Here is a 72,089-nt window from a genome sequence, read left to right on the forward strand (position 1 = left end):
TTGCAAGTAAAAAAATATTTTCTATTGTACAATTAACCTGTTCTGGGATGTGCAAATGTATCTCCCTTAATTAGGTAATTGCAATTAGAACACCCCAGACAGGGATAGCAACCCACATTTATCTTAGTTATATAGCCTGTTTCAGTTCTAGACTGGCTACCTATGTCAGTTTTTATAAGAATATCTTTAATATTTCGATTTCTTTTATATGCCATCATAGGTGAATCTCTAAAGCAGGGCAAATCTTTATTACAATCTCTAAGTATGTGCCAATGTTTTTGTATTATTTTACTTAATTTCTCACTATGGTTACCAAACTTAGAGACAAAAACCAAACGGTCATCTTTATTTTGGACTTTCACCCACGTAAGTAGCTCAGATCTTGCAATCTTATCAACTTTAATAATTTCTTGATTTATCAAATCACCAGGGTATACTCTCTCCAGGAACTTTTTGTCGATGTCATGCAGTCTGTCTATGGTGTTCTCTTCCATATTTACAATCATTTTAACCCTTATTAACTGACTCTGTAGTAAGAAGTTCAAGAGTCTGGGAGGATGAAAACTACTGTAATGTAGAAGATTGTTTTTTTCAGTAGATTTAATATGGATATCACATTCTAAACAATTCTTTGCAGTATTCTTGACAACCCTGGTGTCTAAAAAGACTACTGAAACATCATGCCAAATTAAAGTAAATTTAATGCCATTCACTGCCAGATTTAAATCTGATACAAACTGCTGCAAGGTATCTATGTTGCCCCCCCCCCCCCCATACACCAAACACATCATCTATAAAATGCTCCCATGTGGCTCCATATTGTAAGAACAATTTATGTTCATATACAAACTTTTCTTCGAAGTTTCCCATGAATATATTGGTGTAGTAGGGGGCAACATTAGATCCCATGGCCGTACCCTGGGTCTGGAGATACCAAGTATCCCCAAACAAGAAATAATTACTGAATAGTACCAACCTTAATAACTCTTCCAAAAACTGTATCTGTTGGATACTAAAGTTATTTGTATTCATCAGATCTTTCTTTACACGCCCAATACCACTCTCGTGTTTAATGGAAGTGTAGAGGCTTTGAACATCTAGTGTGTATAGTATGTATTTTTCAGTACCTAATTCAAGGTTATCTAATTTCTTGATAACGTCCCCAGTATCTTTAATATAGGAGGATAAACTCTCCACATGAGGTTGGAGGACCCTATCAAGAAATTTGGCTATACCTGATAGCATGGCGTCTGTGCTGGCTATAATAGGACGCCCCAGGGGGGTCTTAATGTTCTTATGAATTTTGGGCAACGTATAAAATATAGGAGAGATGGGGTACTCAATAGTTAGAAATTCTCTGAGTTCTGAATCAATCAATCCATGTTTAACTGCATATGTTAAAACACTTTTGATTTCATTATGTATCTTATACTTACAATCTTAGTTTAATATAGAGTAAACTTTTCTGTCCCCCAATTGTTTCATACACTCCTGCATATAAACCCTCTTATACAATATTACCGTAGCTCCGCCCTTATCTGCAGCCTTCAAAACTACTGGTTTCTCTCCTAAAGTTGTAAGGCATTAAACTCCTCTTTTTTAGATTCTGTCTTACATTAGGTTTACACTGCAACTTACTTTTAAGTGTCCCAAATTCATTTAATACTAGATCAATAAAGCTCTCTATGGAGTTGTTGTTATGTGGTGGCATATATCTACTTTTCTTTCTCAATCCTAAATCCTTAGCCAAAAATACATTTCTCACTTGTTCTATATGCTGCACACTCATTTTATTTACATTGCCAAAATGCCCCTTTAAACGCAAAGTTCTGAAAAAATGGTGTAAGTCCATTTCCAATTCAAATGTATCAGTCCTTGTAGTAGGGCAAAAGGAGAGTCCCTTATTAAGTACACCCATCTCATCACTGCTCAGTTCTATTCCTGAGGGGTTTACAACCAGGGTCTTACTCAAGTTACCTGATAATGATTCTGGTTGCGTGTCCTCATTCCGCTGGTGCGTGGCGTGGATTTCTTCTTGGAATAAGTTACCCGATCTGCTCCTCCGATGTTTCCTCCCTCCCCGGTGTCGATTCCTCCACTGGTTTCCTCGGAAACAGACTCTCCTGAGGTGTTGGCACTCACATTCCCGGCTCTGTTCTGCCATCTCCTCCAGGGTCTGTGATCACCGGAAGTGACGTCACGTGGTGCTCCAGTCTCAGAGTTCCGCCAATGATAGACATTTCCTTGAAGGTAATCTTGTTCATCTCGAGCAAAATTCTTCTTTTTACGTTCTTGTATGTCTTTTTTCATTGTAGCAATCAACTCGTCAGTGTCTTTTAATATTTTATCAAATGATTCTGCTGATGAAATTTTTCAGAGCTTTTCCTTGGTTTGCTTAATGGGGATCTCCTGTGCTATAATCTCCTTCTGTAGATATCAACCGTCAATACTATAAGGTCATACGAAAATTTATTCAAAATACATTTGAATTTATCACAATACTCTTTGTTCTGTAAGATAAAAAAGGGGACAGGCGCAACCGCGACTCAAAGCATCCGTTTATTTAACACACATACATGACATACAGTATTGCACTTACAAGATGGCAATAGGTTGTTCGCCTTAAAGTACTCCATCCCTCTTGGCCGACAGTTTGTAGTCTCTGAAGGCTGTTTGTATGACGCCTCCTCGAGCGGATACTGTGATTCTATGTATTCGCTCACAATGTGCGCACTATGTGCGGTCGCCTTAAGGTGCCGATTGGGTTTTAAAGTCTTGGGTTCCAAAAACAATCTTTTACACTCCTGGATGCGTTTCGTCCGCTTTTTCAACAGATGATCTTTTGGGTAATTATGTGAAGCACCGGAAGGGCTTTTGAATTTACCGGGCTCCACTGAATCCCGCCCCTCAATGTTGATTGACATCTGTGTTACTAGCTTCACCAATATACTGTTACAAGGTACATTTAGCGATTGTTAGTTTATAACTATATTGTACTATAAATACACAATACAACTTAATTACAATTGCACAATAAATACATAATAAAAATAAAAAATTATGGTTTAATAATCTAATAGATAAACTAGAAATATAAAAAAAAATATAAATATAAATATATAATTTCATTTAAATTTCCTTTATCATTATACACACACAAAAAAATGCAAATTTAAAAATATGTATACAAAAATATATAAATATAAATTGCTTATAATCAAATTCATAGGTTGAAATTCATAAAATAAAACTATCAGTATCTGTCCAAAAAATGGCACTATGCTATTTATTCAGGAAAGTCATGTATTATTTATTAGACAGTATCATGTCTATAACTTGCAATTGCAAGTGCAACGTGAAAAACTGCTTTTATTTGCAACTCTTATAACTGTGGATTTAAATACTATAACATAAAGGCTTGTAAGTCTATTTCTATATTCAAACCATTGGGGGACATACTAAATAACGTGTGGATCCACCTTGTTTCGGCTTGTCTAAGTTTGACTAGGCAGTCACTATTTTTATTATCAATAAATTCTAATATTTTAACTGTAATACCCTCACTATTGCAATTAAGTTTATATTCACGGTGTTGGGATACACTGTGTCCCTCTAACCCACTTTTGATGTTATTCAGATGTTCATATATTCTTCTTTTTATTTTTCTCTTTGTACGTCCTATATAAATTAATCCACATAAACAGGTTAGCTGATAAACGACATATGTGGAGTTGCAAGTTGTTCTAAAATTGATATTAAACTTTTTTGATTTGTTCCAATTCATTGTATACTCTGTTGTTTTATCAATCATAGTACACATGCAACAATCCTTACTATAGCATTTGTAGGTACCATTTTTAACGTTAACCATGTGGATCCTTAGGTGGGGTTTTTTTTGTTTGAATTTGTTTTAGTTTTGAAGGGGCTACAATGCTTTTTAAATCTCTATTCTTTTTATACACTATATTCGGTTGTTTGTCTATAATATCTTCCAATAAAGGATCAGCTAATAGTACATTCCATTGTTTGTTGAAAATAGACTTAATCCCCTTTGATCCTTCATTGTAAGTGGTAATGTATTTGGTACTATCTTTTTTGTACCTATATTTGTTATTCTCTGTATTTTTTTTACAGTCAGAAGATTTTCTCTTGGGATGGTCAGTCCTTCATTCATTGCTTTTTCTATGATTTCTTTTTTATACCGCGCACATTGTGAGCAAATACACAGCCTTCAGAGACTACAAACTGTCGGCCAAGAGGGTTGGAGTACTTTAAGGCGAACAACCTATTGCCATCTTGTAAGTGCAATATTGTATGTCATGTATGTGTGTTAAATAAACAAAATTAGAACATATACCATTTTTAAGGGGTGATTATAGATAATCACAACATTAATTTTAGTATACATACTGTTATCACATATTGTCATTATTATTTCTATAGTCCAATCTGTCAATTAGAAGCGCCGCTTTATATTGGGTGTGTTATAACTCTTTGTTCTGTGTCATCAATGTTGGTCTAGTATTCATTCTTAATCCCCTAGGGATCCTCTTTACTCTGTGGTATTCCGCTAAGCTATATGTCAAGATTATGAAACAAAATGTAGCATGGAGTTTACATGCAGTTACATTAGCGGAATACCACAGAGTAAAAAGGATCCCTAGGGGATTAAGAATGAATACTAGACCAACATTGATGACACAGAACAAAGAGTATTGTGATAAATTTGAACGTATTTTGAATAAATGTTCGTATGACCTTATAGTATTGACGGTGGAATATCTACAGAAGGAGATTACAGCACAGGAGATCGCCATTAAGCAAAATATCATCAGCAGAATCATTTGATAAAATATTAAAGGACACTGACGAGTTGATTGCTACAATCAAAAAAGACATACAAGAACGTAAAAAGAAGAAGATTGCTCGAGATGAACAAGATTACCCTTAAGGATATGTCTATTGTTGGCGGAACTTTGAGACTGGAGCACCGCGTGACGTCATTTCCGGTGATCGCAGACCCTGGAGGAGATGGCAGAACAGAGCCGGGAATGTAAGTCCCAACACCTCAGGAGAGTATTTTTCCGAGGATACCAGTGGAGGAAGCGACACCAGGGAGGAAGAAAACATCGGAGGAGCAGATCGGGTAACTTACCCCAAGAAGAAATCCACGCCACGCACCAGCGGAATGAGGACATGCAACCAGAATTGTTAGCAGGTAACTTGAGTGAGACCCTGGTTGTTAACCCCTCAGGAATAGAACTGAGCAGTGATGAGATGGGTTTACTTAAAGGGACAGTCTAGTTAAAAAAAACCTTTCATGATTTAGATAGGGCATGTAATTTTAAACAATTTTCCATTTTACTTTTATCACCAATTTTGCTTTGTTCTCTTGGTATTCTTAGTTAAAAGCTAAACCTAGGAGGTTCATATGCTAATTTATAAACCCTTGAAGGCAGCAGCTTCTCTTAGGGCATTTTAACAGTTTCTTACCACTAGAGGGTGTTAGTTCATGTGTGTCATATAGATAACACTGTGCTCACACACGTGGAGTTCCTATGAGCCAGCACTGATTGACTAAACTGCAAGTCTGTCAAAAGAACTGAAATAAGGGGCAGTTTGCAGAGACTTAGATACAAGATAATCACAGAGGTAAAAAGTATATTTATATAACTGTGTTGGTTATGCAAAACTAGGGAATGGGTAATATAGGGATTATCTATCTTTTAAAACAATAACGATTCTGGTGTAGACTGTCCCCTTAATAATGGATTCTCCTTTTCCCTATTACAAGGACTGATACATTTGAATTGGAAATGGACTTACACCGTTTTTTCAGAACTTTGCGTTTAAAGAGGCATTTTGGCAATGGAAATAAAATGAGTGTGTAGCATATAGAACAAGTGAGAAATGTATTTTTGGCTAAGTAATTAGGATTGAGAAAGAAAAGTAGATATATGCCACCACATAACAACAACTCCATAGAGACCTTCATTGATCTAATATTAAATTAATTTGGGACACTTAAAAGTAAATTACAACAAAAGAAAAGGGGGCGCCCTTGAGAGTATCTAAAAAATGATAATGTGTAGTATATGAGGTAGTTTATATGTTACCAATAGAAATGCACTTTTCAGTATAAATGATGATACACTGATTCAATAGTAACTAGTATATATGTTGTGAACAGAGTAAATAGATGTTAGCCTATACAATTTGATAATCACAATGTTAATAGGACAGTTGTATCTCACTCAAAAATAGTATATATGTTGTGAACAGAGTAAATAGATGTTAGCCTATACAATTTGATAATCACAATGTTAATAGGACAGTTGTATCTCACTCAAAAATAGTGATTAATGGGTGACAATGATCATTATATTGTCCTTTATAAGGGTCTTGATAGTAGAATACCAGGGCAACAATCTGTAGTGGTCCAGACCAGGATCCAATTAAGCAATCTAAAATATCAAACAGAGACAGATGCGCCACATGGCCCAATATTGTAGTTTCCAAATGTATGTAGATTTTATTATATAGTTGAACTCACATGTATTGAAGCACCTCAATTGGTGCAAATGACACAGTCTGGGATCTATAACAGTCACCCAGCAGACCGGCCTCTCGAGTTGTTCAGGGTCTGTGTAAAATAGAAAACACAAAAAAGCCTATATGGCCTAGTATTGTATGACTAGAGTGATTCCACACCAGATAGTAGTATAAGATTTTGAACTCACATTTGGTGAAGCATCCCCAATGATGCTATAGAGACAGGCTGGGATTAATTCAGTCACCCAACAGACTTAGCTCGTGGCATACAGCATGCAATAGTCCTCTCAGTGGTCTTTAGGTCAGTGATATCCTCAGATAAAAACCAGTTCATAGGCAGCAAGTGTTTTTAGTAAAAGTTAAAATCACTTTAATAAAATAATAATAAATTGCGACGCGTTTCTCAGTCTCAGACTGTTTCCTCAGGCATAATAAAATAGTTTACAAACACTTGCTATATATTCCTAAGCAAACCAAATTGGTTGTGTCAAATGTGACACAGTATTGTATACTTAAACAATGTACATCAGAGTTTACATTTTATGGGTCAAATGAAACAATCTACCTCATACTTTGCAGTGCAAATATTAATCACAACACATAAAACACATCAATACATACAATATTGTAGCAATACATATATTTCCCCATATCCAGTGAAATTTGTCTCATGCTACTCAGTCATATCTGATTCCTATCTCTATTTCTATTTAATGTCTAGGCTGGGTCTGTTTTAAATCAGAACATCTTTAATCCATTGTTTAATGGTTCATCTTTTTTCTTTTTTAAGTATCTGATCCCTCTCTGCCAATAGCCACAATCTACATGTAATGTGAGGGTAACTATTCTTTGTTCAAACACTTGTATTAAACATTGTAAGCCCTTTGGTTTGTTGGTACGTAACAGTTTTATGATCTACTGCTGTGCATAAACTGTGATTTCAAATGGCAGATGGTTAACTAACCTTATAGGGCTATTGATCCATTAAATTCGAGATTACTTACTTTGTTTAGTTACAAACGCCATCTGAGGTTCTAAATGGCGTGTGTGTTGCGCTAGTGCGCATGTGTACAGCGCCAATGCGTCTGTAATTACTGTTGCCAAGGGAACAAATAATGTTAGTCAATTATACGTTGTGCGTAAAACATGATGCGTCTCAAGTTGTGCTAGTGCGCATGTCAGCATCGCCAATGCGTCTCAAGTTTTCGTTGCCAAGGGAACCAGAATCCCATTCAATCACACGTTATGCGTGCTATAGCCTTACAACTGATAGGTCAATTTTATCTTGTAGGTGGTTTTTATTGTTTATTTGGTCCATTGGTTTATCTATGGGAAATAGACACTCACTATAGATTGAACCGTATATATTTGCTCTCTTGTCTACAGTAACCCCCATATAGTAATGGCATATTAATGGAAACAATATATAATAATAAAGAGCAATATCCTATTCAATGTGTACCGAGTCCGACGACCATATCCTTCCCATCATAACATATCATAGTAGGATATGATTACAGGCATATAATGACATAATACCATATTTAGAACAAATGTTAACCGAAGTGATGTATGTTGTTGTACATCAGAATATGTATATATATGTTGTTCATAAAAGAAATCATAATTATTATAAAACTAGTGCTCTTGTGACTCACAGTGTGTGTATTTCATTAGTTAATATCCAGTGATACATACTACTATGTGATGTTATTATACCAATATATAGGTCATATTATAACTAATCGTTATTATTGAGCTGATGGTATTGCGGCTCCATAGGAGTATATTTTACTAATACCCTTCCTTTATATGATGTGACTATTTGTATTTACTAAGTGTCATGTATGTGTATAAACAAATGTGTATCTAATGGTGTCAAATTTCATAAACAATAGGATTAGTGGTTCAATTTAGAGATATAGTTGTTAATTTGGTGTTTTTTAATATCTAATTAATATGTATATTCATTAATATTCTGCTAAAGTGACTATATGTGTTTACTTGTGTCACGTGTGTGTGTTAGATATATGTATTTGTTGGTGTCAGATTTTGGAGAAGTGATGTCTAATAATTCTATTTTAGTCTTTATAAAAATTTTCCTTAGTGTGTAGGAAGAGATATACTAAATTGTTAATGCAAAACGTGTTAAATAAATTTTAAATGTAGTATATCTATAAGTTTATATAGATGAAAGATATCCTAAAGTGTCATTAAGTGTGATGTATATCACCTTAAGTGTGATATATATGTCATTAAGTGTGATATATATGTGTGTGCCCTCCTAATGATTAATCCCAATGTGTCACTTATATCAAAATGTGTATCAAAAAATATATATATTACCAATAAAGATAGATGGTAATAAGTGCAAAATATGCCCAGTGATGGGCACATTTTTCCTCCATAGAAAGGCATAATGTATATGAATAGATCTATACGTGTAGGTATAGATATTTTGTTCTTAAATCTACAGGGTTATTCATAGGGTATTGTGATGGACTTGATATAACTTTACAGATCAAATGCTGCTAGATCTACGCACTTATTCAGACCCTCCGGAACTAAAGTATGTAGTTTGTGAATCCAGAATGTTTCTCTCCGGCGTAGAGTAAGCATGGGGTTATGACTGTTCCTTGGTACTTGCTCTATAGGTAGGATATGAACAGATTTGGAACTACCCTTATGTGCGTAGGCACAGTGCCTTGATAGGCTGTGTTTAAGAAATTTTCTTTTTATGTTATATTTGTGTTCACTCCATCTCTTCTTTATGGTTCGGGAGGTACGCCCTACATATTGGACCCCACATGTACAGCTAATCAGATAAATTACGTACGTGGATTCACATGAGAGTCTCTTGGTGATCTTAAATTGTTCACCCGTTTGATAGGAACAGAACGTATTGGTACCAGCTCTCACCACTTTGCACATATTGCATCGTGGCTTGAGACATTTATATACTCCATTTTTGGGCATAAACTTGCCCAAAAAAGTCCTATTAGGGACTATGACCTGATTTTGTGATGATATTTTATCTCTCACTATCTTACTTGGGGCCAATTTGTTTTTGAGTGTAGGGGCTCTCCTATAGACAATTCTAGGCTTCATAGACACAGAGTTTTTGAGAAATGGGTCGTCACATATAATGGGCCAATGTTTTGTAATGATGTTACTAATTTCTCTGTATTGGCTACTATAGCCAGTGATGAAAAGTGGTGTTTTACCTGACTCATAGTTTTTTTTCTTCATTGGATTTAACTTTTGATTTGGTTTGTGACAAATATTTGTTTCTGTCATCATGCAGAGCTCTTAAATATCCTTTTTGTACTAGATCAGATGGGTACCCTTTTTCCATGAATCTATCTTTGAGAATCATAGATTGTTTTTTGTAGCTTTCTATTGTGCTACAATTCCGTCGGATTCGTCTGAATTGCCCATATGGGACATTCTTTTTCCAACAGTGATAGTGGTTACTGCCATAATTGAGAAAGCTGTTACAATCAACCTTCTTAAAAAAGGTTTCTGACATGATATCTCCAGTAGCAGAAAAATAGAGAAGTAGATCCAAATATTCAATCATGTTAGATTGAATATTACTCGTAAATTCCAAATCAAATTCATTTGAATTTAAAGAATTGGTATATATTACTGCCTCCTCATATGTGCCTCTAAACAAAAAAATCAGATCATCTATATAACGGCCATAGAATAGATGATCTGATTTTTTTGTTTAGAGGCACATATGAGGAGGCAGTAATATATACCAATTCTTTAAATTCAAATGAATTTGATTTGGAATTTACGAGTAATATTCAATCTAACATGATTGAATATTTGGATCTACTTCTCTATTTTTCTGCTACTGGAGATATCATGTCAGAAACCTTTTTTTAAGAAGGTTGATTGTAACAGCTTTCTCAATTATGGCAGTAACCACTATCACTGTTGGAAAAAGAATGTCCCATATGGGCAATTCAGACGAATCCGACGGAATTGTAGCACAATAGAAAGCTACAAAAAACAATCTATGATTCTCAAAGATTGATTCATGGAAAAAGGGTACCCATCTGATCTAGTACAAAAAGGATATTTAAGAGCTCTGCATGATGACAGAAACAAATATTTGTCACAAACCAAATCAAAAGTTAAATCCAATGAAGAAAAAAACTATGAGTCAGGTAAAACACCACTTTTCATCACTGGCTATAGTAGCCAATACAGAGAAATTAGTAACATCATTACAAAACATTGGCCCATTATATGTGACGACCCATTTCTCAAAAACTCTGTGTCTATGAAGCCTAGAATTGTCTATAGGAGAGCCCCTACACTCAAAAACAAATTGGCCCCAAGTAAGATAGTGAGAGATAAAATATCATCACAAAATCAGGTCATAGTCCCTAATAGGACTTTTTTGGGCAAGTTTATGCCCAAAAATGGAGTATATAAATGTCTCAAGCCACGATGCAATATGTGCAAAGTGGTGAGAGCTGGTACCAATACGTTCTGTTCCTATCAAACGGGTGAACAATTTAAGATCACCAAGAGACTCTCATGTGAATCCACGTACGTAATTTATCTGATTAGCTGTACATGTGGGGTCCAATATGTAGGGCGTACCTCCCGAACCATAAAGAAGAGATGGAGTGAACACAAATATAACATAAAAAGAAAATTTCTTAAACACAGCCTATCAAGGCACTGTGCCTACGCACATAAGGGTAGTTCCAAATCTGTTCATATCCTACCTATAGAGCAAGTACCAAGGAACAGTCATAACCCCATGCTTACTCTACGCCGGAGAGAAACATTCTGGATTCACAAACTACATACTTTAGTTCCGGAGGGTCTGAATGAGTGCGTAGATCTAGCAGCATTTGATCTGTAAAGTTATATCAAGTCCATCACAATACCCTATGAATAACCCTGTAGATTTAAGAACAAAATATCTATACCTACACGTATAGATCTATTCATATACATTATGCCTTTCTATGGAGGAAAAATGTGCCCATCACTGGGCATATTTTGCACTTATTACCATCTATCTTTATTGGTAATATATATATTTTTTGATACACATTTTGATATAAGTGACACATTGGGATTAATCATTAGGAGGGCACACACATATATATCACACTTAATGACATATATATCACACTTAAGGTGATGTACATCACACTTAATGACACTTTAGGATATCTTTCATCTATATAAACTTATAGATATACTACATTTAAAATTTATTTAACACGTTTTGCATTAACAATTTAGTATATCTCTTCCTACACACTAAGGAAAATTTTTATAAAGACTAAAATAGAATTATTAGACATCACTTCTCCAAAATCTGACACCAACAAATACATATATCTAACACACACACGTGACACAAGTAAACACATATAGTCACTTTAGCAGAATATTAATGAATATACATATTAATTAGATATTAAAAAACACCAAATTAACAACTATATCTCTAAATTGAACCACTAATCCTATTGTTTATGAAATTTGACACCATTAGATACACATTTGTTTATACACATACATGACACTTAGTAAATACAAATAGTCACATCATATAAAGGAAGGGTATTAGTAAAATATACTCCTATGGAGCCGCAATACCATCAGCTCAATAATAACGATTAGTTATAATATGACCTATATATTGGTATAATAACATCACATAGTAGTATGTATCACTGGATATTAACTAATGAAATACACACACTGTGAGTCACAAGAGCACTAGTTTTATAATAATTATGATTTCTTTTATGAACAACATATATATACATATTCTGATGTACAACAACATACATCACTTCGGTTAACATTTGTTCTAAATATGGTATTATGTCATTATATGCCTGTAATCATATCCTACTATGATATGTTATGATGGGAAGGATATGGTCGTCGGACTCGGTACACATTGAATAGGATATTGCTCTTTATTATTATATATTGTTTCCATTAATATGCCATTACTATATGGGGGTTACTGTAGACAAGAGAGCAAATATATACGGTTCAATCTATAGTGAGTGTCTATTTCCCATAGATAAACCAATGGACCAAATAAACAATAAAAACCACCTACAAGATAAAATTGACCTATCAGTTGTAAGGCTATAGCACGCATAACGTGTGATTGAATGGGATTCTGGTTCCCTTGGCAACGAAAACTTGAGACGCATTGGCGATGCTGACATGCGCACTAGCACAACTTGAGACGCATCACGTTTTACGCACAACGTATAATTGACTAACATTATTTGTTCCCTTGGCAACAGTAATTACAGACGCATTGGCGCTGTACACATGCGCACTAGCGCAACACACACGCCATTTAGAACCTCAGATGGCGTTTGTAACTAAACAAAGTAAGTAATCTCGAATTTAATGGATCAATAGCCCTATAAGGTTAGTTAACCATCTGCCATTTGAAATCACAGTTTATGCACAGCAGTAGATCATAAAACTGTTACGTACCAACAAACCAAAGGGCTTACAATGTTTAATACAAGTGTTTGAACAAAGAATAGTTACCCTCACATTACATGTAGATTGTGGCTATTGGCAGAGAGGGATCAGATACTTAAAAAAGAAAAAAGATGAACCATTAAACAATGGATTAAAGATGTTCTGATTTAAAACAGACCCAGCCTAGACATTAAATAGAAATAGAGATAGGAATCAGATATGACTGAGTAGCATGAGACAAATTTCACTGGATATGGGGAAATATATGTATTGCTACAATATTGTATGTATTGATGTGTTTTATGTGTTGTGATTAATATTTGCACTGCAAAGTATGAGGTAGATTGTTTCATTTGACCCATAAAATGTAAACTCTGATGTACATTGTTTAAGTATACAATACTGTGTCACATTTGACACAACCAATTTGGTTTGCTTAGGAATATATAGCAAGTGTTTGTAAACTATTTTATTATGCCTGAGGAAACAGTCTGAGACTGAGAAACGCGTCGCAATTTATTATTATTTTATTAAAGTGATTTTAACTTTTACTAAAAACACTTGCTGCCTATGAACTGGTTTTTATCTGAGGATATCACTGACCTAAAGACCACTGAGAGGACTATTGCATGCTGTATGCCACGAGCTAAGTCTGTTGGGTGACTGAATTAATCCCAGCCTGTCTCTATAGCATCATTGGGGATGCTTCACCAAATGTGAGTTCAAAATCTTATACTACTATCTGGTGTGGAATCACTCTAGTCATACAATACTAGGCCATATAGGCTTTTTTGTGTTTTCTATTTTACACAGACCCTGAACAACTCGAGAGGCCGGTCTGCTGGGTGACTGTTATAGATCCCAGACTGTGTCATTTGCACCAATTGAGGTGCTTCAATACATGTGAGTTCAACTATATAATAAAATCTACATACATTTGGAAACTACAATATTGGGCCATGTGGCGCATCTGTCTCTGTTTGATATAAAAGTAAATTACAGTGTAAACCTAATGTAAGACAGAATCTAAAAAAAGAGGAGTTTAATGCCCTAAAACCTTTAAGAGAGAAACCAGTAGTTTTGAAGGCTGCAGATAAGGGCAGAGCTATGGTAATATTAGATACGAGGGCTTATATGCAGGAGTGTATGAAACAATTGGGGGACAGACAAGTTTATTCTATATTAAACTATGATCCTAAGTATAAGATACATAATGAGATCAAAAGTGTTTTAACATATGCAGTTAAACTTGGATTGATTGATTCAGAACTCAGAGAATTTCTAACTACCCCATCACTCCTATATTTTATACGTTGCCCAAAATTCATAAGGACATTAAGACCCCCTTCCTGCCCCCCGGGGCATCCTATTATAGCCAGCACAGACTCCATACTATCAAGTATAGCCAAATTTCTTGATAGGGTCCTCCTACCTCATGTGGAGAGTTTATCCTCCTATTTCCATCTTAATAGGAGGAAAGTCCAAGGCTTCATTGATTACTTGTGGGAATTAAGAACCTGGTCACCAGGAGGAGGCAAAGACACCCCAGCCAAAGGCTTAAATACCTCCCCCACTCCCCTCATCCCCCAGTCATTCTTTGCCTTTCATCACAGGAGGTTGGCAGAGAAGTGTCGGAAGATTCAGAGTAGTCTCTTATGGAGGGTAGTACTCTTCAGAATGGGACTGGAGTTTTAAGTAGTCCTGTCAGCCTCTCAGTGAGAGCATGGATGAAAGTTAGAGTCCGGAGATGCAAGGAGAGTCTTTCTGCGAAACCATCCCGACTCAGATTAACAGCTTCATATGCAATCAGCGTTGACGAGATTCGCTGCCTGCTTTCTGCACTCAAGTCCATGTCAGGAGCGATGCTACTACCCTGTCACACTTGAAAGGCTGTGTTCCTGTTCCATGGTATAGATTCTGCTAAGAACGTTTCAATTATACACATTTGATAACGCAAGAAGACAGGGTCACAGTGTGTCTCCTTTTATCTGTATAAAATCTGGGGTTAATAATGGGTTATTGAACAGGGGGGATTTCTGCATAATTTTCTGTATTGTGTTTAATGCTGCGACATGTGTGAGATGAGGCTCTGTCAATGTGTGAACAGTCAGGTCCCTTAGAGAGATATTGACGCAGTCTTTTTTGGCACGTTTTCTCTTTAGTGCAGGAGCGGTCCTGCATGGCACTCCATGTGACCAGGTGTGGCCTCTTTAACTTCCTCTTTCTTGACCGGTGGTTGCAGGAGACAAAGCGTTTTCTCTGTGGTCCAGGTCATAGGAGGTGGTGAGTGCCCCGGCCATTGGGGTATAAAGGTGCCATTTAATTATATCCAGTCCCTAATAAAAGTGCAAGCTATGGAGGACTCTGATATGTTAGAGGGTGAGGAGGTTCTGGTTGATCTGCCTGCTCAACTATGTTCCACATGCTTTGATAAAATTGCAATATCTATAAAGAATAAGATATTCAGCACAACTGAGCCGTCCACCTCTGAGGGTTCTCCATCCCGCGAGGTGCGTTCCCTACATTCATCTCCGATTACACATGCAGCTCCCCAGGGCACTACTAATCCTCCCACGGGAGGGGCCCTTTGGCTGCCAGATTTTGCTGAGCAGTTACAAACGGCGGTCTCTGTGGCCTTCAATGCCTTACCATGCCCTGCTAAGCACAAGCGAAAGGTAAAACATAGCTATCCGTCCTAGGGGTCATCTACTCCATTGGATGTCTCTGATAGATTATCCACTGATGAAGACGACTCCGACTCTTCGGAGGACACTCTTTCTGGGTTGGAATCAGCGACATCTAGACCTCCAGAGGAGCCAGACTTTAAGTTTAAAATGGAGCATTTGCGCTTTCTGTTGAAAGAGGTGTTTGCTACGTTAGAGGTTCTAGAACCGAAACTACCAGAGGAACCTTCGACCCCTAAGCTTGATGGGGTTTACAATGACAGGGTGGTGCCTTAGACTTTCCCGGTCCCCATTAAGATGGCTAATATTATTAAGAACGAATGGGAGAAACTTGGCTCGTCCTTTTCTTCCTCTACTTTTTTTAAAAATCTGTTCCCCGTTCCGGACTCTCTTTTATAATAATTTCTATTTACTACAAATATATTATATCAAATATGATGGAATATTAATAAATCTCAGAACAGTGCCTCCAATTATTATGTCAGTATATTTATGAAAATCTTAGTAGTGCTATCCAAATAATATATCAACTTATGGCAGGGTTATGACACAATACAACCAATAATTTTTCTTAAAAATAGAAACCCTTAACCAACATGCACCTACTAGACCATACAATTAATATAAATATCTGAATTCTTTTATTTAGTTAATATCCATAAACATATTGAAATATATTTGCAATAAAAGAAATATGAAATAAATTTATATGCTCTTGAAAACTATTTAAATAAGCTATGCAAAATTCATACATGCTTATCTTAAAAACCAGCCTTATTTAGAATCTTTTAACATCCAAATAATACAATTTTAAACTGTGCTCTTAAGCAATAGGATAATATATATATTCTGCTATTTAACTGCAATTTATCCTAATACAAAATTTACAGTATCAGAACTTGCACAGATGAATTACTTAACAAATCAGATATAGATTTAAACAATATGTAGGCTGTGACTACCAATTTCAAATACAATATACACTTCTGAATTATTATTATATATTTGCATCGATAAACAATTTAAGATTGGGATTAGTATAACAATACATAGGCTATGAAATGCTAACTTGAAATATTTCTTTAACTCTGCTACATACAGCAATAGTAAATGTTTACTTTAAATGCTTGCATACAAACAGGCAGGCTAAGAGCTATTTAAGATTATTTAATACAATCTAAAAACCCAATTTGTTCTTTCCAATTCAAAAATTTTAATTTTACTGTAGTGGCTATGCATATAACTTATCTTATCAAAAACCTTGTATACATCACCAAGTAAACCAGTCGATATCCGGTTTCCAATGTTTCGCCACAGATCCAATTTCACCTCAGAAAATTCAAAATTCGGGGATAATGCATATGAGTCCAATAGTAGGTGTGTGCTTTAATAATAACTGCAGCAGTTATTCCTTTCTGGATCAGTCAACACAACCTAACTTTTTTTCAGTCTCTATGCTGGGGTTTAAATCATCTGATTTCACCCCTCCCCGTTTTTGATTTTTATCAGTCATTGGTGAATATTGGAAATGCCCACGGCCTTGTCTTGGATTGGTTCTTTGCAACTGAACATGGATTGGTTTATTTGGTAAATGTGTTGTCAAGGAAATGCATTCTTTGCAACAACCAATCATCTCATGGTTGCAATTCCGCATCATAACACTAGGTGGCAGCAGACGTACAAACAAACAAATACAACAAGACCATTTCTAAATATTTTTAAGCAAGTTAATTTTTTTTTCATAAAATGGTTATTTAATCAGATTACACTTTCTGCATTAATCATATATAACCCCAATTACAGATGGTTAATATTAGGTTATTTTTTTCTGATTATTCTGATACCAAATATGTTATATTATTAACATTTTATTATATTAAGGCAATTTAATACTGCTAATTATTAGCTTAAAATGCATTACAATTTTATCGGTATCCTGGCATTTATATGTGAATAATAGCTTATTTTTAATTCAGTATTGTACTGTATTCCAACAAGAATATGCCATATTTTATGTTTCTAATAAGCCCAGGATGTATGAACCTTCTTCATGCAGATCTGAGATTATATGTCTGAAAAATATAAACAATACCGAGGTTATTAACATTTTTGACTGACTAAAACAGTTACCTCCCAAGCTTAGCAAATACCCATGTAATAATAATAGAGAATTAGACAATTTCCTAAATTTCTATATTTAATACATTCTGGGGCATGCATTCAAACAGAGAGAAAAAAAATGTTTATTTGCTGTCTGTTTTAGTGCTTCAGAGTCACACCTCAGCATCTGTCTTTTGTTTCCCAAGGCCTTCATTGCCCCACATGGGGTCAATCCACGAGTAGTTGTAAAAGTCTTAATACAGCATATTTCCTGTTTAGCCAGCAGTGCAGATGTGTATTTGATGATTAGGGATAACTAACACCTATGTGCATAAAAGCTGTTTCTCTATGATTTTGATCAGTTCCAAAAGGGTATTTCAGATATTTCGTCTCCATATATTTTGTGTGGTGTCACCTATCTGACAATCTATCCTCTAAATTTGCCTTTTATGACTCATCCTGTCTCAAACTGTAAGTTGATTATAGCAAATTTGGTATGGGCCTCATGTTCCATTGCCCCCCCCCCCCTCTGTGTGTTTAGCATAACTTTAACAATGAGTGTGGGAGATCTCTTAGAAATAATCCTTTGTTTTACAGACCATGTGCACATCCACAGATTTATTAAATAAAGATAAATATACTTCTATATATTATTTAATAATATTTCAAATACCTTGACAAACACTTCCAGTTCATAGCACTTCCGTTTGGCTTAGCTACTACTCCAAAGATATTTACGAAGGTTCTAGGGGCTCTTCTAGCAGTTGCTAGAACCTGAGGTATAGCAGTAGCTCCTTACCTAGACAATATCTTGGTACAGGCACCATATTTTCGTCTAGCAAGGGATCACTCAGCCTTTTTTTAGGTCTTCTTCGGTCACATGGATGGAAAATAAATTTGGAAAAGAGTTTGCTTACTCCAAATACCAGAGTGAATTTCCTGGGCACAGTTATAGACTCGTGTCCATGAAGATCTTCCTAACAGATCAGAGACGTTGCAAGCTAACAACAGCATGTCTTGCCCTCCCGGCCTCCTTGAGACCTTCGGTGGACCAGTGTATGGAGGTTTCTTGTATGGACATCATTCCCTTTGCCAGATTCCATCTCAGACCTTTACAGCTATGCATGCTGAGACAATGGAACTGCAACTATTCAGATCTGTCACAACAGATAGTTCTGGTTAGCCTGTCGAGAGACTCGCTCTCTTGGTGGCCCTGTCAAGGCAGTCCAACTGAGCCTATCGTGAGAGACAAGGAGCTGTATGAACACAGTGCTTCAATTGAATGCCTTTTAATCCTTTGTTCTAGTAAGTGCAAAAATACTTGCGTGTGCAGCTATTTGTAATAAAATCTTTTCACTTGAGTCTTGTCCTGTGTGCTTTTTCTTTTCTTCTCTAATATCACTTTGGTAGCCTACATCAAACATCAGGGAGGAACGAGACGTTCCTTAGCGATGAGAGAAGTATCTCAAATCCTAGAATTGACGGAGGCCCAGAACTGTACACTGTCAGCGATCCACATTCCGTGTGTGGACAACTGGGAAGCGGACTTCTTAAGCAGCCAATCCTTTCACCCGGGGGAATGGTCTCTCCACCCCGAGGTCTTTGCAGAGATATGCAGCAGATGGGGGATGCCGTAGATAGACCTCATGGCCTCCCATCTCAATGCCAAACTACTCAAGTATGGGTCGACATTGAGGGATCCTCAAGCTGTTCTAATAGATGCCCTAGCAGTTCCATAGAGGTTCAGACTCATATATCTCTTTCCTCCATTACCTATTCTCCCTTGTATGGTGGCCCGCATCAAACAGGAGCAAGCATCAGTGATTCTAATTGCTCCATCCTGGCCATGAAGGACTTGGTTCGTGGATCTGGTGGGGATGTCCTCATCTCCTCCGTGGAGGTTACCTTGCTGCAGGCACCGGCTGATACAGGGTCCCTTTCTTCATCAAAATCTAGATTCTCTTAGGCTGACTGCATGGGGATGGAACGCTTAGTCTTAGCTAGGAGAGGTTTCTCTGAGAGTGTCATCGACACTTTGATTCAAGCTCGTAAGCCAATTACTCGACGCATCTACCATAAGGTGTGGCGGACTTACCTCCACTGGTGTGAGGTGCGTCGTTTTTCTTGGCATAAGGTTAAAGTTGCCAGAATTTTATCTTTTCTCCAGGATGGATTGGAGAAGGGTCTATCTGCTAGTTCCCTGAAGGGACAGATATTGGTCCTGTCGGTGTTGCTGCACAAGAGATTAGCTGAGCTTCGGGATGTGCAGTCCTTGGTTAAGGCTCTGACTAAAATCAGACCTGTATTTAGAAAGATGGCTCCGCCATGGAGTCTCGATCTTGTTCTTCGTGTGTTGCAGCAGGCTCTGTTTGAGCCCATGCATAATGTTGACATTACACTGTAATCTTGGAAGGTTTTGTTTCTTTTGGCTATTGCCTCTCCGAGATTTCTGCCTTGCAATGTGACCCCCCTTACCTTGTTTTTCATGCTAATAACACGGTTTTACATACTAAGTTAGGTTTTCAACCTAAGGTGGTGTCAGATCGCAACATTAATCAAGAGATTGTTGTTCCTTCCTTGTGTCCCAATCCTTCTTTGGCGAAGGAACATTGCTTCACAATCTAGATGTGGTTCTTGCCTTGAAGTTCTACCTTCAGGCTACTAAGGAGTTCAGACAATCTTCATCTTTGTTTGTCATCAATGCGGGTAAGCATAGGGGTCAGAAGGCCACTACATCTTCTCTGTCTTTCTGGTTGAGAAGCGTCATCCACATAGCTTATGAGATGGTGGGACAACAGCCTCCTATAAGAATTACAACGCATTCCACTAGAGCAGTAGTTTCTTCCTAGGCTTTTAAGAACAAAGCCTCAATGGATCAGATTTGTAAGGTGGCTACCTGGTCCTCCTTACATAATTTTTCTAAATTTTACAAGTTTGATGTGTTTGCTTCGGCTGAAGCAGCTTTCGGGAGAAAGGTTTTGCAGGCTGTGGTGCCCTCAGATTAGGGTCTGCCTCTTTTTTGTTCCCTCCCGTTATTCCTTCAATGTCCTCTGGAGCTTGGGTATTGTTTTCCCAACAGTAAGGAAGGAAATCATGGACTCTCCCTGCCTTATGGAAAGAAAACAACACTTATGCTTACCAGATAAATTCCTTTCTTTCCTGGCAGGGAGAGTCCATGACCCCGCCCGTTAGTTATTCTTTGTTTGGGCGGCTCCCTTTTTGTTTTTCTTCTGGCACCTTTATACCCTGATGTTTCTCCGACTTTTTCTTGCTCCCTCGGCCGAATGACTGGGGGGATAGGGGAAGTGGGAGGGATATTTAAGCCTTTGGCTGGGGTGTATTTGCCTCCTCCTGGTGGCCATGTGTGTATTTCTCAACAGTAAGGAAAGAAGTCATGGACTCTTCCTGACAGGAAAGAAAGGAATGTATCTGGTAAGCATACATTTTGTTTTTCTTGTAAAAGTGGTTCTGTCTCATTTGCGTAAATATGAGCTTTATGCTAAACTTGAGAAATGTTTTTTTTATGTTGATTTTATGGGTTTTATATTATCTCCTGGGCATATTAAGATGGACTCTAAAAAGATTCAAGCTATTAGTTAATGGTCTGAATAAATATGAAGTCCAAAAGATTTTTGATTCTGGTATTTCATAGGGTTTTGAATATCTGGTCCGGTGGAAGGGCTATGGTCCGGAAGATGATTTATGGGAGCCTGAAAATAACATCCATGTTCCACCTTTGGTGGTATCTTTTCATAGAACTCATCTATCCGAGCTGTGTAGACGTACCCTGAAGTTAAGCTTTAGCGGGGCTCTGTTCCTGCTGCACTAAGACATACTGTACCTTTAAAGAGGACTAGAAGGCCAATTAAGCCCTAATTGTATTAGTCTTTATAAGCTCTGTGTTTTTCAGCATGAGATTGCTTTGTTTTGAGTTATTACCTCTTACTCTGGCAGTTACTATTTGGATATACTGGCTTGACTTATGCTTCCCCTTACTACACTTCTGTATTAACCCCTTGTTTTTGATTGACGTGGTATATGACTTTAGCTTGTTTGAGGCTCTGCATTTGTTTAATAAATGTTGTGCTTTTCCTGTGAGGCCTTGACCCAGACTATCTGACCTTAGATTTCCTAACCCTTGATTCCTCTGCTATCATGAGATTTGCATTTGCAGTAACTTATGCAAATTTGTCTTCGTCTGGATAGCGTGACCAAGCTTTTTCAAAGGTATATTTTTCTTTGAAATTTCAATTTATAAACTTAGTTACTTTCTAGTTTTTAATTGTCATTTTGTTTTGTAGGAGCTGAATAAAGTACTAGAGAGAGTTCAGCTACAAAGTTTAGTCTCATTGCTCTTTTACCCCTGGCCTTTGTTTGGACACTGTGTTTACTTCTAGTGACCCAGTAAGGGTTTGTCATAAGCTGGGCCTTTCAGCTATTGATACCAGTTTGTTTTATTCTGAAATAACAGTACTCTGCCTGAAGCTGGAGAAGACGTGTACCCGGCCAGGAAAATGGTTTGCTGTTTATTACAAAAGCACAATCAAAACTACCGCTGTAAAATGTAGCTCTTTTTTTAGACCTGAAGTAAACCATTATCAATAATAGTATAGCACAGAGCTATATGAAGAGATCCACTACTTGCTCACCATCTCCTTAGCGCTCCATCGGCTTAGTGCTTGAGCGATATCCGTCATAATTTTTATTGCATGCCCCCATAAAAGTCTATTTCTTGAGGGATTCTCCAACATGCAGATGTAAAACAAAAGCGCTGTTGATTGTGCCCAATCAATGTTAATGCACAATAGCACTAATATTTTCGAGCTCCACTTTTAATCTAGGCCTTTATTTAAAATCTCAAAATGTTTACTGTACCTTTAAAGGGACAGTATACACCAATTTTTATATAACTGCATGTAATAGACACTAGTATAAAGAGAATATGCACAGATACTGATCTAAAAATTCAGTATAAAACCTTTTAAAAATTTACTTAGAAGTTCCCAGTTTATCACTGTTAATGAGGTTAGGCTGGGACACCCAGTGAAAGAGGCTGAGAAAACAAGAACAGTAGATTCTCCCACCCCCCCCCCCTTCCCTGCATATGAAAAGACAGATTATACAAACAGGAGCCGCAGGAATCTGTAGACCTCAGTCTACATCTAGAACTTAGGGGCTTAGTAAGGAGTCTGAAAATCAGCACAAAGTATTAAAAAAATAAGCAAAACTATACATTTTTACAAAAACACTCCCAGACCCAGTTGGGCTATATAAATAAATCATCTACAAACCATGTATGCAAATAAAAATCTAGTGTACAATGTCCCTTTAAGGTTGAATACAGAAATGCAATCCTTGATATATTTAAAATAAACATATATATATATTTTTAAATGTCCCTTTAAGCTTTCTCCCTAGCCAGCACAATCGAAGAATGTGGTTTTTAATTTTTTAATGTTTAAAATGGATGCATTTTAATTTGACAGTGTTCCTGATAAAGACGGATTGATATTGTGTGGTCTTATATCGATTTCTTTTAAAGGTTCCCTTGACACAGTAAAATGCAGCATTAAAGGTAATATGTATCCCATAGAAATCATTGTTAATCTTTTAGTTTGTAAAGGGAAGACCAGGCAGCATATCTATCAGTTTATTTCTTTCATTAGACTACTAATAAAATGAATCACACATATACAGGGAGTGCAGAATTATTAGGCAAGTTGTATTTTTGAGGATTCATTTTATTATTGAACAACAACCATGTTCTCAATGAACCCAAAAAACTCATTAATATCAAAGCTGAATAGTTTTGGAAGTAGTTTTTAGTTTGTTTTTAGTTATAGCTATTTTAGGGGGATATCTGTGTGTGCAGGTGACTATTACTGTGCATAATTATTAGGCAACTTAACAAAAAACAAATATATACCCATTTCAATTATTTATTTTTACCAGTGAAACCAATATAACATCTCAACATTCACAAATATACATTTCTGACATTCAAAAACAAAACAAAAATAAATCAGTGACAATATAGCCACCTTTCTTTGCAAGGACACTCAAAAGCCTGCCATCCATGGATTCTGTCAGTGTTTTGATCTGTTCACCATCAACATTGCGTGCAGCAGCAACCACAGCCTCCCAGACACTGTTCAGAGAGGTGTACTGTTTTCCCTCCTTGTAAATCTCACATTTGATGATGGACCACAGGTTCTCAATGGGGTTCAGATCAGGTGAACAAGGAGGCCATGTCATTAGATTTTCTTCTTTTATACCCTTTCTTGCCAGCCACGCTGTGGAGTACTTGGACGCGTGTGATGGAGCATTGTCCTGCATGAAAATCATGTTTTTCTTGAAGGATGCAGACTTCTTCCTGTACCACTGCTTGAAGAAGGTGTCTTCCAGAAACTGGCAGTAGGACTGGGAGTTGAGCTTGACTCCATCCTCAACCCGAAAAGGCCCCACAAGCTCATCTTTGATGATACCAGCCCAAACCAGTACTCCACCTCCACCTTGCTGGCGTCTGAGTCGGACTGGAGCTCTCTGCCCTTTACCAATCCAGCCACGGGCCCATCCATCTGGCCCATCAAGACTCACTCTCATTTCATCAGTCCATAAAACCTTAGAAAAATCAGTCTTGAGATATTTCTTGGCCCAGTCTTGACGTTTCAGCTTGTGTGTCTTGTTCAGTGGTGGTCGTCTTTCAGCCTTTCTTACCTTGGCCATGTCTCTGAGTATTGCACACCTTGTGCTTTTGGGCACTCCAGTGATGTTGCAGCTCTGAAATATGGCCAAACTGGTGGCAAGTGGCATCTTGGCAGCTGCACGCTTGACTTTTCTCAGTTCATGGGCAGTTATTTTGCACCTTGGTTTTTCCAGACGCTTCTTGCGACCCTGTTGACTATTTTGAATGAAACGCTTGATTGTTCGATGATCACGCTTCAGAAGCTTTGCAATTTTAAGAGTGCTGCATCCCTCTGCAAGATATCTCACTATTTTTGACTTTTCTGAGCCTGTCAAGTCCTTCTTTTGACCCATTTTGCCAAAGGAAAGGAAGTTGCCTAATAATTATGCACACCTGATATAGGGTGTTGATGTCATTAGACCACACCCCTTCTCATTACAGAGATGCACATCACCTAATATGCTTAATTGGTAGCAGGCTTTCGAGCCTATACAGCTTGGAGTAAGACAACATGCATAAAGAGGATGATGTGGTCAAAATACTAATTTGCCTAATAATTCTGCACACAGTGTATGCCTTTAAGAAACATATTTCACTCTGCCGTTCTATTCTCAAGTAGTACCTATGATTTCTGTCTTTGGGCTGTGGGACAAACGGCCTTGCAAGTGAGCAGCAACACAAGACTTGCCAGAATCCACTACAAGTTTTTATTGTCAAGGTTGACAGGATCGTTTTTCAATTTTTGATTGCTTACTGACTACATCACCATCGTCAACTAAGTAAGACTGTTTCATCTATATATTGTTACATTGGGATCATTTGACTGCGTTATATTGGTATTTTCGGTTTGTAGCACTGATTTTTCTTCTTTTCAGTACACTGATGTACCTTGTTCAGTCTTAAAGGGACATTATACACTCATTTTTTCTTTGCATAAATGTTTTGTAGATAATCTATTTATATAGCCCATAAAGTTTTTTTTTTAAATTAATGTATAGTTTTGCTTATTTTTAAATAACATTGCTCTGATTTTCAGACTCCTAACCAAGCCCCAAAGTTTTATGTGAATACGCTCGACTACCTACTCCAGCTTGCTCCTGTTTGTGTAAAGGGTCTTTTCATATGCAAAAGAAGGGGGAGGGGGGAGTGTCTTATTTGCCACTTGCAGTGGGCTTTCCAGCTACCTTTTCAACAGAGCCAAACTGACAGCTTCTAAGTAAGTTTTTAAACAGTTTTATACTGGATTTTTATATCTGTATCTGTGCATATTATTCTTTATAGTAGTGTCTATCACATGCAGTTATATGAAAATGAGTGTATACTGTCCCTTTAATGTTATAAATATGACACACATGAACTAATGCACTCTAGTGGTGAAAAACTGTCAGAATGCATTCAGAATTAGAGGCGGCCTTCAAGGTCTAAGAAATTAGCATATGAGCCTACCTATATCAGGTATCTGTGCATATTATTCTTTATAGTAGTGTCTATTACATGCAGTTATATGAAAATGAGTGTATACTGTCCCTTTAAGTTAATTAATGATCCTCTGATGAAGGGACCTCAGTGTCCCTCATTAAAGGGAAACATCAGAGGGGGCGGAGCTAACCGCCAGCGGAGACAGAGGTGTTGTGGATGAGCTCCTGACTTCGTGAGCTTTTAAAGTACTTTTATACCTCTATGACATAACTTGTCCATATTTAAAATAATTGGCAACATCCCTGGAAAAAGGCTGGCTCACGGCTTACCTAAAATTGGCTGACCCTATCGAGACTTTTGATCACTGGAGACAGCTGAGACGGACTCAAACCTAACACTGCGGGGACTGATGTGTGGCTGCTCCGGAGGGCCGGGGATCCGCTCCGGAGTAGTATACCACAGCTACCTAACTGCTAGCTCTGCAAAACCCTGAGCCCGCCAGGCTTCTCACCGGAGCCATCAGGCACTAGTACCGCGGGACTCCATCTTGCCACTATATCTACTCACTGAAGTACGGCGACCTAGACCGCATTAACCTACCTGCCAGAGGACTACAGACCCACCCGCCATCACCGCCTGAGAGAGTGCAGGTTGGGATTCCTGCAGGCGGAGACCCGGGAGCTTCTTCTATCTGCGCATTTGGCACGCAACTCCGCCATCTTGCCAGGCGTTCAGCTTACCCGTCAGGAGAGGAGACCGCATAAAGGCAGAAAGATCAGACGGTGGAAGACACGCTGAGGTGAGAAATACCCGCACAAGCCTAAACACTCCTCTTACTAGGGATCCCTCTAGGCCCGCAACACACGCCATACTAGCAATAGTTGGGGGGGCCAAATAAGAGGGCAAGGGGCTCCGGATCACCATCACACCCTGAAGATAATGTTTCTCAGCCCTAATAAAACAAAGAGAAGGGGGAAGCCGCAAGATAAGGGGCAGACTATATTCTTGGTTATCAAAGACTACATTGCTAGGCCCCACCTGCCCTCCGGAACAAGCAGCAATGCAGTAGGGGTCCTCCTGACCCCTTAAAAATTACTGGGAGATAAGTACACCCACAGCATTACCATCCAGACTCTCCCTTCAAAAGTGCTTGCACAGTTGAGGCCCTGATGCCCCATTAATCAAGTGGAAACAGAGGACCCAGCTCACTTTGGCCATAAAAAGAATCCCACCCTTTTGAGATTTTTTGAATACTAATAAGCCAGAGAACCTCATACAACATCTCAGAAGCTGAACTCATTTTCCTGTCATAGTACCCAAGAGGGACATACCCTGTTTTGGTCCCACACGATATTTACTGCAGTCCATACCTTTTACCAGTATATAGGCAAACCGAGACTGGGACTTAAGATTGTATACTAAGCTCTCTCTAGGGGCATTACCAGGGGAGAAAGTGTGTGATTTTTTCTTCTTTTTTGTGCATCATATTTAGCTGCTGCGTAAACATATGCTCTCTGCTGCACAGACACAGAGTGGAGTGTGTGACCCTGTATTCTAACTGCCTTTATGCTTCATGCTTAGACTTGTAAATGTTGTTCACATAATCTTATCTATGGTACCTACCCCTGCCTTTCCTAAAACATTAGGACACCTTTAGACGCTGCAGATAAGTTCACTTGGAGCATCCAAACACATACTCTTGTACTACGGTATACTCTAAAGACCTATACTTATCTTCACACAGTGTTTGACACCATCTCTCCATAATTGCAGAGGCACAACACAACAGTAAATAGTGAAACTAACATTTACCTTCCACGGTCCATACACATAGATATATATATTGACACGCTCTCCTAGCTTTACACACACTGACACGCCACAGTACATACAACCGCTGCACATACCCCAGTCACCCCACAATACACCTTCAGCATTGCTTGTACTCCTGACCCAACTGTTTAATGATTTAATAGGAAGGTATTTTATTAACCTTTATTCAGTATTCTATTGACCTGTACTGATTGCTACCTTTTCCTGGCACCTCTCCCTTTCCGGTCCAGTTAATCTGGGCTGGTCACTTCCCTCCTCCTTTTCCCCTTCTACAAAGTCGTATCCCACTACGACTTATTTACTTGAATTTGTATGCTGGGACCGAGAGGTCCAATTTCTATCTATTATGTGATGTTGTAACAAAATGTCATAGATATAGAGGGTGCTGTTGATCCCTGCTCCGCAGTCTAGTAGTACATATCAGAACTAGTAAACTTTGCTGTAAGATACTTCATACTTTTAAGATTATCCTAGGAGTGCCTTACAATTGAAAGTTGGTACTAATCTTTGATTTACAGATATACCTAACAGTCTTATCACAATGCCTCATGGGTCCAGATGACAGGGGAAAACCCCCACCAATACCCAGAAGACTGTTTATGACCATTTTACTCAATCGGGTAAAGAACCTAACCCTGTCACCAACGAGGAGTTGAGTGATCCTGAGTCGCTGGATGCTGAATCTCATTCCAGTGTGCGCTCAGAAGCGCCATCGCATCACTATATTACTAAGGCCACCCTACAGCACATGCTGGCCAGCCAGACACGCTCTATCACTCAGGAGATTCAACGTTCCTCTGCGGAATTGAAAAAGGAAATTTCAGATATTGGTGAGAGAGTTGAAGCACTTGAGCGGAAACAGGATGATCTAGCGGTAGATCAGACAAACCTGCTCACCTATTCTGAAACCCTTGCAGATCAGATGATTCAACTTGAATTTAAAATGGCAGACATCGAAGACAGATCTCGCAGGAATAATATCCGGTTTCGGGGCATCCCAGAAACTGTAGAGAATACTCATCTTCAATCTTTTCTAAAAGAGCTGTTTGCAGTACTCGTGGGTACTCCAGAAGGGTTTACTGATACAATGGAAAGAGCCCACAGAGCCTTAAGATCGCAAACTGCTCCCGCCGACAAGCCAAGAGATGTCATTGTCTGCTTCCACAGTTACATATATAAAGACAAACTTATGCAAGCAGCCTTCAAAAGACCGCCCATGCCAGAAAAATTTAAGGACATCCAGCTTCTGCCTGACCTTTCGACTCATACACTGCAGTACCATAAAACCTTCCAACAAATTACTCTAGCACTCAGGAAAGCTAATATTAAGTACAGGTGGGGACATCCTACAAACCTAGTGGTCACCAGAAATAACCAGAGCCACACAATCACCTCCATACCTCAAGGTATGGCCCTCCTGTCCTCATGGGGCCTACACTAGGAACAACCTCCGCCATTACAGCCTACCCACCTAAAGCTGAGAGCTTCGGCTCCCGAATGGTCTATTAAAGAACAAAGAGCTAAGAAACCTAAAACTAATCCACCGTAAAAACGTGTCTGGTGGCCTCTATTGGAACTTACCTGGACTCCATCAAACCTGGAAGTTTGATCTGTCTCCTATAGATCATGACTGAGGTTAAGTTAATGTTTAAAAGTTTACTAATAACCTGTACAATTAGGTTATATGTTTGATCACTATTTCAATGTTGCTTTATCAATTTAAGAATTGCACACCTGTAGATGTAATTTAGATTATAGTGATTACTGCAGAGCGGGGTTCACCCTACTGACCCCTGTTTCTGTTTGCTTCTCTCCCCCCCACAGGCAGCCCACGCTAGGGCTCCATCACAGTGAACTATTTTCGCTAATTCTCTTTCCCTTTACCTGTTGTCTACTCCCCTCCCCCACCCACCCCACCTAAACTAACTCTTATTAAGAGACCAGATCTACCCCCTATATTTCCCTATGCCCCCCTTTAAAATTCTAACCCATAATGTAAGAGGCCTAAACTCTCCACACAAACGTAGCCTTCTAGCTAGATCGCTCAAATTTCATAATCCTGAAGTAGCCTTCCTCCAGGAGACACATTGGTCGTTAGACAACCCTCCTTGCATAATATCTAAAGACTATACTGTTCTTGAATACACCTCCTTCTCAAAGAAAGCCAGAGGCACAGCAATCTTAATTCACAAAAGAATAGCCTATGAACCAATCCAAGTCCTAAAAGACCCGCAATCTAGATTTCTTATTCTAACATGTAAGCTGGACCACTCTGACCATACTTTAGTCTCTGTCTATCTCCCTAACTCACACCAACCCAGACACCTCAAACGAATCCTACATACAGTTGACCGGATAAAAATAGGTAGAGTCTTGCTAGCGGGGGACTTCAACATGACTTGGGACCCGGTGTTAGACAGGAAAAGAATCACCCGTACAAAACACGCTACCCCTTCTGCTCAACGCTCCCAAAAGTTTAGACAAATTATCACCCATTTCTGCTACTATGATATATGGCGATCGCTCCACACTAGGGACAGGGACTATACCCACTTCTCATTCCCTCATAAAACGTATTCCAGACTCGATTATGTCTTTTGCTCAGCAGAAACCCTTGACCAAGTCAAACACTCTAACATCTCCCTGTGCCCATGGTCTGACCACGACTTAGTTTCAGTAACTCTCCGCTCAACGGAACGACACAATGTGAGGCCTTCATGGCGTCTCCCACATGATATCTTACAAGATGCTGCATTTAAAGAAACCCTTAGAAAAGATATCACATTTAATGCCAAACCAATGATAATAATCAGGTTAGAGATGACACACTCTGGGGTGCGGCAAAGGCCACCTTTAGAGGTCTCATACTCAAGAGACAAGCACACCTCAAAAGGCTATCTGGCCTACCCCTCTCTAAATCTCATATTGAACTACGCCGACTAGAACTCCTCAATAGATGCACACCCTCGGACAGTGCCATAGCTCAAATTATAAAGATCAAAAACCATATCAACAAGCTAGAACTAAAACGCACACAAGCTAATTTATTTAAATTGAAACAGATTACTTACCACAAGAGTAATAAAGCAGACACACTACTGGCAAATAAGCTTAAAAACAGAGCGAGTACCTCAAGAATTCACCAGATCCAATCTGGGAACCAGACCTACCGTAAACCTTCAGACATTGGTGCATGCTTTGAGAAATTCTACTCAAATTTATATAATCTAGAAAAAAATACAAGTCACAAACTAACCCCCGCCAACAATATCTGCTCCTTCCTCCGCAGCCTAAATCTCCCCTCATTGTCGCCTGACAACCAAGAAACACTTTCATCCCCCTTTACCCCTAGGGAAATTAAACATGTAATAACACACTTAAAACCTTTCAAAGCCCCAGGCACAGATGGCTATTCAGCAGCCTTCTACAAAACATACATAAATGAGCTGACCCCACTGCTTCTAAGATTCTTTAATCACGCTAGAGAACAGGGAAGTTTCAGTAAGGAATTCTTGGAAGCCACGGTGATAACCATTCCTAAACCACAAAAGGATCTATCTCTATGCTCCAATTACAGGCCAATTTCCCTGATTAATTTAGATGTTAAGATCTATGCCAAATTATTTTCTATTCGTATATCTAAACTACTCCCGCAACTTATAAATTCGGACCAAGTAGGATTCATACCCGGTCGCGAAGGACCTGACAATACTAGGCATCTACTAAACATCTGCACTGAATCCACCAGACTTAATAGGCCATTCTCTGTAATCTCGCTAGATGCAGAGAAGGCTTTTGACCGCGTTCGGTGGTCTTACCTATGGGAAGTCCTAAAAACCTTTGGTTTCCCAGACCAAATTATCAAAACGATACAGGCTCTTTACTCTACCCCCTCAGCAGTCGTTAGAGGACTAGGCTTCGTCTCGCCCCCCTTTTCAATTTCCAATGGCACCAGACAGGGGTGCCCACTTTCACCTCTTCTTTTTGCCCTTGCAATCGAACCACTAGCAAAACAAATCAGACAAGATAAGAGAATTGATGGCGTTCGTCTGCATGGCACTATTCATAAAATAGCGCTCTTAGCCAACAACATCACGATATTCTCTTCGGACCCTCTATCTTCATTCCCAAGACTGACGGAAATCCTTTGGACACATGTCCCTTTACTTAGATAAAACAGAAATTTTCACCTGGGGCTTTCCCCAAGACATAGCTGACACCCTAATGACCCAATATAGAGTACACTGCGCCAACAACTTCATTTCCCACTTAGGAGTCAAGATATCGAACAATATCCCTCAGATGATCAAAGACAATTACTTGCCCCTCCTAGCCGAACTGCGCACTCTGAAAGACAAATGGGACTACACTTACATATCATGGATAGGCAGACTAACGGCCCTCAAGATGTCCTTCCTACCCAAAATTACTTACCTATTTAGATGCCTTCCTTTCCATATTCCGGGATACCTCCTTCATCAATTTCAGAGTGAATTTACTAAATATATATGGCAGCATAAACCCCCCAGAGTAGCGCATAAAATTCTCCAAAGCCCCCTTAGTAGAGGAGGCATAGCCTCCCCTTCGATAACAAGGTATTATGAAGGAGCCATGCTCACTCACATCTCGCAATGGGGTGCGAGGGACTCCCCTAGTAAATGGAAAACCATAGAACAAGCCTCACTCCCAAACCACGTATTTCTACCTGACTTGATTTGGATTCCTGCCCACCTACGACGGACCACAGACATTAGTAACACCATAATACGAGAATGCCTCGCCATGTGGGATAAGCTGAGACACTATCCACATATCGCCCCACACCCCTCACCTATCACTCCCATGACGGGTCTCCTACGAGGCTTACCTGACTCTCACCCTCACGGCTGGACACGAGTCGGAATACAGACAGTAGCTGACATTTGGGTCACTTCACCAACCCCGCGCTTCATGACAACATGTAATCTTTCTCACCAAAAAAGCACTACACTGTGTTACACTCTTTGAAACTTATTATAAACTCTTAACGCATTGGTACCTCACCCCTGCTAGACTGAACAAAATGTTTGACTCTGCATCTCCCCTATGCTGGCGTAATTGCGGCAGAAAAGGAGACTCTTTACACATATGGTGGGAATGCCCCAAGCTGAGACCCTTATGGAATACCTGTTTCCGTACACTAACGGGACTAGGCATAACACTTCCCATAACTCCATCCAATGCCCTTTTACACATAGGCACTTCTAAACTACCTAAGCACCAAGCATACCTGGCAAACTATTTACTAACAGCTACTAAAGCGACTATAGCCAAGGCATGGAAAACTGAGACGCCCCCAAAATGGTCATGCATTCTAAATTATATGGCATATATCTACAACATGGAGAAGCCTATCTTTTACTCCCTAAATAATTCGGACCTGTTTGAACTAGTGTGGGCAGACTGGCAATCCTGCCACACTATTGCTTGGTCCCCGAATACTAGCGTAAACACGCATTAGATGACCTCTGCTGTATACCCTCTGCAAAAGAACTATCTCCCTTCCTCTAGCACCACTTCCTCCCTTCCCCTTCTCTCCAGCCCTTTCCCCATCCCAACTAACCTACCTTTTCTGATAAGAGCTATACCACGCTCACTTTCCAACATCTTTGAGTCCTAAAACTTGAGTGAATTTCTGTTAAATAAATGTGTCAACCCCTAAATAAAAATAATAAAAAAAAAACCTTGTCATATTTGCAAATCATCATCTCAGGAAAACATTCTCTCAATAAACATTACAACTTGGGAAGGCATTCTTTATACTTAAACAAATAAGTTATCTTTATTTTGCTATATTGCACCTGAATTCCAAAGTTATTTGGAAATGGGGAATTATATAAACTTATTTTAATTTAAAGATTAGCTGTTATTTTTGTACCTAAATATATGTGATGTAATAGGAGTCAGAGCGTTTTTATTGGAAAATTGAAAAAGACGATCAGTTTTTCCACGTTGCTACCTGGGGGTCAGTTTGGTTCATCTCTCCCTCTATGCAGACGTATTAATTGCATGCTTATGATATTCTGGGATATTATGTCATACTCTATATAGAAAGCCAGCACTTTTTTAGCCTGTCCTGATATTCTGCAACCAGTGAACGCCAACATTTTCTATGCCAGTTACATGACATGGAAACCAAGGCATGTCTGACCCTGGGCTGAAACTCATCTGTCAGGGTAATTTCTCTGAAGGAGACAATACATTAATATGTCATGTTTGTTGGTGAAATTGGGAAGAAAAACAAGTGGGTTTTGTGATAAAAATCAGTTATTGGTCGGAGGGTACAAAGAGATATTACATTTCATGAATATGGAACGACAGTAATTAAATATGTAAATGTTTATTTTTTGCATGGAAAATGTTAAATAAAAGATGTTCAATCATATATTGATACTAATAGAAAAAAAAAAAAAAAAAAAAAAGGGAAACATCAGTGTAGTGGAAATGCAACATGGTTTCTGTTATTTCTTTAAAAAAAACTATTTATATTATCAGTTCTCCCATAGATCATGCATTGCCTCCCTGTGAAAGCGACAAAAGAGAGTATTTTTGTTACATTTAATTGTTGTTTTCAAGTCAAATGCTGACCTAAGGAATTAGCAGCTTGAGTTTATTTCAGTAGCAATTATTGCTTTCCTAAGATATGGAGAGTCCACCGTCATCAATTACTAGTGGGAATATCACTCCTGGCCAGCAGGAGGAGGCAAAGAGCACCACAGCAAAGCTGTTAAGTACCACTCCCCTTCCCACAATCCCCAGTCATTCTCTTTGCCTTCGTCAATGGAGGAGGTGAAGTTCTGGTGTCTGAAGAAAATTGGATTTCTTTCGCTATAAGCAAGATTTTTTTGGGACTAGCCATAGTCCACGTTAATCTCTTCAGTAGGGTAGTGGTGCATTTTCCTAACATGTTGCTGCCTGTCAGGGTGCCAGGAATCAGACTGAGATGAGAAGTGCAAAAATAATCACACCTTTATTAATAGCAAAAAATATTAAAAAGTCCACAAGTCAAATAACAAGCCAGGAGTCAAAACCAGAGCTGGTAGTCAGACGAGCCGAGTCAGGAGCCAAAGCGAATAGTCAGACGAGCCAGAATCAGGAACAAGGAAAACAGCAGAGTCAGGAACAAGCAAGGGATCAGGAACCAGGAAGGACGTCAGGTAGCCAGGTAATACACAGGAGCTCTCACAAACAGGTCTGAGACAACGCAAAGGCAAAGCATACTGAACAGAGGTCCTTTAAATAATAAGTGATGACATCACAATTCTGAGACTGCTTCCTGTCTCACATGGATGATGCAAACCAGTCTGGCCATAAAAGGAAGTGCAGGAAATGAGCAGCATCCCCCACAATGCACCATAGTCAGGAAGAGAGGTGAGTAAAATGGCTGCCAGCAGTACATGGCAAACACAACAGGGAAAAAACCCTGTCCTAGTAGAGAAAGCCAGAGTAGGTTTACTCTGTTCTTTCTTTTTTCTACAGGTCTCTGATAGGAGTATGTGCCCTGTCACGTCTTGTAAACTGTCCTCCTGCTGGATGGCCAGATTGCAGGTAAGTGCCTTTTTGTCTTCTAGGGATGGAGATGGGCACTTATGTATATAAAAGTAAATGAGCTGTAACTTTATGGGACATATATATCCTTTATACAGGATATTTATAGGCAGGTAGCAGGCACATTTGAGACTTAGAGACTAAGGTTTTTTTTATCTTATTAGGAATTAAAGTATATCCCCTTTTCCATCTTAATATGAGGAGAGTCCACGGCTTCACTCCTTACTTGTGGGAAATACTGAACCTGGCCACCAGGAGGAGGCAAAGACACCCCAGCCAAAGGCTTAAATACCTCCCCCACTCCCCTCATCCCCCAGTCATTCTTTGCCTTTTGTCACAGGAGGTTGGCAGAGAAGTGTCAGAAGATATAGGGGGGTTGTTATCAAGCCGTCAACCTCAAATACGCTGGAATTCCGCAGCGTATTTGTGGCGAGGCTGATTCGCCTTAGTTATCAAGCCCTAGATACCGGCAAATGTAGAATTTTGTGACGTAACCTTCGATCCGCCGGACTCAGTCCGACACAGATCGATTCTTACGTCACTACAGATGTTCCGCACACAAGTGCGGAACAATCTGACTACTTTTGCTAGTTATCAAAAAACTAGCAGGTACGCTCGGCACTTTTCCGGCCCAGCGTACCTGGATTTCAATCCGCCGCCCTGGAGGAATCAATGGGAGTCTGACCATAGCGAAAGTTCATGTTCGCTGCTGCCAGATATCCCATTGATTCCTATGGGAGATGTCTGCACCTAACACCCTAACATGTACCCCGAGTCTAAACACCCCTAATCTGCCCCCCCCTACACCGCCGCAACTAAATAAAGTTATTACCCCCTAAACCGCCGCTACCGGAGCCCACCGCAAGCTATACTCAATATGTTAATCCCTAAACCGCCGCTCCCGGAGCCCACCGCCACTATAATATATGTATTAACCCCTAAACCGCCGCTCCCGGTCCCCGCCTCAACTATACCACCGCTCCCTGTCCCCGCCGCAACTATAATATATGTATTAACCCCTAAACCGCCGCTCCCGGTCCCCGCCGCAACTATAATATATGTATTAACGACTAAACCGCCACTCCCGCTCCCCGCCGCAACTATAATATATGTATTAACCCCTAAACCGCCGCTCCCAGACCCCGCCGCAACCTACATGATACCTATTAACCCCTATCCTGCCCCCCTATACCGTCGCCACCTATAATAAATTTATTAACCCCTATCCTGCCCCCCACTACACCGCCGCCACTGTAATAAAATTATTAACCCCTAAACATAAGTCTAACCCTAACCTAACACCCCCTAACTTAAATATTAATTAAATAAATCTAAATAATATTTCTCTTATTAAATAAATTAATCCTATTTAAAACTAAATACTTACCTTTAAAATAAACCCTAATATAGCTACAATATAAATAATAATTATATTGTAGCTATTTTAGGATTTATTTTTATTTTACAGGCAACTTTCAGTTTATTTTAGCTAGGTACAATAGTTATTAAATAGTTATTAACTATTTAATAGCTACCTAGATAAAATAAAGAGAAATTTACCTGTAAAATAAAAACTAACCTAAGTTACAATTACACCTTACACTACACTATACTTTAATAAATTATTTCTATTTAAAACTAAATACTTACCTGTAAAATAAACCATAAGATAGCTACAATATAATGAATAATTACATTGTAGCTATTTTAGGATTTATATTTATTTTACAGGTAACTTTGTATTTATTTTAGCTAGTTAGAATAGTTATTAAATAGTTATTAACTATTTCATAACTACCTAGCTAAAAGAAATACAAAATTACCTGTAAAATAAATCCTAACCTAAGTTACAATTAAACCTAACACTACACTATCATTAAATTAATTAAATAAATTACCTACAAATAACTAAAATTAAATAAACTAACTAAAGTTCAAAAAATAAAAAAAGCTAAGTTACAAAAAAAACCTAACACTACCCCCCTGAAGATCATCCTACCTTGAGTCGTTTTCAGCCAGCCGACCATCAATGGAACCGAAGAGGAGATCCGGAGCGGCAGAAGTCATCATCCAAGGGGGCGTTGAAGAAATCTTCCATCCGGGCGATGTCATCTTCCAAGCGGCGTCTTCACTCTTCATCCATCCGGAGCGGAGCGGAGCCATCTAAAGACGAGCCGACGCGGAGCCATCCTCTTCTTCCCAACGACTACCGACGAATGGATATTCCTTTAAGGGACGTCATACAAGATGGCGTCCCTTCAATTCCGATTGGCTGATAGGATTCTATCAGCCAATCGGAATTAAGGTAGGAAAAATCTGATCCGATCAGCCAATAGAATTCAAGCTCAATCTGATTGGCTGATTGGATCAGCCAATCGGATTGGCTGATTGGATCCGATCAGCCAATAGAATTCGAGCTCAATCTGATTGGCTGATTGGATCAGCGAATCGGATTGAACTTCAATTCAATCAGCCAATCAGATTTTTCCTACCTTAATTCAGCCAATCGGAATTGATGGGACGCCATCTTGTATGACGTCCCTTAAAGGAATATCCATTCGTCGGTAGTCGTCGGGGAGAAGAGGATGGCTCCGCGTCGGCTCGTCTGAAGATGGCTCTGCTCCGGATGGATGAAGATTGAAGACGCCGCGTGGAAGATTACATCGCCCGGATGGAAGATTTCTTCAGCGCCACCTGGATGATGACTTCATCGGATGGAAGATTTCTTCAGCGCCCCTTGGATGATGACTTCTGCCGCTCCGGATCTCCTCTTCGGTTCCATCGATGGTCGGCTGGCTGAAGACGACTCAAGGTAGGATGATCTTCAGGGGGGTAGTGTTAGGTTTTTTTAAGGGGGGTTTGGGTTAGATTAGGGGTATGTGGGTGGTGGGTTTTAATGTTGGGGGGGTTGTATTTTTCTTTTACAGGCAAAAGAGCTGAATTATTTGGGGCATGCCCCGCAAAAGGCCCTTTTAAGGGCTGGTAAGGTAAAAGAGCTTTGAACTTTTTAATTTAGAATAGGGTAGGGAATTTTTTTATTTTGGGGGGCTTTGTTATTTTATTAGGGGGCTTAGATTAGGTGTAAGTAGCTTAAAATTGTTGTAATATTTTTAAATGTTTGTAACTTTTTTTTTTTGTAAATTAGCTTTTTTTATTTTTTGTACTTTAGTTAGTTTATTTAATTGTATTTAATTGTAGTTATTTGTAGGTAATTTATTTAATTAATTTAATGATAGTGTAGTGTTTGGTTTAATTGTAACTTAGGTTAGGATTTATTTTACAGGTCATTTTGTTTTTCTTTTAACTAGGTAGTTATGAAATAGTTAATAACTATTTAATAACTATTCTAACTAGCTAAAATAAATACAAAGTTACCTGTAAAATAAATATAAATCCTAAAATAGCTACAATGTAATTATTCATTATATTGTAGCTATCTTAGGGTTTATTTTACAGGTAAGTATTTAGTTTTAAATAGAAATAATTTATTAAAGTATAGTGTAGTGTTAGGTGTAATTGTAACTTAGGTTAGTTTTTATTTTACAGGTAAATTTCTCTTTATTTTAGCTAGGTAGCTATTAAATAGTTAATAACTATTTAATAGCTATTGTACCTAGTTAAAATAAATTGAAAGATGCCTGTAAAATAAAAATAAATTCTAAGATAGCTACAATATAATTATTATTTATATTGTAGCTATATTAGGGTTTATTTTAAAGGTAAGTATTTAGTTTTAAATAGGATTAACTTAGTTAATAATAGAAATATTATTTAGATTTATTTAATTAATATTTAAGTTAGGGTGGTGTTAGGGTTAGTGTTAGACTTAGGTTTAGGGTTTAATAATTTTATTGCAGTGGCGGCGGTGTAGGGGGGGGTTCAGGATAGGGGTTAATAAATTTATTATAGGTGGCAACGGTGTAGGGGGGGCAGATTAGGGGTTAATAAGTTTAATAAAGGTTGCGGTGGGGTCCGGGAGCGGCGGTTTAGGGGTTAAACTATTTATTTAGTTGCGGCGAGGTCTGGGATCGTCAAGATAGGGGTTAATAACTTTATTATAGATGGTGACGGTATGGGGGGGCAGGATAGGGGTTAATAGGTATAATGTAGGTGGCAGCGGGGTCCGGGAGCGGCGGTTTAGGGGTTAATACATTTATAAGAGTTGCGGCGGGGTCTAGGAGCGGCGGTTTAGGGGTTAATAACTTTATTTAGTTGCGGGGGGCTCCGGGGGGGCCGGTATAGGGGGTAGAACAGTGTAGTTAGTGTGGGTGCTTAGTGACAGGCTACAATAAAGCTGGGAAAAAGCCGAAGCGCACGAGATCGGATGAGTGATAACTCTCACAGTCCGCTGCTCATCGCCCCGTACATGGTGCGCGGCTTTTTGACAGCTTTATTGATAACTTAGGCGAAATTTTGCTGGTCCGCGGCGGCGATGGTAGGCGAGCTTAGGCGGGCGTATTGAACCGGCGAAGGCAGGTAAAGTAGACGCGTTGATAACTACCCCCCATGGAGTTATTTTTTATGGAGGGTAGTACTCTTCGAAATGGGACTGGAGTTTTAAGTAGTCTTGTTAGCCTCTCAGTCTGGAGATGCAGGGAGAGACTTTCTGCGAACCCATCCAGACTCATATTAACAGCTCCTAAGCAATCAGTGTTGACAAGTTTCACTGCCTGCTTCTATCACTCAAGTCCATGTCAGGAGACAGGGTCACAGTGCGACTCCTTTTATCTGAATGGAATCGAGGGTTAATGTCTGCGGAAGGAGATTTTTGAACAGGAGGGATTAATCACCTATTTTTAATATCGTGTTTATGCTGTGACATGTGTGAGATGTGGCTCAGGCAGATGTTGGAACGTACAGGTTTTACTTTCATTTTAGAGCACTGCGCAGCCAGTTAGGCTTGGCGTGCTTTTAGTGGTGCAGTCTCTTGGGCCTGGGTCATAGGAGGTGGCCAGTGCCGGGCCATTGGGGGTATAAAGGTGCCATTTATCTTTGTCTATAGTCCTTTTTATAAGCGCAAGCTTAATGATACGTTAGAGGGTACTCCCTCTTTACCTAAAGCTAATTCCTGTCTATATTGTGAGGAGGCCACGGTATACCTGCCTGCTCAATTATGTTCCACATGCCTTGATAAAGTAATCTTATCAAAGAAAGCTAATATGTTTAGTACTACTGAGCCTTCTACCTCTGAGGAGTCTCCGTCCCGTTAGATGCGCACCCTACATTCATCTCCTAATACACATGCAGCTTCCGATAGCACTCCTATTCCTTCATCTGGAGGGGCCCTTTTACTGCCAGACTTTACTGAACAGTTACAGACGGCAGTGTCTGTGGCCTTTAGTGCTTTACCTCGCATTGCTAAGTGCAAGCGAAAGGATAAATATTGCTATCCTTCCCAGGGGTCATCTACTATCTTATTGGATTTATCCGATACAAGATTATCTGATGATGAAGACGCATCTGCTACTTCAGAGGATGCTCTTTCTGGGTCGGAATCTGCTGCCTCTAAGCCTCCAGCTGTGGAGGAACCAGACTTTAGATTTAGGATTGAACACTTATGCTTTCTGCAAAAGAAAGTGTTCAGGGCCGGACTGGGAAATTAGATCAGCCCTGGAAATTTGTATAGACCGTCCCAACCCCGTCCCCTCCAACCTAGCCACGCCCCCTCCAATCTAGTCACGCCCCCTCCAAGCCAGTCAACTATGCTCTAGCTGGTTTTCCCTTCAACTCATATATATATATACATATATATATATATATATATATATATATATATATATATATATATATATATATATATATATAATAGAAAATAAAAATATTGTGAGTTAAGCAGGCAGTTTATACACAAATGAAATACGTGCAGACATACTTACACATACTTGCAGACACACAACATAAACATGCATACATGCAGACACACTATTTACACGTGCATACAGACGCATACCACAACATACACATACATGCAGACACAAACATACACATACAAATCGTCACACCACATACACATACATGCAGGCACAAACATACACATACAAACCGACACACCACTTACACATACATGCAGGCACAAACATACACATACAAACCGACACACCACTTACACATACATGCAGGCACAAACATACACATACAAACCGACACACCACATACACACACCACATGACCCCTTAAAACTAAAACTTTCAGAGTATAAAATTATTTATAACATGGATGCATAGTCTAAAAATAATATCACTTTTAAAAGAAAATATGTATAATATATAAAACATATTTGATTGCTGTATCACATTTAATAATAATTTAGTGCTCCAAACTATTTGCTTAGCCAGACAGCAGCTGGCTACAATATTGACTGGAGTAATAGATAAGGGTTACAAACATCTTATTATCTCTGCAACATCTATCCATTTAGAAAATCCATCTAACATAAAGCTATCTAGCTAGCTAGCAATTCTACCTAGTACCTCCACAAGACAGGAGAAATAGCGGATATATTTTTGAGAATGCAAGAGAAAATTAAAACAAATTTTGCTGTAATTTAAAACATATCCATATTGAAAAAAAAACATTACTTTTTAATTTTATCACTGAGTGACATGAAAAATCATCCTAATCTGTTTAAATATAAGGTAAAATGTTCTCATCCATGTAAATTGCAAAAGAAAGCAATTTTTAAAACTGGAAGTAGCTAATAGTAATAGGTCATTGTCAATTGGATGATATCATTTACTGTTACAGATCTGAAAATCCATTTTTTTCTTTTAATTTTTTTATTCAAAATCACACTTGACAGGTGAGGTCAGTACAGTACTGGCTGGACTTGTTGATATTCATGTTCACATCATTCATTCACATTTTAATTATTAAAAAAAATATACTAGTAGTACATACTGTGATGATCGATCCCAGAGACTGTACTTGAAGACAGTTGAACTGAACTGTCTGACTGGCTTGCCTCAGATGCCTCTGCTAGACTGTCACTGCTGCTTGCTGCAAAGCTGCCAACTTGCTGCTGTTTTTATGTGTCCACTGGCACTGTCCCGCCGTCAATCTAGTCCCTGCTCCCACACGTCGCCTGCTGCAGGCTGCAGCAACTTATACTCCTCAAGTCAAAGGCTCTGCTCGCTGACGCATGCGCAGGCGCTCCCAGGGCCAGGCTGAGGCTCGCTCCCTCCACTATCATGTCACGTGTGAGAAGTTGAGCGGAAGACAGATTCAGTCTACTTACTCAGTCACAGTGACGTCACGTAAGCCGCCAACCCGCCCCACCTGACCCGTCCCGCCGCTGCGCCGCATAACTTAGATCTGATTCCATCCTGAGTGGACTGGCCTCCCTCCCTCTCCCTGGCTCAGTGGTGGCCCGCCGCCTCATTGACACTGTGACAGACTGAGCCTGTGACTGTGAGTGACAAACAGACACACACTCAGTCAGTCACTGTCTCTGAGTGAATCACTGAATGAATGATTATTTGCTTCATGCTCCTGCAGCTGAGGAGCAGCTCCTATTATTTAGCAATGAATGGCTAGTAAGTTAACTTAATAGTTGCGGTAAAATTACTTAGCGGATAGCGGTTAGGTTAGGTTGGTTAAATTACTAAGTGTAAGATCAGGATCATGACATGATGTCAGACACAGTGTAACCGGGAGTGGGACTATTACATTACGGTCAGCAACCAATATCGCAAGAAAGAAAAATAATAATCGCTATGCATATAAGATTCATATAGCAGCAGCAGCCAGCCAAGCTGAGCCCAGCTGAGCTGCAGACCGGCGGCCCACCGGGATTTTTCCCGGTATACCGGCTGCCCAATCCGGCCCTGAAAGTGTTGGCTACTTTAGAGGTTCTAGAACCTAAATTACATGAGGAACCTTGTATTCCTAAGTTAGATAAAGTCTACAAGGACAGGGTTGTACCACAGACTTTCCCGGTTCCCGTAAAGATGGCAAACATTATTAAGAATGAGTGGGAAAGACTCGGTTCTTTTTTTCCCTTTCTTCTTCCTTTAAGAAATTGTTCCCGGTTCTGGACTCTCAGTTGGAGTTGTGGGGTTTCAGCCCTTAAGTAGACGGTGCTATCTCCACGCTTGCTAAACGCACTACTTTCGCACTTGAGGATAGTTTGTCGTTTAAAGAGCCCATGGATAAGAAGCTGGAAACTCTAGTAAGAAAAATGTTTCCGCATACGGGATATTTGTAAAACCGGCAGCGTCTGTTGCTGCGGATGAGGGATCGGCTACCTACTGGTGCGACTCCTTATCTGAGTTGATCGAGGTGGAGGGTCCCCTCGACACGATCCAGGAAAGAATTAGGGCCTTAAGGGTAGCTAATTCTTTTATTTGTGATGCAAATATGCAGATTATTCGCCTGAACGCCAAGGCTTCAGGTTTTTCTGTGCTAGCCCGTAGGGCACTCTGGCTGAAATCTTGGTCTGCGGACATGACTTCGAAGTCTAGACTTCTTTCCCTCCCATTCAAGGGAAAGATTATTTTTGGTCCAGGCCTAGACTCTATCATATCCACGGTTACTGGAGGCAAAGGTGCCTTTTTACAGCAGGATAAGAAGAACAAGCCTAAGGAACAAGGTCCTAATTTTCGTTTGGACAAATCCCAACGTCAGCAGCCCCAACAAATCCGGAGCAGTCCAAGGGAACTTGGAAACCTCCTCAGTCCTGGGATATATCCTAGCAGAATAAGAAGCCCGCCGAGTCTTGGATCTGGTAGGGGGCAGACTGTCACTCTTTTCAGAAGCTTGGTTTTGGGATGTGCAAGACCCCTGGGTACTGGAGATCATCGCTCAGGGATACAGGATAGGTTTCAAGTCTCATCCTCCCAGGGGCAGATTCCTCTTATCACAACTGTCTTCAAGGCCAGGAAAGAGAGAGGCTTTTCTAGGGTGTGTGAGGGATCTCTCCGCCCTGGGGATCATTGTACCTGTACCTCCAGCAGAGAGAGGTCTGGGAAACTACTCAAACCTGTTTGTGGTCCCAAAGAAGGAGGGTACTTTTTGTCCAATTCTGGACCTAAAGTGTTTAAAAAAATTCCTGTCTGTCCCCTTGTTCAAGATGGAGACAATAAGGTCCATTCTTCCTTTAGTCCAGGAAGGACAATTTATGACCACGATAGACCTGAAGGATGCCTACCTTTCTGTCACTATACACAAGGAACACTTCAAGTTCCTAAGATTTGTGGGTACTGGACCAGAACTTCCAGTACATTGCACTTCCGTTTGGTCTAGCTACTGCTCCAAGAGTTTTTACAAAGGTTTTTGGGGCTCTGCTCACAGTGGCCAGAACCAGAGTGATTGCAGTGGTGCCATACTTAGACAATATTTTTGTTCAAGCACCGTCTTGTCATCTGGTAGAGAACTATGCAAAAGCACTTCTTCCTCTTCTTAGATCTCATGGATGGAAGATAAACTTAGAAAAGAGTTCTCTTATTCCCAGTACCAGGGTGGAGTTCCTGGGTACGATAATAGATTCCATATCTATGAGGATATTTCTTACAGTCCAGAGATGTTACAAGCTAACTTCCAATTGTCTTGCCCTCCAGACTTCCTTCAGGCCATCTGTGGCTTGGTGTATGGAGGTAATTGGACTCATGGTGTCCTGCATGGACATCATCCCCTTTGCCAGATTCCATCTCAGACCTCTTCAGCTGTGCATGCTGAGACAGTGGAATGGCAATCATTTAGATCTGACTCAACAGATTTCTCTGGACAGCCGGTTGAGAAAATCGCTCTCCTGGTGGCTTTGTCCAGATCACCTGTCCCAAGGGACGTCCTTCTTGAGACCATCCTGGGAGATTTTGACTATGGACATGAGTCTCAAAGGATGGGGAGCTGTTTGGGGTACCAGGAAGGCACAGGGCCTGTGGACTTGAGAGGAATCCCTCCTCCCGATCAACATATTGGAACTTCGAGCAATCTTCAATGCTCTGAAGGCTTGGCCCCTTCTGGGTTTGGCCCAGTTTATCAGATTCCAATCAGAAAACATAACCTCGATGGCTTACATCAACCACCAGGGGGGAATGAGGAGCTCCCTAGCAATGGAAGTATCTCAGATTCTGGTATGGGCGGAGGCCCACAACTGCTCGCTGTCAGTGATCCACATTCCGGGTGTGGACAAGGAAGCGGATTTCCTCAGCAGACAATCTTTTTATCCAGGGAAGTGGTCTCTCCATCCCGAGGTGTTTGCGGATATTTGCAGCAGATGGGGGACACCGGAGATAAATCTCATGGTGTCCCGGCTCAATTCCAAGCTACCCAGATATGGGTTGCGGTCCAGGGATCCTCAGGCAGAGCTAATAGATGCATTAGCAGTGCCTTGGAGGTTCAGTCTGATCTACATTTTCCCGCCATTACCACTTCTACCTCGTGTGGTGGCCCGCATCATGCAGGAGCGAGCATCAAAATCTAGATTCTCTGAGGCTGACTGGGTGGAGATTGAACGCTTAGTCCTAGCCAAGAGAGGTTTTTTTCTGAGAGAGTTATTGATACTCTCATTCAAGCTCGTAAGCCGGTTACTTGTCTCATCTATCATAAGGTGTGGAGGACCTACTTATTCTGGTGTAAAGAGCGTGGATTTTCCTGGCATAAGGTCAGGGTTTCCAGGATTCCTTCTTTTCTCCAGGATGGTCTAGAGAAGGGCCTTTTCAGCTAGCTCTCTTAACGGACAGATTTCTGTTTTACTGCACAAGAGGCTCGCTGAGCTTCCAGACGTCCAGTATTTTGTTCAGGCTCTGTCTAGAATCAGACCTGTGTTTTGACCTAGCGCTTCTCCTTGGAGTTTAAATCTTGTTCTTAAGGTTTTGCAAAGGGCTCCGTTTGAGCCTATGCACGGCCTTGACATTAAATTACTATCTTGGAAGGTTCTCTTTACTGGCTATTGCCTTGGCACGCAGAGTATCTTAGATGGCTGCCTTGCAATGTGAGCCAACTTACCTAGTATTCCATGCTGATAAGGCTGTTCTTCATACTGGGTTAGGTTTTCTTCCTAAGGTTGTTTCTCATCGCAACATCGATCAGGAGATTGTTGTTCCTTTCTTATGTCCTAGCCCTTCTTCTTCTTCTTCGAAGGAGCGGTTACTTCATAATTTGGGCCTTGAAGTTCTATCTCCAAGCCACTAAGGAGTTTAGACAGACTTATTCTTTGTTTGTTGTCTATTCTGGGAAGCGTAAGGTGCAGAAAGCCTCGTCCACTTCCTTCTTGGTTCCTTCTTGGTTGAGGAGCATTATTCGCTTAGCTAATAAAACAGAGGGACATAAGCCTCCTCAGAGGATTAAGACTCATTGTACTAGAGCAGTGGCTTCCTCCTGGGCCTTCAAGAATGAGGCATCTATGGAGAAGTAAGGAATGAAGCTGTGGACTCTTCTCATATTAAGATGCAAAACATAAATTATGCTTACCAGATAATTTCCTTTCCATCTGTATGAGGAGAGTCCACGGCCCCCTCCCGTTTTCTCCGTTGTGCGTTTTTCTTTTTGTTCTTCTGGCACCATTTATACCCTGATATTTCTCCTACTGTTCCTTGTTCCCTCAGCTGAATTACTGGGGGATGAGGAGTGGGGGAGGTATTTAAGCTTTTGGCTGGGGTGTCTTTGCCTCCTCCTGGTGGCCAGGTTCAGTATTTCCCACAAGAAAGGAATGAAGTCTTGGACTCTCCTCATACAGATGGAAAGGAAATTATCTGGTAAGCATAATTTTTGTTTTTACTTAATTTTGGGCATTCAGAAACGTATGTTTGTCTAACTAAGCAGGCTGCTTGTTTTAGGCACTGTTTCTGTTTTTTAATGCAGCTTGGGCTTATAATTAATCACTTTGCTGTCGAGTTCGTTATAGCTATTGTCTGCAATAGCTCTTGACTCTGCCTTTTCAGTTGTAAAGAATGTATGTTAGGCTGGCAGGCATGCAGTTGGGCTCTATGTTAAGAAAAAGAGATCTAAAGCGGTTAGTATTTTTGCAGATTATGGTCACTTTCCTGAGGGAGAAACGCACATTTGTATTGTCACTACGCAGTTTCTCTTAGACTAGCCACATTACCTGCTGCCGCTTTCTTCTCTAAGCGGAGCGGCGTCCTCTCTGCTGCCGACATCTTGTGTCTCACTCGATCAGCAGGGGAGCTTTCTGCTGTTTCTTTGTTTCTTATTTAAAACTAGAAGTGTTTAAAGTTTTTTGGGCTAGCCAGTTAGCGACAATGAAGGGTTTTTCTTCTGTTCAAGCCTTAAAGTGACATTACCGTATTCTTTCATATGTTAAATAAAGTGACAGTAACAAATAATTTCATATTTTAAATATTTTACTTTTTTGTCATTTTATGTGGATATGGACATGGATGTTTCCGTGTCTTTTTATATTCCTTTTATGCCCGGATGCACAAATTGTTTTATTTATGCAATTCTGTGCTGCATGAATTTTAAGATAGATTGTTGCCCATTGAGCCCAATGTCTCTTAGGATGATGCTGTTCAGGCAATGCCGCAGCTTTCTCCTCATACGTTCCAAGCCTCAATGGCATCACATGCAGTGCCCTGCAGTTCCTCTCAGCCTCCTGGAGGCGTATATTTGTCTGTAGATTTGCTGCACAGATATCTTCTGCGGTATCTGTGGAGTTATCTACTTTTCCTGTATTGGGGAAATGTAAGAGGAAGTTCATATACTATTCAGATAATAAGGTGTCTGTTTTATCTGCTGCTTTGCAGGTTGCCCTCCTTAATAACCCTAATGAGGAGGTTACCTCTGGGGCTTCTGAGTGTGTAATCTCAGATTCTGACAGTGTAAATCCTTTATCTGATGCTGAAGTAGTAGACTTCAGGTTTCAGCTTGAACACCTTTGTGTACTATTAAAGGAGGTATTGGCTACTTTGGATGACTCTGATGCTCTTGCCTTTGTCATCCCTGTAAATCATAATAACTTCTATGATTTTCCTATTCCAGTCTGTGTGTTGGAGATTTTTTCCAGGAATGGGAGAATTCAGGATATGTTCTCCCTGTCTCCTGTATTTAACAAGATGTTTATTGTTACTGTCTCCATTTACATTCATGGCACACAGTGCCTAAGGTAGAAAGGGGTTTTTTCTACCCTGGCTAAGAAAAGAAGAGAGTTCCCTTAAGGATACCATGGTTTCAAAGCTGGAGGCTTATCTGAAGAAGACGTTTGTTCATCTAGGTCTTCAATGGCAACCTGCAGTTTTGTATTGCCACAGTAGCAAGTGCAGCATCTTATTGGTGTGACTCCTTGTCTGAATCAATTTTAGTAAAGACTCCTTTGTAGGAGATACTAGATAGGATTAAGGCTCTTTATTTTTGTTGCTCATATACAAGTTATTAGACTGGACATCAGGACGGATTCACTGTCCTAGCCCGCTGGGCGTTGTGACTAACATTTTGGTCAATTTTACATCTAAGTCCAAGGTTTTGGTGCTTCCTTAAAAGGGAAAAACCTTGTTTGGTCCTGGTCTAGCAGATGGAAGGGATTTTTCTTCCACTGGATAAGTAGAGTAGACCTAAAGGAAATCAGAGTCTTCTTGGTAGCCCAATCATTTTTGGGAGAAGGGGAAGCAATCAAAGAAATCTGCAGTTGAGTATAAGTCAGCAGGAAGGGGATGTCCCTGGTCCGGGATCGGATCAAGTGAGGAATAGACTTCAATAAGTTCCAGAACCTTGGGCTGTGGACATTATATCTCAGGGTTACAATGTAGAATTAAATCTTCTTGAGCTGCATTCAGGCTCTTTCTTCACTGGGAGTGATAGTCCAGTTCCAGTAAGGGAACGAGGCCTGAATTCTGCTCAGTTCTGTTTGTGGTTCCCAAATAAGAGGGAATTTTTTGACACTTTCTAGACTTAAAGTGCCTTATCAAGTTTCTCTGAATACCGTCCTTCAAAATAGAAACCATTAGTTCCATTTTTGCTTGGGTTCAAGAGGGTCAGCTCATGACGACCATAGACCAGAAGGATGCGTAACTTCATGTCCTCATATTCACCTTTCTAGACAAATACTTTCAGTTTGTGGCTCTTCCGTTTGGCCTTGCCGCAGCTCCCAGAATTTTCACAAAGGTTTTGGGGGCTCTCTTGGCAGTGATCAGGTCTTGGGGAATTGCAGTGGCGACCTACCTGGATGACATATTGGTTCAGGCGCCATCCTTTCAACAAGCTAACTATCATTCAGAGATCTTGTTGTCTTTTCTACATTCCCATGGATGGGAAGTTAATCTGGAAAGAGTTCCCTTGTTCCAGCTACAATGGTAGTCTTTATAGGGAACTTAATAGATTCTCTATACATGAAATTTCTCTGACAGAGGTCAGAAAATCCAAAATTCCTTCCTCTTGCCTCTCTCTGCAATCTACTGTTCGGCCATCAGTGGTTCAATGTATGGAGGTTGGTCTGAAGGTCGCTTTTATGGACATCATTCCCTTTGCTCAATTCCATTTAAGAGCTCTGCATTTATGCATGCTCAGACAATAAAACGGAGACCAATCGAATCTGTCTCAGAGGATAGGTCTAGATCAGTCGACGAGAGACTCTCTTCCCTGGTGGTTTTCTCAGAGCATCTGTCTCGGTGCACATCATTCCGGAGACCTTCCTGGGTGATTGTGACCACGGACGCCAGTCTGCTGGGCTGTGGAGCAGTCTGGGACTTGTTTAAGGCACAAAGACTATGGGCTTGGGAGGAGTCTGCTCTCCCTATAATCATCTTGGAGTTGAGCGCAATTTACAATGCTCTGATGGCTTGGCCTCAGTTGTCCTTAGCCTGGTTTATCAGGTTCCAGTCGGAAAATTCACTTCAGTGGCTTATATCAGCCACCAGGGAGGAATTTGGAGTTCCTTAGCCATGAAGGAGTTGGCTTGGATTGTTCAGTGGACGGAACTTCACAATTGTTGTCTACCTGCCATCCACATTCCAGGAGTGGACAACTGGGAAACGGATTTCCTGAGCGAACAGACTTTTCTTCACAGGGACTCTCCTTCCCGAGGTGTTTTGCAGGTTGACCCCTAAATGGGGAGTACCAGAGTTAGATCTGATGGCATCTCTGCAGAACACCAAGCTTTCTAGGTATGATTCAAGGTCAAGAGATCTACAGGCCGCCCTGATAGGTGCTCTGGCTGTGCCTTGGGATTTCAGTCTAGCATCCATTTGCTCTCCTTCCACGAGTCATTAATCAAATCAAACAGGAGAGAGAATTGGTAATTCTAATATCTCCTGCATGGCCTTGCAGGATCTGGTCTGCAGACCTAGTGAAGATGTCATTCCTTCTACCTTGGAGGTTGCCTCTGAGGAAGGACCTTTCAGAGTCCTTTCCTTCATCCAATCTCGTTTCTCTGAAGCTGACTGCTTGGAGATTGAACGCTTAGTTCTGTCTAAGCGTGGTTTTTCTGAGTTGGTCATTGAGACCATGATTCAGGCTTGTAAGCCTGTTACTGGAAAGTTTTACCATATGGTATGGTGTACATACTTTTATTGGTGTGAATCCAAGGGCTACTCTTGGAGTAGGGTCAGGATTCCTAGGATTTGTCTTTTCTCCAGAAAGGTCTGGAGAAGGGTTTATCAATCAGTACTCTGAAGGGTCAGATTTCTGCATTTTCTATTTTATTATGCAGGTGTCTGGCATTTGTGCAGATGTGCTATCTTTTTTTAGGTCCTGGTCAGAATCAGGCATGTGTTTAAGTCTGTTGCTTCTCATTGGAGCCATAACCTTGTTCTTAAAGTTTGGCAGCAGGCTTCGTTTGAGCCATTGCATTCCATAGATATTAAGTTGTTACCCTGAAAGGTTTTGTTGCTTATGATTATCTCTTCTGCTCGGAGAGTTTCGGAACTCTCGGCTTTGCAGTGTAATTCGCCTTATACTATTTTTGTACTAAGTTAGGTTTTCTTCTGGAAGTGGTTTCGGATAGAAATATTAATCAGGAAATTGTTGTTCCTTCTCTATGTCCTAATTGTTCTTTCATAAGGATCATTTGTTGCATAACTTGGATGTTGTGCGTGCCTAAATATTTTTTCTACAGGCGACTAAGGATTTTTTGCCAGTCTTCTGTCCTGTTTGTTTGTTTGTTTCTCTGGAAAGAGTAAAGGTCAGAAAGCTACTGCTTTTTTTCTTTCTCTCTGGTTGAGAAGTATTTTCATTTTGCTTATAAGACTGCTGGTTAGCAGCCTCCTGAGAGAATTATGGCTCATTCCACGAGGGCTGTCTCCTCTTTTTGGGCTTTCAAAAATGAAGCTTCTGTGGAACTGATTTGCAAGGCTGCAACTTGGCTCTCTCTGAGTATTTTTTCAAAATTTCACAAATTTGATTATTTTGCCTCGGCTGAGGTTTCTTTTGGGAGAAAGGTTCTTCAAGCGGTGGTGCCTTCTGTTTAGGTCTGCCTGTCTTGTTCTCCATCCCTAGTCATCTGTGTCCTCTAGCTTGGGTATTGGATCCCACTAGTAATTGATGATGTTGTGGACTCTCCATATCTTAGGAAAGAAAACAAAATGTATGCTTACCTGATAAAAAAATTTCTTTCCAGATATGGAGAGTGCACGACCCCTCCCATAATTTTTCAGACAGTTATTTTTTGACTAAACCTAAGGCACCTCTGCACCTTTGTGTTATTCCTTTTTTCCATTTCCCTTCAGTCGAATGATTGGGGATTGTGGGAAGGGGAGTGATACTTAACAGCTTTGCTGTGGTGCTCTTTGCCTCCTCCTGCTGGCCAGGAGTGATATTCCCACTAGTAATTGATGACGTTGTGGACTCTCCATATTCGGAAATAAATAAATGTATCAGGTAAGCATAAATTTTGCTTTTGTTATTCACATGCTAAAATTTAAATCAGATTCTCTCTCTCTCCCCCCTCCCCTTGGTAAATATGAGCAAAAAAGTCTGTGAAAATGTATTTTCTTGTTTAATCTTTATTGTTTAATCTTTTGTTAAAAAATGCTCTCATGGATATCAAACAATTGCAAACACAACACATGTTTATAAAAAAAAAAAAAATCTTTGTTAAATATATGTGTGGCACAATTATTGGCACAATTATTGGCACCTCTATGAATTCATATGAGAAAAAATATATTTGCAGGTGTCTGGCATTTGTGCAGATGTGCTATCTTTTTGTTAGGTCCTGGTCAGAATCAGGCATGTGTTTAAGTCTGTTGCTTCTCATTGGAGCCTTAACCTTGTTCTTAAAGTTTGGCAGCAGGCTTCGTTTGAGCCATTGCATTCCATAGATATTAAGTTGTTACCCTGAAAGGTTTTGTTGCTTATGATTATCTCTTCTGCTCGGAGAGTTTCGGAACTCTCGGCTTTGCAGTGTAATTCGCCTTATACTATTTCTGTACTAAGTTAGGTTTTCTTCTGGAAGTGGTTTCGGATAGAAATATTAATCAGGAAATTGTTGTTCCTTCTCTATGTCCTAATCGTTCTTTCATAAGGATCATTTGTTGCATAACTTGGATGTTGTGCGTGCTTAAATATTTTTTCTACAGACGACTAAGGATTTTTTGCCAGTCTTCTGTCCTGTTTGTTTGTTTGTTTCTCTGGAAAGAGTAAAGGTCACAAAGCTACTGCTTTTTTTCTTTCTCTCTGGTTGAGAAGTATTTTCGTTTTGCTTATAAGACTGCTGGTTAGCAGCCTCCTGAGAGAATTATGGCTCATTCCACGAGGGCTGTCTCCTCTTTTTGGGCTTTCAAAAATGAAGCTTCTGTGGAACTGATTTGCAAGGCTGCAACTTGGCTCTCTCTGAGTATTTTTTCAAAATTTCACAAATTTGATTATTTTGCCTCGGCTGAGGTTTCTTTTGGGAGAAAGGTTCTTCAAGCGGTGGTGCCTTCTGTTTAGGTCTGCCTGTCTTGTTCTCCATCCCTAGTCATCTGTGTCCTCTAGCTTGGGTATTGGATCCCACTAGTAATTGATGACGTTGTGGACTCTCCATATCTTAGGAAAGAAAACAAAATGTATGCTTACCTGATAAAAAAAATTCTTTCCAGATATGGAGAGTGCACGACCCCTCCCATAATTTTTCAGACAGTTATTTTTTGACTAAACCTAAGGCACCTCTGCACCTTTGTGTTATTCCTTTTTTCCATTTCCCTTCAGTCGAATGATTGGGGATTGTGGGAAGGGGAGTGATACTTAACAGCTTTGCTGTGGTGCTCTTTGCCTCCTCCTGCTGGCCAGGAGTGATATTCCCACTAGTAATTGATGACGTTGTGGACTCTCCATATTCGGAAAGAAATAAATGTATCAGGTAAGCATAAATTTTGCTTTTGTTATTCACATGCTAAAATTTAAATCAGATTCTCTCTCTCTCCCCCCTCCCCTTGGTAAATATGAGCAAAAAAGTCTGTGAAAAACATAATTTATGTAAGAACTTACCTGATAAATTAATTTCTTTCATATTAGCAAGAGTCCATGAGCTAGTGACGTATGGGATATACATTCCTACCAGGAGGGGCAAAGTTTCCCAAACCTTAAAATGCCTATAAATACACCCCTCACCACACCCACAATTCAGTTTAACGAATAGCCAAGAAGTGGGGTGATAAGAAAAAAGTGCGAAAGCATATAAAATAAGGAATTGGAATAATTGTGCTTTATACAAAAAAATCAAAACCACCACAAAAAAGGGCGGGCCTCATGGACTCTTGCTAATATGAAAGAAATGAATTTATCAGGTAAGTTCTTACATAAATTATGTTTTCTTTCATGTAATTAGCAAGAGTCCATGAGCTAGTGACGTATGGGATAATGATTACCCAAGATGTGGATCTTTCCACACAAGAGTCACTAGAGAGGGAGGGATAAAATAAAGACAGCCAATTCCTGCTGAAAATAATCCACACCCAGAATAAAATTTAATGAAAAAACATAAGCAGAAGATTCAAACTGAAACCACTGCCTGAAGTACGTTTCTACCAAAAACTGCTTCAGAAGAAGAAAACACATCAAAATGGTAGAATTTAGTAAAAGTATGCAAAGAGGACCAAGTTGCTGTTTTGCAAATCTGATCAACCGAAGCTTCATTCTTAAACGCCCAGGAAGTAGAAACTGACCTAGTAGAATGAGCTGTAATCCTTTGAGGCGGAGTGTTACCCGACTCAACATAGGCATGATGAAATAAAGATTTCAACCAAGATGCCAAAGAAATGGCAGAAGCTTTCTGGTCTTTTCTAGAACCGGAAAAGATGACAAATAGACTAGAAGTCTTTCAGAAAGACTTAGTAGCTTCAACATAATATTACAAAGCTCTAACAGCATCCAAAGAATGCAATGATTTCTCCTTAGAATTCATAGGATAAGGACATAATGAAGGAACCACAATTTCTCTACTAATGTTGTTAGAATTCACAACCTTAGGTAAAAAATTCAAAAGAAGTTCGCAGCACCGCCTTATCCTGATGCAAAATCAGAAAAGGAGACTCACAAAAAATAGTAGATAATTCAGAGACTCTTCTGGCAGAAGAGATGGCCAAAAGAAACAAAACTTTCCAAGAAAGTTATATAACGACCAAAGAATGCATGGGTTCAAAAGGAGGAGGAGCTTGAAGAGCCCCCAGAACCAAATTCAAACTCCAAGGAGGAGAAATTGACTTAATGACAAGTTTTATACGAACCAAAGGTTGTACAAAACAATGAATATCAGGAAGATTAGCAATCCTTCTGTGAAAAAGAACAGAAAGAGCAGAGATTTGTCTTACAAGAAACTTGCGGACAAACCTTTATCTAAACCATCCTGAAGAAATATAAGTCTTCCAGACTCTATAATATATCTCTCTAGATACAGATTTACGAGCCTGTCACATAGTATCAATCACAGAGTCAGAGAAACCTCTTTGACCAACAATCAAGCGTTCAAACTCCACACCTTAAAACTAAGGTTTTGAGATCCTGATGGAAAAAAGAACCTTGAGACAGAAAGACTGGTCTTAACGGAAGAGTCCACAGCCGGCAAGAGGCCATCCGGACAAGATCCGCATACCAAAACCTGTGAGGCCATGCTGGAGCTACCAGCAGGACAAACGAGCATTCCTTTAGAACATTGGAGAATACCCTTGGAAGAAGAACTAGAGGCGGAAAGATATAGGCAGGATGACACTTGTAAGGAAGAGATAATGCATCCACTGCCTCTGCCCGAGGATCCCGGGATCCGGACAGATACCAGGGAAGTTTCTTGTTTAGATGAGAAGCCATCAGATCTATTTCTGGAAGTTCCCACATTTGAACAATCTGAGGAAATACCTCTGGGTGAAGACCATTCGCCCAGGTGCAACGTTTGGCGACTGAGATAATCCGCTTTCCAATTGTCCATACCTGGGATATGAACCGCAGAGATTAGACAGGAGCTGGATTCCGCCCAAACCAAAATTGAGATACTTCTTTCATAGCCAGAGGACTGTGAGTCCCTCCTTGATGATTGATGTATGCCACAGTTGTGACATTGTTTATCTGAAAACAAATGAACAACTCTCTCTTCAGAAGAGGCCAAGACTGAAGAGCTCTGAAAATTGCACGGAGTTCCAAAATATTGATCGGAGATCTCACCTCCTGAGATTCCCAAACCCCTTGTGCCGTCAGATACCCCCACACAGCTCCCCAACCTGTAAGACTTGTATCTGTTGAGATTATAGTCCAGGTCGGAAGAACAAGAAGCCCCCTGAACTAAACGATGGTGATCTGTCCACCAAGTCAGAGAGTGTCGTATAATCGGTTTAAAGATATTAATTGAGATATCTTTGAGTAATCCCTGCACCATTGGTTCAGCATACAGAGCTGAAGAGGTCGCATGTGAAAATGAGCAAAGGAGATCGCATCTGATGCGGCAGTCCTAAGACCTAAAATTTCCATGCATAAGGCTACCAAAGGGAATGATTGTGACTGAAGGTTTTGACAAGCTGATATCAATGTTAAACTTCTCTTGTCTGACAAGGACAGAGTCATAGACACTGAATCTATCTAGAAACCTAAAAAGGTTACCCTTGTCTGAGGAATCAATGAACTGATTGGTAAATTGATCCTCCAACCATGAACTTGAAGAAACAACACAAGTCGATTCGTATGAGATTCTTTGAAAATGAGAAGACTGAGCAAGTACCCAGATATCGTCCAATAAGGAAATACCAAAACCCTGTTCTCTGATTACAGAAAGAAGGGCACCGAGAACCAAAAAAATTCTTGGAACTGAGGCTAGGCCAAACGGTAGAGCCACAAAACTGGTAATGCTTGTCTAAAAAGAGAATCTCAGACACTAAAAGTGATCTGGATGAATCGGAATATGCAGATACACATCCTGTAAATCTATTGTAGACAAATAATGCCCTTGCTAAACAAAAGGCAGGATAGTCCTACAGTAACCATCTTGAATGTTGGTATCTTTACATAACGATTCAATATTGATAGATCCGGAACTGGTCTGAAGGAATTGACCTTCTTTGGTACAATGAAGAGATAAAATAAAACCCCAGCCCCTGTTCCAGAACTGGAACTGGCATAATTACTCCAGCCAACTCTAGATCTGAAACACATTTCAGAAATGCTGAGCCTTTGCTGTGTTAACTGGGACACGGGAAAGAAAAAAATCTCTTAGCAGGAGGCCTTAACTGAAGCCAATTCTGTACCTTTCTGAAACAATGTTCTGAAACCAGAGATTGAGAACGGAATTGATCCAAATAACTTTGAAGAAAACTTAATCTGCCCCATACCAGCTGAGCTGGAATAAGGTCCGCACCTTCATGGGTACTTAGGAGCTGGCTATAGGTTTTCTATAAGGCTTGGATATACTCCAAACTGGAAATAGTTTCCAAACTGATACCTTTCCTGAGGATGAAGGATCAGGCTTTTGTTCCTTATCATGAGGAAAGGAACGAAAATGATTATTAGACCTAAATTTACCTTAGATTTTTTATCCTTTGGTAAAAAAGTTCCCTTCCTTCCAGAAACAGTTGAGATAATAATTTATTACCCTGGAAAGAAAGGGAAAGCAAAGGTGACTTAGAAGACATATCAGCATTCCAAGTTTAATCCATAAAGCTTTTCTAGCTAAAATAGCTAGAGACATATACCTGACATCAACTCTAATGATATCAAAAGATGGTATCACCAATAAAATTATTAGCATGTTATAGAATAATAATAATGCTATAAAATTATGATCTGTTACTTGTTGCGCTAAAGCTTCTAACCAAAAAGTTGAGGCTGCAGCAACATCCGCTAAAAATATAGCAGGTCTAAGAAGATTACCTGAACATAAGTAAGCTTTTCTTAGAAAGGATTCAATTTTCCTATCTAAAGGATCCTTAAATGAAGTACTATCTGCCGTAGGAATAGTAGCACATTTAGCAGGAGTAGAGACAGCCCCATAACCTTAGGGATTTTGTCCCCAAAAAAACTCTAATCTGTCAGATGGCACAGGATATAATTGGTTAAACGTTTAGAAGGAGTAAAAGAATTACCCAAATTATTCCATTCCCTGGAAATTACTTCAGAAATAGCATCAGGGAGATTAAACACTTCTGGAATAACTACAGGAGATTTAAAAACCTTATTCAAACGTTTAGATTTAGTATCAAGAGGACCAGAATCCTCTATTTCTAATGCAATTAATACTTCTTTAAATAAAGAACGAATAAAATCCATCTTGAACAAATACAAAGATTTATCAGCATCAACCTCTGAGACAGAAACCTCTGAACCAGAAGAACCATTATCAGTATCAGAATGATGATGTTCATTTAAAAATTCATCTGAAAAAAGAGAAGTTTTAAAAGACTTTTATGTAAACTAGAAGGAGAAATAACAGACATAGCCTTCGTAATGGATTTAAAAAATAAAATCTCTTATGTTTATCAGGAACACTCTGAAAATTAGATGTTGACGGAACAGCAACAGGTAATGTAACAGTACTAAAGGAAATTTTATCTGCATTAATAAGTTTGTCATGACATGCAATACAAACAACAGTTGGAGAAACAGATACCAAAAAATATAGCAGATACACTTAGCTTGGTAGCTCCAGCACTAGACAGCGATTTTCCTGTAGTATCTTCTGACTCAGATGCAACTTGAGACATCTTGCAATATGTAAGAGAAAAAACAACATATAAAGCAAAATTGATCAAATTCCTTAAATGACAGTTTCAGGAATGGGAAAAATGCCAAAGAACAAGCTTCTAGCAACCAGAAGCAATGAAAAAATAAGACTTAAATAATGTGGAGACAAAAGCGACGCCCTTATTTTTTAGCGCCAAATAAGACGCCCACATTATTTGGCGCCTAAATGCTTTTGGCGCCAAAAATGACGCCACATCCGGAACGCTGACATTTTTGGCGCAAAATAACGTCAAAAAATGACGCAACTTCCGGCGACACGTATGACGCCGGAAACGGAAAATAATTTTTTGCGCCAAAAAAGTCCGCGCCAAGAATGACGCAATAAAATGAAGCATTTTCAGCCCCCGCGAGCCTAACAGCCCACAGGGAAAAAAGAGTCAAATTTTGAAGGTAAGAAAAAATGATTAATTCAAATGCATTATCCCAAATATGAAACTGACTGTCTGAAAAATAAGGAAAGTTGAACATTCTGAGTCAAGGCAAATAAATGTTTGAATACATATATTTAGAACTTTATAAACAAAGTGCCCAACCATAGCTTAGAGTGTCACAGAAAATAAGATTTACTTACCCCAGGACACTCATCTACATGTTTGTAGAAAGCCAAACCAGTACTGAAATGAGAATCAGCAGAGGTAATGGTATATATAAGAGTATATCGTCGATCTGAAAAGGGAGGTAAGAGATGAATCTCTACGACCGATAACAGAGAACCTATGAAATAGACCCCGTAGAAGGAGATCACTGCATTCAAATAGGCAATACTCTCCTCACATCCCTCTGACATTCACTGCACGCTGAGAGGAAAACCGGGCTCCAACTTGCTGCGGAGCGCATATCAACGTAGAATCTAGCACAAACTTTCTTCACCACCTCCATCGGAGGCAAAGTTTGTAAAACTGAATTGTGGGTGTGGTGAGGGGTGTATTTATAGGCATTTTAAGGTTTGGGAAACTTTGCCCCTCCTGTTAGGAATGTATATCCCATACGTCACTAGCTCATGGACTCTTGCTAATTACATGAAAGAAATGTATTTTCTTGTTTAATCTTTATTGTTTAATCTTTTGTTAAAAAATGCTCTCATGGATATCAAACAATTGCAAACACAACACATGTTTATAAAAAAAAAAAAAATCTTTGTTAAATATATGTGTGGCACAATTATTGGCACCTCTATGAATTCATATGAGAAAAAATATATTTGCAGTATATTCACATTGATATTTTACTTTTTTAGTACAACCATGACTTCCTGTTTCACAGGGGTATAGATATCATGCAACACATAGTTCAAATCCCCTTAGCCATTCATCACAATGGATAAAACCAAGGAATATAGCAAAATGGGAAGTGGCTATAAGAAAATAGCAAAAGCATTGAAAATGCCAATTTCCACCATTGTGTCAATAATTAATAAGTTCCAGTCAACTGGAAATGTTATGAATCAACCTGGAAGAGGATGTGTGTCTGTATTGTCTCAATGCACTGTGAAAAGGATGGTTCAAGTGGCCAAAATATCTCCAAAGATCACAGCTGGAAAATTGCAGTAGTTAGTTGTGTGTAGTTAGTCTCCAAAACTACAATCCGACGTCACCTACATCACCACGAGTTGTTTGGAAGGGTTTCCAGATAAAAGCCTCTACTCTCATACAAAAAAAACCCTCAAATGTCTTCAGTTTGCCAGACACTACTGGAACTTCAAATGGGATTGGGTTCTATCGTCAAATTAAACCAAAAAAGAGCATTTTGGCAATAAACATCATAGATGGGTTTGGTGCACACAGATAAGTAGCCATATAGAATATGAACCTCATGTCCACGGTTAAATATGGTAGTGGCTCTTTAATATTTTGGGGCTGTTTTTCTGCCAGAGGACCTGGACATTTTTTTAGGCATCATGGACTTTATCAAATATCAACAGATATTAAATGAACACCTGACTGCCTCTGCCAGAAAGCTTAAAATGCGCCGTGGTTGGATCTTCCAGCAGGACAATGATCCAAAACATACATCAAAATAAAAAATAGTTTACTGACTACAAAATCAAGGTCCTGCCATGGCCATACCAGTCCTCTGACTTGAACCCCATAGAAAACCTGTGGGGTGAACAGAAGAGAGTCCACCCGCATTGACCTCAACATTTTAAAATCTGGAGAGATTCTGTATAGAGTAATGGTCTCGGATCTTTTGCCATGTATTCTTCAACCTCATCAGGCATTAAAGGAGAAGACTCAGAGCTGTTATCTTGGCAAAGGGAGGTAACACAAACTATTGACTAAAAGAGATACCTGTGTTGTGTTTGCAATTGTTTGATATCCATAAGAGCAGATTATTCCTGTGTATTTGTTGTCAGGATATCTGTGAGTATTATTACATTTTATATATATATATATATATATATATATATATATATATATATATATATATATATATATATATATATATATATCTGTCTACACCAAATGATGCATTTATTTGTGAGGCTGTTTGTGACACAGCCCCCCTTTCTCATTTGTCAAGGACGCATTGCAAGCCTTTGTCCCAATTCATCAAAGGAATTGTTTTCATAGTTATCTTAGAAAGAACAAAGGATTTAGACCTTTGTATGGATGGGGCCAGTGGGCCACTTCAAAGTAAGTATTGGCATTATGGAACCCTCAGATATGTATGACCACAAGTTTGATTTCCTGATCTTTCCTCTATGTAATAAAAGGTTATCAGGTAATGACCTCATGTGCAGATATGCAGATGTAACGTCTGGGACTGAACTCTTTGAGGTTTAAGTGTATGCAAGAGTTGATTATCTGCTGCTGATTGGGATACACAAAATCTCCTACTTACGAGACTTGGTAAAAACTTAGATTTTAAATAGCAGAATGTATACTTAAAAAGTCATATAAATGATTTGTCTATAATTTTCAAATCTATTTAAAATACTCAAATACCATATATATATATATATATATATATATATATATATGTGTGTGTGTGTGTGTGTGTGTGTGTGTTGATCTGAAACATATTATGTTGGATAAATGTCTGCTGTATTGAATAATAGCTGCATTAATAGATGTATAAATGTTTGATTCATTTCAAAATAACAACATCTTTTTCTTTATTTTTCAGACAACAAGATGTCCTATGAATATTGGTCATAAACATAAGTCTGTGCACTCAGCAAGAGGTGTACTGAATGTGAAAAATGTTGTGTTGTATGTATGAATATAGGAAAATAATCAAATGCAGCTTTAAATGCATTTTAAAATTGCTTACTAATATGATGCTAGAAGCATACCCATTTTTAGTCTCTATAAATACATGCTAAATTGTATGAAATTGGACACATATATGCTGACCAGATAAGTTTATTAATACAAGAAATTATAGTATATTGAATAAACATTTTAAGGTTAGATAATTAAACTGTAGCAATATTGATAATGAGACTGCATTTCTGGTTGCCTGCTGCCCCCTAGGGGATTAAAACTAGTATGACAGCCAAACGAATTGACTGTTTAAAACATATGTTCCCAGTAGGCCAATCAAATGTTCCAGCTTGAAGGGCCAATCAGAGACAAGTTCCTTGGGTCGTATCCAAAAAGGTTCACTAATGATTAGAATTTTTAAAAAAGGTGGGGATTATCACGTGATATAACCTCATGCAAGAGGATAGAAGAGGTCTTTTGTTTGCTAAAATTTTGCCAATTTGGGACACAGTCACTTTAAGCTAAATCTGGGACTAACTTCCTGATCCATATTGCAATACCTTTCTTCATATGAGGTGACCTGAATCTATTTAAAAAAGCTGGAACATTTAAATTGCCTCATGTTGTAACGTATGACAAGGATTATAATATGATATTTTAAAGCAAATGCATTCATTTTTGTTACAGTCTAATTGAAGCTGGTAAATTTAAAGAGCACAATTTGTATTTTAAGCTCATGTCCATAGTCCTGTGTAGTTTTAACTACTCACATTACTGCTAAATAGTTTATTTCAGCTCAGATAAATTGGCATAGAAGTTGGCTGTTTGTATTAATAATATATACAATTTCTGATGTTTATAATTGGAGTTATATAGAATCATTTGTAAGCTAAGTAGCTTAATTATATTTGTCTGAAAGTTAACAATCCATACTCTGGTATTTCATTGTGGTATTTTAATGCAATTCATTGTGAATAAGGTAAATTGTAAAGGTATATTTGTATGATCTTTGTATAGAATATTGTAACAGCATAAGTGTGGATAATTTTATTCATAATCTGATTTCTTTAAATATAATTCAATGTGTTCATAAATTTTAACTAATCAAAATAATTTAGGACTAAATATTGATTTTAATTGTTTCGTATATGCATTTTAAGTGGAGGTTATTTTAAAGAATAATTTAAATAAATTGTATTGTAACCCTGCTATATACTGACATTTTAAACAAAAGATCAAAAGGTTACAGACAATTTTTCACAACCATTTTTGCTCATATTTACCAAGGGTGCCAATATTAATGGAGGGCACTGTGCATGTGTGCACCCTTGGGTGGTTCCCAGTTTGTTTGATTGAGAGCTTGCATTATTTGGCTGTATTAGGGACCAAGGTTGGGAGAGACCTTGATGTGGTTTCTGGGTTTGACCCATTTGGCCAGATGTGTCAACTAACTCTTCCATTTTTGTTTTTAATCTTAGCTGTTTGCTTGCAAGCGAGTTCCAGATTTCATCCGTGTGTTGTGTTAATTTGTTTTGTAATTTCCTCTATGGGCTTTGCACCCAGACTTGTCTGAGGTTTACTGCCTGGGGCTCTGGGACTGTGTAGCTACATGTGAGGGCTATTGAGCACCCTGTGATGTGCATATTGCAGGGTCATGGGATGTGTACTCGGTTCAGTTTGAGAGTGCAGTCCACTCTCGTGTTTTGTATATGTCTAGGGAGATTACATAAGCCAGTGCACCCTTGAGTGGTTCCCAGTTTGTTTTATTGAGAGCTTGCATTGTTTGTTGTATTAGGGACCCAGGTTGGGAGAGACCTTGATGTGGTGACCCATTTGGCCAGACGCGGTAACTAACGCTTCCATTTTTGCTTTTAATCTTAGCTGTGTGCTTGCAAGCGAATGCCAGACTTCCTCTGTGTGTTGTGTTAATTTGTTTTGTAATTTTTCCTATGGGCTTTGCACCCAGACTTGTCTGGGGTTAACTGCTTGGGGATCTGGGGACTGTGCAGTTACCTGCGAGTGCTATTGAGCACCCAGGGCTGAGCTGCAGGGTCATGGGATGTGTACCCGGTCCAGTCTGAGAGTGTAGTCCACTTCCGTGTTTTGTAGTTTAATTTTTAAATATATATATCTTAGAGTTTTTATATTGTAATCCACTCATTACAAGCTTTTCAAATGCATTGGTGGCATAATAAATTTGGATATTCAAAGGGACATGAAACCCAAAATCTTTCTTTTTGTGATTAAGATAAAGGATACAAATTTTAACAACTTTCCAATTTACTTTTATTATGATTTCTGCTTCATTCTCCTGGTATCCTTTATTGAAGGAGCTGCAATGCACTACTCAGAGATATTTTAACACATCTGTAAGCCAATGACACCAGACATATATGTGCAGTCATCAATCAGCAGCATTTTCCCAGCTCTTGAACCTACCTAGGTATTCATTTCAACAAAGGATACCAAAAGAACAAAGCAGATTAGATAATAAAACTAATTTGGAAAGTTGTTTAAAATTGTATGCTCTAGCTGAATCATGAAATAAAAATGTTGGGTTTCATGTCCTTTTAAAGGGACATTAAACACTAAATGCATGTTATGCACCTCCCTCTAATTATGGGTGTCGCCATTTTGGAACCTTGGTTACACAGCAGGTACTTGAAGGAGAGTTACTGCACAAGTGTAAAAACACATCAGCTCTGGAATACATTTATCCTTGATGCAACTCTGAGAAACAACATTTATAATGATACCTGTGTTTTTTGTTATTTAAAATTAAGAGTGCTGTGTGTGCCATTCAATTAAAAAGCTGGCTACAACCTGTAAATTATTGTACAAGCGGATATAGCTGATTTCTGTCCTTCAGCAATAATTGCACCTAAATCTTACAGGAAAATGTGGCTGAATGTACTGTGGGGGGTAAATTATAGCGTGTCAGAAATGCCAATAACAATTTAAGCTCCAGCTGTTCAGGGAGGAAATTGGAAAAAAGCCACAAATTTCAGGGTTATTTTACAGCAAAATAAATGAATGTATGTTACAATCGTGTTATTTTTTTTTAATATAAACTAAATATTTTAAGGGGTTTAAATTTTGGGTTTGATTTCCCTTTAACTATCTTAGTGGCTAAACATGCTACATTTAGTATCAGTTTAAACAGATTTAAAGTGATGGTAAACTTTACATGTTTTTAAACCAGGAGCGTAATCAAATATGGCGCAGGTTTTGGCGCAAGCGTGGGAACCTGCGCCATCCGTAATTTCACCTCGCACATCGGGGTATTACATAAACCCCGCCGGCAGTTCATAAAGTGCCGTAAGTCTGATAAACTAGCGATGTCCAGAAATGAGCGTTAATACAAATTTCTGGAGTCGCTAGTGACTTACGGCACTTTAGAAACTGCCGGCGCCTAAGAAAAGTAAATAAAATAACAAATCTCCCGTAAAAGTCTAACACGCCTCCCAAAAATAAGCCCGACACGTAAAACCCCTATATCCGCAATCCCCCCTCTCATTACTAATAGTAAATGTATTAACCTCTAGACCGACAACCCCCCACAACGCAATATGCCTATTTAAACTATTAACCCCTATATCCGCCATCAAACCCACACCGCAAGTAATAACTAAATTATTAACCCCTAAATCCACCAACCCCAACATCGCAAACAACCTATTAAAACTATTAACCCCTAATCCGCCATTAACCCACAACACAATAAACCTAATCAAGTATTAACCCCTAAACTGCCATAGCCCACAACACAATAAACCTAACCTAACCCCCCCTAACCTAACCCCCCTAAATAAACTAAAATTAGCTAATTTACAAAATACTAAAGTTACCATTAAATATAAAAAAAATTACACTACTTCTAAAATACAAAATAAACTAAGTATAAATTAAAGGGGCAGTCTAATCCAAATTCAGGAGTAGACTGTCCCTTTAAGCACGAATTACAGAACATAAAAAAATCTAAGATTACAGAAAATAAAAAATAAAATTACAAAATTTTAAATAAATTACACCTAATCCCTATGAAAATAAAAAGCCCCCCAAAATAAAAACACCCCCTAATCTAATCAACTACCAGTAGCCCCTAAAATGACTTTTTGCAGGGCATTTCCCCAAGATAATCAGCTCTTTTGCACAAAAAATACACACAGCCCCCCCTACCAGTAAAAAAACCCCCAAAAAAGGGGTTTTTGGGGGGATTTATTTTTTTTAGATAGGGTGGGCAGCAAAAGAGCTGAATGCCCTTTTAAGGGCAATGCCCAACAAATTCCCTTTTCAGGGCAATGGGTAGTTTAGCGTTTTTAGTGTTAGTATTTTTGGGGGGGGTTGGTGGGTGGGGGGTTTACTGGTAGGGGGGGCTGTGCGTATTTTTTGTGCAAAAGAGCTGATTATCTTGGGGCAATGCCTTGCAAAAAGTCCTTTTAAGGGCTACTGGTAGTTGATTAGATTAGGGGGTGTTTTTATTTTGGGGGGGGGGGCTTATTTATTTGTATTTTAGAAGTAGTGTAAATTTTTTTATATTTAATGGTAACTTTAGTATTTTGTAAATGAGCTAATTTTAGTTTATTTAGGGGGGTTAGGTTAGGTTAGGTTTATTGCGTTGTGGGCTATGGCGGTTTAGGGGTTAAAGGGACATGCCACCCACATTTTTTCTTTTATGATTTAGAAAGAGAATGCAATTTTAAGCATCTTTCTAATTTACTTATATTATCTAATTTTTTTTATTCTCTTGATATTCTTTGATGAAAAGCATATCTAGATATGCTCACTAGCTGCTGATTGGTTGCTGCACATAGAAGCATCATGTGATTGGCTCACCATGTGCATTGCTTTTTCTTCAAATAAGGATATTTAACAAACGAAGCAAAATAAATTATGGAAGTAAATTGTAATGTTGTTTAAATTTCTATTCTCTATCTGAATAATGAAAGAAAGATTTTGGGTTTAGTGGCCCTTTAATACTTTATTAGGTTTATTGCATTGTGGGCTATGGCGGTTTAGGGGTTAATAGACTTTATTAGTTATTGCGGTGGGGGATTGCGGTTGACAGGTAGATAGACATTGCGCATGCGTTAGGTGTTAGTTTATTTTTGCAGGCATTTTCGGGAGTTACGGTGCTCCCATGCTCAGCGCAAGGCCTGCTACGGCTGCCTTTTATGGCGAGGTAAAAATGGAGTAAGATTTCTCCATTTTCGCCACGTAAGTCCTTGCGCTGGATATTGGATACCGATTTACGACGCGGTCCCATTTTAGCCTATGGGAGTAATAATTGCGAGCGACGGGTGAAATATACGCGCGTAACTTGTATGCTACGCCGTATATGTAATACCAAAATCGTGTAAAATCTGGCGGCGGAGGATTTTGCGGGCGACGCTGCATATGTAATGGAGACCCAGGTTCGGAATCTAAACAATATTTTAGTGGGACTTTAATTGATCACTAATAATGAAGATGCACTATAACTTACCTTTTAATCTAGCTGTGCCATTCTAATACCCCGTTCTCTGGCCGCCCACTTCAAAACTTTTCTGTGAGCAAATGGTATGAATTATTCTCCAATTGGTGCTCTTAGTATAAATAAAATGCCGTATGGCTAGAGCGCCGATTGGACAACAATTCAAACTGTTAGCTCACAAAAATTATGAGTCTTGAAATGGGCAGCTGGAGCGCAGGGTATTAGAATGGCATGACTGGATTAAAATGTAAGTTACAGCGCATCTTCATTATTAGTGATCAATTAAAGTCCCACTTACATATCGCTTAGATTCCCGGACCTTGTTTAAAAACTTGTAAAGTTTACCATCACTTTAAATCTGTTTAAACTGATACTAAATGAAACATGTTTAGCCACTCAGATAGTTAAATGGAAATCAAACTCAACATGTAAACCCCTTAAAATATTTAGTTTATGGGGAAAAAAACCCGATTGTAAAATACATTCATTTATTTCGCTCAAAATAACTGTCAAATTTGTGCTTTTTTCCATGTCCTACCTGAACAGCTGGAGCTTAAATTGTTATTGACATTTCTTACACCCTAGAATTTACTCCCCACAGTCCAATAAGCCACGTAAGATTTAGTTCCAAATAATAAAGCTTTTCCTTGCAAATATATATTGCATCTTACTTTTTCTGTTCTACCATATGCATAATCGAGTTTAACAACCCTTTTAGGCATACAGTGTTAACTGTGTTCTTACCACATCTACCACAATGTTGTAATCTTTTACATTTCACCATGTTTAGTGGTATAAAATGGTTCCTACTAACATTCTTATTTTAAAAGGGACAGGAAACCCAAAATTTAATTTTGTGATTCAGATAGAGCATACAAATTTTTACATAGTTTCCAGTTTACCTCTATCATCAAATTTGCTTAAAGGGATAGTAAAGTCAAAATTAAACTTTCATGATTCAGATAGGGCATGCAATTTTAAACAACTTTCCAATTTACTTTTATCATTAAATTTGCTTTGTTCTTTTGGTATTCTTAGCTGAAAGCTAAACCTACATAGTCTTATATGCTAATTTCTAAGACCTTGAAGGCCGCCGCTAATCTCAGTGCATTTTGACAGTTTTTCCACAGCTAGAGGGCGTTAGTTCATGTGTGTCATATAGATAACATTGTGCTCATGCCCATGGAGTTACTTATGAGAGTGCACTGATTGGCTAAAATGCAAGTCTGTCAAAAGACGTGAAATAAGGGGGTAGTCTGCAGAGGCTTAGCTACAAGGTATTCACAGAGGTAACAGTGTTGGTTATACAAAACTGTGTAATGGGTAATAAAGGCATTATGTATCTTTTTAAACAATAACATTTTGGTGTTGACTTTCCCTTTAATTCACATGATATTTTATGTTGAGAAGCATACTTAGGTAGGTGGTTTGCTTGTGCCTGGGGTTCTAAATGACAGGAAATACTGCTGCCATCTAGTGCTCTTGCAAATATATAACATTCTTGCAAAACTGCTGCCATCTAGTGCTGCAGACACGTGCGCACTCCTGAGCTTACCCCCTGCTTTTCAGCAGTGTTTACTAAGAGAACAAAGAAAATATGATAATAGAAGTAAATTGGAAACATTATTAAAATTGTATGTTTTATCTGAATCATTAAATAAATGTTTTGGCTTTCATGTTCCTTTAAAGGGATATAAATCCCAAAACATTTTTTTTTCATTATTCAGATAGAGCATGCGATTTTAAATATCTTTCTAATTTACTTCTATTATCAACTTTTCTTTGTTCTCTTTGTATCTTTTCTTGAAAAACAGGGACAAATGCTTAGGAGTTGGCCCAATTCTTGAGCACTATATGGCAGCAGTTTTGCAAGAACATTATCCATTTGCTAGAGCACTAGACGGCAGCACTATTTACTGCCATGTAGTGCTCTAGATAGGGTGACCATATTGCCACTTTAAAAAGGGACACATATGGAAAATACATATGTCAGGGCTGTTTAAATAAATGTTTTGTATAAGAACCCTGACACATGTATTTTTCATATGTGTCCCTTTTTAAAGTGGCAATATGGTCACCCTAGCTCTAGAAGCCTACCTAGGTATCTCTTCAACACAGAATATCTTGGGAACAAAGCTAATTTGATAATAGAAGTCAAATTGGAAACTTGTTTTTTCAAATGGTTTGCTCTGTCTGAATCACAAAAACATTTTTTTGGGGGTTTCATAACATTTGTTTACAATATATGCTTGTTTTTACTTTACTCATCTGCTAAGGTAGATAAAGATGCGGCCGCTTTCCAGCTCGGCTTATGCAATGTTCCTTAGAAACGTGTATGTGACCTTGTGTGTTAGCTTTAGCTGTGCCTATGGTCCCTTGATACATTATGAGGAGGAAAACAAGACAGTTCTACTGACTCACTGCAGCCTCGTCCGGACATTTTATGCCATTATTGCTAGCAGCAGGACAATTAAACTGTTTGTGACATTTGTATCTACGCAAGTCATCTTTGATATATAACGTTTTTCAATTCTACTTGTTCCATTCAAAATATTGGTTGCCACTGTGAAAATGTAAGAACAAGGTTACACAACAAATCAAAATACCTAGCTGGAAAGCAGGAACATGTGTATTACCTGAACAAAAGAACAGCTCAGTAAATTGTGTGTGTGGGTGTGTAAGCAAAAAGGGGCAACATGTACAATAAATAGCGCTTTTTTTATTTCCTGCGATGTTGGTATTTCAGAAAGTCTTTTATGTTTCCTGTTTGCGTCTCGCTGTATAATATCTATCATTTCTTTTCGCCCACTGACTGCTAAGAGAAGGCTGCATCACAGTTGTAAAGCTGACAAGAGGAGGCGCACAATAAATGTATCCATAATTATTTGTTCTTTAGTAAAGCTATTTATAAATTCACAGTGTGATTAAAGGGACATGAAACCCGACATTTTTATTTCATGATTCAGATATTTCATACAATTTGAAACAAATTTCCAAATTTACCTCTATTAATTTTGCTTCACTTGCTTGGTATCCTTTATTGAAAGAGCAGCACTGCACTACTGGGAGCTAGTTGAACACATTTGTAAGCTAATGATAATAGGCATATATAAGCAGCCACCAATTAGCTGGTATTCTTTCCAACAAAGGGTGGCAAGAGAACAAAGTAAAGTAGATAGCAGCAGCAAATTGGAAAGTTGTACGCTCTATCTGAATCATTAAAGAGAAATTTGGGGTTTTATGTCCCTTTAATTTTTCATCTTTATATTTTACAATTTACAGGACTGAACCAGATGGAAACCCCCTGCAAATAGTTTAAACACATATTTAAAGTAAGCTCCACAGCAGCAATGCATTACTGGGTCCTAGCTGAACACATCTGGTGAGCTATTGACAAAATGCATATGTATAGCCACCAATCACCTCCAGCTAGCTCCCCACCTAGGTATGCTTTTCAACAAAGTATACCAAGAAAAATAAATTAGATTATAGAAAAAAAGGAAATTGAAAACTTAAAATTGCATGCCTTATCTGAATCCTAAATGTTTATTTTTGACTTTTGTATCCCTTTAAGAGCCTTAATACATTGCTTCTACAGAGTAAGACACATAGCTGCCAGTCTCTGGCCAACGTTCTACTCAGGAGCTGCTCAGGAGCATGCCTTGTGCAGCACATTAGTGCAATAATAACATGCTCTGACAAATTAGATCATTGTATTAGTCCACTAATATGTCCCCTTAAATAAAAGTAGTATTCTACATATTAATATGAAATATAGAATTTAAGAAATGATAAAGGTTCGCTTTAGCCTTTAGTTGTAAGAGAGCACCAATTTAGGCACAAATAGAACTGAGATGATTGACTCCAATTGTTTTGTGGTAAATTTATTGAATCAGTCAGCAAGGGGGAGGGGCTGTTGAGGCGGACCACCAGATGCATTTGTTTTATTCCCACAGGGAAAGAGATGCGTTTCCTGTGCATTAACACTTAACCTTCCTTAAGTGTTAATAAGATATCAGGTTCCATTTGTGTAGAAGCTTGTATGAAGCATTTCTCCCCATTAGCCAGTAAACAGTAATGGCATAATTATAGTAGAGAACCTTATTTTTTGTAGTAAAAAAGAAAATTAGTGGTTGCAAGCTATACCTGTTAAAAACTAAATATAAATTCTTTGTGATTGAATGTTCAAACCCAACAGCATCTTTTAAAAGCACATTCTAATGCAGTAATAACATGATCTAATTTGTTAGCTTTTTATTATAACATACCAGGCAACTGGTGATTACTGGCTACTTGTGTATGCTGGTCCTGATTGGCTCACTGGCCATGTGACGCTCAAAAGCAGCAATGCATTGAGGCTCCTGAGTAAGAGTTTAAATATGTGCTTAACTCCTTTGTGGGGGTTAAACAGAGTTAGCAATGAACATCTGTGTGATAATGAAATGTCCTGATGAATGAAAGTACTTTATTATTGCAACAGTGGGCTGACCAGGGGCGTTCCTTGGGCCTGTTTGGGGATGTATCAAAGATTGTATTGTGTGTTGCTCTTTCAGGTGTCAATGTTTTAAGGGGACAGTCAAGTATAAATTAAACTTTCATTATTCAGATAGGACTTTTAATTTTAATTGACTTTCCAATTTACTTTTATCATCAAATTTGCTTTTTTCTCTTGGTATTCTTAGTTTAAACTAAACATAGGTAGGCTCATATGCTAATTTCTAAGCCTTTGAGGGCTGCCTCTTATCACATGCTTTTTAAATCTCTTTTCAACACAAAGAGACAGAAAGTACACGTGGGCTATATAGATAACACTGTGTTCAGGCACAGGGGATTATTTAAGATCTAGCACAATACAATGCTAAATTTAAGACAATAGATAATAAACAGTCACAGTCATGTGATCAGGGGGCTGGAAGAAGGTTCTTAGATACAAGTTAATCACAAAGGTAAAAAGTACATTAATATAA

This window comes from Bombina bombina, chromosome 1, assembly GCF_027579735.1.
Source record: "Bombina bombina isolate aBomBom1 chromosome 1, aBomBom1.pri, whole genome shotgun sequence".
In the NCBI taxonomy this organism is placed as follows: domain Eukaryota; kingdom Metazoa; phylum Chordata; class Amphibia; order Anura; family Bombinatoridae; genus Bombina; species Bombina bombina.